At 42.5% G+C, this 72089-nt stretch overlaps 4 protein-coding genes across 4 annotated transcripts in view; 1 reads left to right on the top strand and 3 right to left on the bottom strand.

The window, feature by feature from the left end:
• Positions 1–86, top strand: part of LOC129812755 (MARCKS-related protein 1-A-like) — a 2965-nt gene extending 2879 nt beyond the window's left edge. The window contains exon 2 of the mRNA XM_055864592.1: positions 1–86. This exon is cut by the window's left edge and continues 1268 nt beyond it. The gene's annotated coding sequence lies outside the window, so the exon portion shown is untranslated.
• An 18619-nt stretch (positions 87–18705) lies between these two features.
• Positions 18706–24519, bottom strand: LOC129812754 (lysozyme g-like). The gene is made up of 8 exons (XM_055864591.1): positions 24169–24519; positions 23413–23496; positions 23109–23308; positions 20311–20467; positions 20078–20218; positions 19776–19826; positions 19421–19582; positions 18706–19196 (listed from the first exon to the last, which is right to left on the bottom strand). Exons 1-8 carry the CDS (start codon positions 24170–24172, stop codon positions 19087–19089), a joined length of 909 nt encoding a protein of 302 aa, XP_055720566.1. The 5' UTR covers positions 24173–24519; the 3' UTR covers positions 18706–19086.
• A 4934-nt stretch (positions 24520–29453) lies between these two features.
• Positions 29454–44350, bottom strand: LOC129812753 (cytosolic 5'-nucleotidase 1A-like). Its single transcript, XM_055864590.1, has 6 exons — positions 43796–44350; positions 40326–40493; positions 40033–40162; positions 35946–36068; positions 32760–32947; positions 29454–32525 (listed from the first exon to the last, which is right to left on the bottom strand). The coding sequence occupies exons 1-6, from the start codon at positions 43922–43924 to the stop codon at positions 32145–32147; spliced, it is 1119 nt and encodes a 372-aa protein (XP_055720565.1). The 5' UTR covers positions 43925–44350; the 3' UTR covers positions 29454–32144.
• A 21863-nt stretch (positions 44351–66213) lies between these two features.
• LOC129812752 (protein L-Myc-1b-like) lies at positions 66214–70168 on the bottom strand. Its single transcript, XM_055864589.1, has 3 exons — positions 69865–70168; positions 67939–68580; positions 66214–67486 (listed from the first exon to the last, which is right to left on the bottom strand). The coding sequence occupies exons 2-3, from the start codon at positions 68537–68539 to the stop codon at positions 66930–66932; spliced, it is 1158 nt and encodes a 385-aa protein (XP_055720564.1). The 5' UTR covers positions 68540–68580; positions 69865–70168; the 3' UTR covers positions 66214–66929.
• Between the last annotated feature and the right edge of the window lie 1921 nt (positions 70169–72089).

The following is a 72089-nucleotide window of genomic DNA, read 5'->3' as shown; positions in this document are numbered from 1 at the left end:
TTCTTTTATTTTGCTATTGTTTTAAAGATGTTAATGGTTTTATTGTAACTTTTAATAAGGGTAAATAAATGTTTGATCCCCTCTGATCGTGTTTTGCCTCTGTCATCCTAAACCATGTGGGAGATCTGTCTTTTTTTGCGTGGTAGTGGGTTACAGGTTCATCTTGGGATAGGATTATCAGAGGCAGTTTTTATACCCACACAGCTCTTGAAAATGGATGAATGCACCACATGAATTGCCTCCAAGACCTTTCGATCAGTACATCTTCACAGAACTCCAAGAGGATGGTTGAGGTAAAAACTTTATAAACTGACAAATCAATGACTGACAAGGTACCATACTTATGAACTGAGCCACAGTATGTCAAGTGTCATCACGCTTGGCCACAAGTGCGTTCTCTTCTCACATCTCAGACTATACTATAACTTTACAATTTGCAAATATTTATTACTTGCTAAAACAAGCTGTATGTCAAGGAAAGTTTGGTTAAGTTTGTAGAAGACCAACTAATTGGCACCAATCAATCATCAATTTGTGCACTTTCTACAAATCCATGTCAAAGAACGTAACTGAGATTGGAACCTAAACCTTCAAAGAGCAACGGTGGCAACTGGTGAGGAAGAAACCTATACTGAAAATGGGTGGTTTTTCTATACAAAGTGGCCTTGGTTGGAAATTAGGTTGTGGGAATTGTGTGGAAGACTGGGTGATCTGGAGTGAATATATTGTACATGTTCAGGGAGGTCCCTCCGTTGTCTCATTTAGTTCAATAGTGAATAGATAACCGGTTCTCGTGCAATCTCTCAGAGCATTGCTCACCTTAACCAGGGGGATTGGGTTAAAAGCAAAAGACACTTTGGTTGAATGCGTTCAGTTGTGCAACTGACTAGGTATCCCCCTTCCCGTCACCCTAGCCTTAAGGTCAAATTGCTGAATTGAAGTAAGCAGACACATGACAGTTGGCCCTATCCAGAAACAATCGTAGATCACCTAGGCACACCTCTGTAATCTGTACATTGTGAATGGATGTCTTCAACATGGTAGTCACCTTGTCATCTCATGGGGTTGGTAGAATTTTTATCATACTACTTAAAACTATCCAAGTATAATCCTCAAAAGTGAATGCATACACATAAACAAAGCAATTGCATACTTTTTCTGAAGAATTTGATACACAAACTCAATGATTTGGTGGTGTGGTGACAGTCACAGTGGGATAAAAGCAGTTCTGGGGAATCTACTCTGGAAATAGTCTTGTTTTTAAACCTTTATTTAATTAGACAAGTCAGTTAAGAACAAAATTCGTATTTACAATGACAGCCTACCGGGGAACAGTGGGTTAACTGCTTTGTTCAGTGGCAGAACAACAGATTTTTACCTTGTCAGCTCGGGGATTCAATCCAGCAACCTTTCAGTTACTGGCCCAACACTAACCACTAGGTAGCTTGGTAAAGGGCAGGTAGCCAATTACTTCACACTAGAAGTTAAGCTACACTAAAGCTACCCTTAAGAATTAAGTTTATTTTGAACAAGTACTTCCAAACTACTTTGTGAAAAATTATGTAAATCTGAAATGTAATAGACCACAAATTGCAAGAACAAGTCACTTTGGGGTCATATGTTAACAGTGTGTAATTTTGCCTATTAAACACAAATTATGTTTCAAGTGATAATTAGGCAGGAAGATGGTGAAAAATAAAGGACATTATTTCCTACTTCACCCATCTTTCTTTTTTGCAAGAAAAAGTAGTGAATACTAGATTCTTAGTTATACGGCTACTGAAAACTACCTAGATTGGAGTTTAGTTTCAACTATCCCCAAGCTCTTGCAAAATATACACTGAACAAAAATATAAACGCAACATGTAAAGGGTTGGTCCCATGTTTCATGAGCTGAAATAAGAAAATCACTGAAATTTACAGAAGGCAAAAAAAAGCTTATTTCTCTCAAATGTTGTGTCCAAAATGTTTAAATCCCTGTTAGTGAGCATTTCTCATTTGCCAAGCTAATCCATCCACCTGACAGGTGTGGCATATCAAGTAGCTGATTAAACAGCATGATCATTACACAGGTGCAACTTGTGCTGGGGGACAATTAAAGGCCACTTTAAAATGTGCTGTTTTGTCACAGAGCACAATGCCACAGATGTCTCAAGATTTTAGGGATTGTGCAATTGACATGCTGACTGTAGGAATGTGCACCAGAGCTGTTGTCAGAGAATTTAATGTTCATATCATATGCAGCCTCCAATGTCGATTTAAAGAACTTGGCAGAAAGTCCAACCAGCCTCACAACCGCAGACCAAGTGTAACCACGCCGGTCCAGGACGTCCATATTCTGCTTCTTCACCTGCAGGATCATCTGGAGGGGGGTACTGAGGAGTATGTCTGTCTGTAATAAAAACTATTATTTTTTAATTTAACCTTTATTTAACTAGGCAAGTCAGTGAAGAACAAATTCTTATTTACAATGACGGCCTACCCCGGCCAAACCTAGACGATGCTTGGTCAATTGGCACCGCCCTATGGGACTCCCAATCAAGGCCAGATGTGATGCAGCCTGGATTCAAACCAGGGACTGCAGTGACACCTCTTGCACAGAGATGCAGTGCCTTAGACCGCTGCGCCACTCGGAAGCGATTTTGTGGGGGGGAAATTATGTTTGGCTGGACCTGGCTACCAAGTGGGTGGGCCGTTGCCCTCCCAGGCTCAGCCTTGGGCTATAATATGGGGTTGGTCCCCCCTTTGCTGCTTAAACACCCTCCACTCTTCTGGGAAGACTTTCCACTAGATGTTGGAACATTGCGGCGGGGACTTGCTTCCATTCAGCCAGAGCAAGAGTCGGACACTGATGTTGGGCAATTAAGCCTGGCTCGCAGTTGGCGTTCCAATTCATCCCAACGGTGTTTGATGGGTTTGATGGAGTAAAGTGGCGTCGACAGAGATGGTCGCTGCGCATCGAGTTCTTAGGAAACTATGCAATATTTATTTTTTTATGTATTATTTCTTACATTGTTACCCCAGGAAATCTTAAGTCTTACATACAGCCGGGAAGAACTATTGGATGTAAGAGCAATGTCAACTTACCAACATTACGACCAGGAATACGACTTTCCCGAAGCGGATCCTCTGTTCAGACCACCACCCAGGACAATGGATCTAATCCCAGTAGCCAACCCAAAACAACGGTGCCGTAGAAGGGGCAGACGGAGCGGCCTCCTGGTCAGGCTCCGTAGATGTGCACACCGCTCCCGAGTATACTACTCGCCAATGTCCAGTCTCTTGACAAGGTAGACGAAATTCGAGCAAGGGTTGCCTTCCAGGGAGACATCAGAGATTGTAACATTCTCTGTTTCACGGAAACATGGCTCTCTCGGGATATGTTGTCGGAATCGGTTCAGCCTCTGGGCTTCTCCATGCATCACGCCAGCAGAGATAAACACCTCTCTGGGAAAGAGGAAGGGCGGGGATGTATGCTTTATGATTAAAGACTCACGGTGTAATCATAACAACATACAGGAACTCAAGTCCTTCTGCTCACCCGAACTAGAATTCATTACAATCAAATGCCGGCCATTTTACCTACCAAGAGTATTCTCGTCAGTTATAGTCACAGCGGTGTACATTCCCCCTCAAGTGAACACCAAGATGGCCCTCAAGAAACTTCACTGGACTCAATATAAACTGGAAACTATATCCAGGGGCTGCATTTATTGAAGCTGGGGATTTTAACAAAGCAAATTTGAGAACAAGGCTACCTAAATTCTATCAGCATATTGATTGCACGACACACAGGGCTAATACTCTCGACCACTGCTACTCTAACTTCCACAATGCATACAAAGCCCTTCCCCGCCCTCCCTTTGGCAAATCCGACCACGACGCCATCTTGCTTGTACCGTCTTATAAGCAGAAACTCAAACAGGATGTACCAGTGACGAGAACCATTCAAAGCTGGTCTGACCGATCAGAAGCCACGCTTAAAAATTGTTTTGATCACATGGACCTTCTCAGCCTCAGAGAACAACATTTACCTATACACTGACTCGGTGAGTGCATTTATAAAGAAGTGCATTGGAGAGGTTGTACCCACTGTGACTATTAAAACCTACCCTAACCAGAAACCGTGGATGGACTGCACTTCCCTCAACCGCAAGGCTCTCCAGAGGGTGGTGTGGTCTGCACAACACATCACCGGTGGCAAACTACCTGCCCTCCATGACACCTACAGCACCCGATGTCACAGGAAGGTCAAAAAGATCATCAAGGACAACAATTACCCGAGCCACTGCCTGTTCACACCGCTATCATCCAGAAGGCGAGGTCAGTAAAGGTGCATCAAAGCTGGGAAAAAGAGACTGAAAAACAGCTTCTATCTCAAGGCCATCAGACTGCTAAACAGCAATCACTAACTCAGAGTGGCTGCTGCCTACATTGAGACCCAATCACTGGGCACTTTAATAAATGGATCACTAGTCACTTTAAATAATGTTTACATATCTTACATTACTCATATCACATGTATATACTGTATTTGATATCATCTATTGCACCTTGCCTATGCCGCTCGGCCATCGCTCATCCATGTACTTATATGTACATATTCTCATTCACCCCTTTAGATTTGTGTGCATTAGGTAGTTGTTGGGGAATTGTTCGATTTATTGTTAGATATTACTGCACTGTCGGAACTAGAAGCACAAGTGTAACAGTATAACTTTAAACCGTCCCCTCGCCCCGACACGGGCGCGAACCAGGGACCCTCTGCACACGTCAACAACTGACACCCACGAAGCAGCGTTACCCATCGCTCCACAAAAGCCGCGGCCCTTGCAGAGCAAGGGGCAACACTACATCTAGGTTTCAGAGCAAGTGACGTAACTGATTGAAACGCTACTAGCGCGTACCCGCTAACTAGCTAGCCATTTCACATCCGTTACACTCACCCCCCTTTCAACCTCCTCCTTTTCCGCAGCAACCAGTGATCCGGGTCAACAGCATCAATGTAACAGTATAACTTTACGGAGTCCCCTCGCCCCGACACGGGGGCGAACCAGGGACCTTCTGCACACATCAACAATGGTCGCCCACGAAGCATCGTTACCCATCGCTCCACAAAGGCCACGGCCCTTGCAGAGCAAGGGGCAACACTACATCTAGGTTTCAGAGCAAGTGACGTAACTGATTGAAACGCTACTAGCGCGTACCCGCTAACTAGCTAGCCATTTCACATCCGTTACACTCACCCCCCTTTCAACCTCCTCCTTTTCCGCAGCAACCAGTGATCCGGGTCAACAGCATCAATGTAACAGTATAACTTTACGGAGTCCCCTCGCCCCGACACGGGGGCGAACCAGGGACCTTCTGCACACATCAACAATGGTCGCCCACGAAGCATCGTTACCCATCGCTCCACAAAGGCCACGGCCCTTGCAGAGCAAGGGGCAACACTACATCTAGGTTTCAGAGCAAGTGACGTAACTGATTGAAACGCTACTAGCGCGTACCCGCTAACTAGCTAGCCATTTCACATCCGTTACACAAGCATTTCGTTACATTTACATTTTACATTTAAGTCATTTAGCAGACGCTCTTATCCAGAGCGACTTACAAGTACATACATTCATACTTTTATTTTTGTACTGGCCCCCCGTGGGAATCGAACCCACAATCCTGGCGTTGCAAGCGCCATGCTCTACCAACTGAGCTACACGGGACTCGCGTTAACATCTGCTAACCATGTGTATATGACCAATAAAATTTGATTTGATGGGGTTGAGGTCTGGGCTCTGTGCAGGCCAGTTAATTTATTCCACACCGATCTCGACAAACCATTTCTGTATGGACCTCGCTTTGTGCACAGGGGCATTGTCATGCTGAAACAGGAAAGGGCCTTCCCCAAACTGTTGCCACAAAATTGGAAGAGCAGAATCGTCTAGAATGTCATTGCATGCTGTAGTGTTAAGATTTCCCTTCAATGGAGCTAAGGGGCCTAGCCCAAACCATACAAAAACAGTTCAGACCATTATTCCTCCTCCACCATAGTTTACAGCTGGCACTATGCATTCGGGCAGGCAGCGTTTTTATTTATTTAACCTTTATTTAACTAGGCAAGTCAGTTAAGAACAAATTCTTATTTACAAAGATGCCCTACCAAAAGGCAAAAGGCCTCCTGCGGAGACGGGGGCCTGGGATGTAATTTCTTTAAACATAAATACAATATAAATATAGGACAAAACACACATCACAACAAGAGACACTACAGAAAGAGAGACCTAAGACAACAACATAGCAAGGCAGCAACACATGACAACACAGCATGGTAGCAACACAACATAACAACAACATGGTAGCAACAACATGACAACAACAACATGGTAGCAACACAACATAACAACAACATAACAACAACATAACAACAACAACATGGTAGCAACAAAAATGGTAAAAGCGCAAAACATGGTACAAACATTATTGGGCACAGTTAACAGCACAAAGGTCAAGAAGGTAGAAACAACAATACATCACACAAAGCAGCCACAACTGTCAGTAGGCCTAAGAGGGTTTTATAAATAAGCATCAACCAGGTCTTGCGATGGGTATACAGAGATGACCAGTTTACAGAGGAGTATAGAGTGCAGTGATGTGTCCTATAAGGAGCATTGCTGGCAAATCTGATGGCCGAATGGTAAAGAACATCTAGCTGCTCGAGAGCACCCTTACCGGCTGATCTATAAATGATGTCTCCATAATCTAGCATGGGTAGGATGGTCATCTGAATCAGGGTTAGTTTGGCAACTGGGGTGAAAGAGGAGCGATTACGATAGAGGAAACCAAGTCTAGATTTAACTTTAGCCTGCAGCTTCTCCTGGCATCTGCCAAACCCAGATTTGTTTGTTGGACTGACAGATTGTGAAGCGTGATTCATCACTCCAGCCGACGCTTGACAACTGACTTGTTGGAAAAGTGGCATCCTATGACGGTGCCACATTGAAAGTCTCTGATCTCACACATCAATTACAGTGTTCTCAATTGATAGTTGTGCTTTGTATTGTAATGTCCTTACTGAAGAGATGATGGATGGTTGTTGTTTTACAGTAATAAAGGTTAAAGAGATCCCAGTAGAGTAACTGTTCACTCACAGTTATAGTTGCAGCATTGTCACTTGCGAGTCTTTGGCACCACCTAGTGACAAGTGATGGGACAAAACGATAAAATACTGACGTAACTTAAACTCATTTCAGACAGAAGATGTGGATGGTAAATTACCTGTAAAAATATAAGGCAATGTTTATATGACCTCCATTCAAACAGACCCTAATTTGCCACTTTCTTGCAGGTATACTCCTTTTATACATATCAGTGGGTAACTGGCAAATTCGGGTGTGGGGAGGTTGTTGTTAAACCATGGGGGCTGTTTGCGTTTCAAATGAGGGAGGTGTTAAACAATGTTTGTGTTAATGAATTTACCTGCAATAAAGCAGAGGACCATTCACACAGCCCCAATATCTGTATTTTGGTTACAGGGTCTGTGAAAATGACCAGGTCTTCAGGTATCTTTTCATTTACGGTTTACCCCCTACGCCTTTCCGCAGCCTGGTCTCATAGACTAGATGTAACATAGTAATTCTAAATCCGCACTACTGAAATTGGTATGATATGTAACATCTGGTATCGTTACATAAGACAAAAGGTTACTTAAAGCAAAAAACTACGGTTGGGTGGATGTATGGGTGTATAACGAGAACGTCTAGCAACCCAATGGTTAGGTTTTTGAAAAAGAAAGAAAATCTGACTATGAGTTATGAGATAGTAAGTCATAATTCTGAGCTTGTACATCGTTATTATGAGATAGTAAGTCATCATTATGAGATAGTAAGTCGTAATTATGAGATATTTTAGACATAACTATGATATAGTAGGCTAAGTCATTAATATGATATGTTTAGGCGATCTGTACCACATAAATCCCATGTGCACTTTGCATCAGGCACTCAACTTTCAAGGATAACCTTATGTAAAGCCTATCCTATAGTCAATTAGTGTCACGTTCATTGTATTGAGGAGACCAAGGCGCAGCGTGATATGAGTACATTCTTCTTTTAATTAAGAAAGAACACAAAACAAACTAAAAACAATGAACGTGAAGCTATATAAGACGAGTGCTGACAGGCAACTACACCTAGACAAGAACCCACGAAACCAAAAGGCAAAATGGCAACCTAAATAGGATCCCCAATCAGAGCCAACGATAAACAGCTGCCTCTGATTGGGAACCAATTCAGGCCACCATAGACCTACAATTACCTAGACTTACAAAATCCCCATAGATCTACAAAAACCCTAGATCTACAAAAACCTTAGACAAGACAAAACACGCATACCCACCCTCATCACACCCTGACCTGACCAAAAGAATACAGAAAACATAGATAACTAAGGTCAGGGCGTGACAATTAGCCTACACATTGTGTGTGTGAGTATGTGTGTGTTAGTGATGCACGGGTTGACTCATTCCCCAAAGTTCCCAGTTATAGCCAGTGTCGGGTTGAAACAATACATAAAGCAAATCCTTAAAAGTATTATTTTTGTGCAATGTCTATCTACATTGAGGTTTTTCTTTCATTATTTTTCAGCTATCTGGCATTAGTGCGTAAGTGAAGCTTTAGGGACTAACTTTACTGCACCCAGTGCTTGACTTGGGCCGGAGCTGTCTGGAGCGCCATACCGACACTTCTTCAAAATGTTGGGGAATTGTATACCACCTCCTCTATAAAAACAAAGTCAAAGACAGTACAGTATGAAGATAGGCAGAAATTGCTTCTCCAATAGAAATCCTCGATTACACTTGTAAGCAATGTCATGTCAACATTGGCTAGCTAAGCTCAAGCATCGAAACACATAATGATGCCGAACTTCGCTTGTGCAGGCCGTCAAGTCAATAAAGTTGTTTTTGACGAAAATGTAAACATGTCAGTTTGTCACTTTCACAAGGTTGGCGTAATAACATGTTCAACTACTGTAATGGTTAATGTTTGTGCTTTTCTTATCACTCATTTCTGTGTTCTATTCATCTGCTGTTCTATAAACCAATTTCTGTGTTCATGCAAGTGGCTGACTGAACAAATCCTCACTATCAGTAGCTGCAATTTGGCAGCACACCCAGACTTTGTTTTGATATCTCAGTTTCAAGGTCTCAGCTTAGAGAGAAGAAGCCTCGTGATGTATTGACCTGTCACATGTTATGAACCAGTATTGGTCGGTCACATGAATGAAACAAAACGGCAATGATCAATTAAATCATGCAAATATAACTTGTCTGTGTATAGCCGTATATAAGACAACTGCTGGGACTGCCCAGGTAGAGCTCCTGATTGACATGTGTACTATGGTGCATTGAGTTGGTTGGAACCTCTCTAGCGCGCTGACAAATAAACAATGATTCATTTAAGATTGACTTTGAGTGTCCCTGTGTAAGAATTTCTACGACACTACTTAAGACATTCACTCGAATCTAGGTTGTGCATTTAGATTTGGAGAAAATACCAACTAAGGAAGAATTGTTCACTTCTCTCATTGACTTCTCAAGACCAGGCCTGCTCTGCTTGGACTGCTTTGCAAGCATTCCTGGAAGTCTCGAGATGTTGCGCCTCTGAGTTTAGAAACTGTGACAAAGTAGCCTATTCCCTACCCAGATTCACACACTGGTGCAAAAAAGGTTGATCAAATAAGAATAAAGGCGGGATCTGCATAGAATAGCAATGGAGAGTGGGTACTCATTTCCTGATTCCGCTTTGTTCAAATGTTTTTGCTGCTAGTTTATGAATCTGTGCATGACAGTAGGCTGTTTGATATTGCACAAATTTAAAATGCGCCAGTTTGAATGCGAATGATGCACTGTTCCAAACTGTCAAATGAGGGTTTGTAAGGTCATGAAAAGTCATGGAAATTAGTTAAATAATTTGTCTTAATATAATTCATGAAGGCACACTTTTAAATAAGATCAATGACTTGAAAATCTAGGCTACTTATCAGAAATGATAGGAATGACCCATCAGTGCATGTCTGTGTGTGCTGGGTCTGTGCCATTGCCAGTAGGAAGTTGCCCAAGGAGAAAGAGCGTGACATTTCAGCAGCAGGTATAAAATAATGACAGACAATAGACAAACTAGATGTCCAATTCAAAACATTACTTGTAGCAGTTATCTCGCTAGCTAACTATAGCTAACTAAGCATTCATGTCAGTGTAAACTTTCCACCTGCGCTGTAGAGCCTAAATAAATCTGCACCGTTGAAAAACTGGGATTCCCCTCTATTAAACAGTAGCCATGTAATTGAGACAACACAAAAAATATTATAAGAATAGCCTAAATTGCAAATAACTTGCTGTGCATAGAGCTCACCTGAAACATTCATATTTGAGCCTTATATATAAACATGTCTAGTTAGATACCTTGCTTTGAAGTAGCCTACATTATCCATTTGATCCCTGATTCACTGAATTAGGGAATCATTTTATAAAGACAAAAGTCTTTGGTTGTAATGTTGCAATATTTTACATCAAGGGTGGCAGCCGTCCTTCATGGAAAAATGCCAAGCCTGCACACCCAGGAGCTCTCCATATGGATGGCTGACCACATGTTAACATGTGACTAACAGTACAGTTATACTTTGTGGGGGGTTAAGTGCCCTGATCAAGGGAACAACGGCAAGAGATGGTAGATCTACATGGGATCAGACACAGAAGCCTTCCAGTATCAATAATGCTTACGTTTTAATTTAGACTATCATAATAGTCATGAAAATTTGGTGAGAAGTCATGAAAATGTGTATAAACCTTTAACAGTGAATAATCAGAGGTCTCTATGGAATAATGAATTATGAATTACCTACACGCCAATTGCCGAATGCTTTTGGGAACAGGCAGAAAAGGGCAGAAAAAGTTTACCTTGATCCACTGAGGAAAAAAATAACTATGTCGGAGTTTAATTCAATGAGAGAAAAGCTGGGAAATGGAGAGTTGAAAATAAAGAGAAGGGAAGACCAGAAAGTAATGTTTGGTAAATATTTGGTGAACTTGTAAAAGAGGATGATAGCGGTGCCTATGTAATGTCTGAGGATTGTGAGGCGCTGCACAAATTTGACAGTCACAAGAAGGGGACTTCAAATAGGCCTATGGCACATCAAGGGAAGTGTAGCCTATGGTTATATGGGTTGAATGGAAACTGAAAGATGGAAACTAACTGCAAGTCTATAAACTCTCTCATGGTCTTAATATTAACTCCTGCAGAATTAAGCATTTCATGCAGTAAGATTACACACAAATGTACATTGTGACTAGGGAGGAAGAGTGGAGAAATATAATGACTTTCTTTCAGCAACTTGAGAGAATGTGAATGCGCAGTTAGATACCATCTGTAGAGGCGCTACCTTTATCAGCATCATAAAAGCTGATCGTATTTCACCTACATAAAATATTAATCAAACCCAAACTGAAATCTTATCAGAAACATGTGTGTCACGTGTGCTCCCTCTCCGGCCTCAAGGTCACCAGGCTGATCGTTATGGTGCACACCTGTCACCAGCGTTACGCGCATCTGCGCATAATGACACTCACCTGGACTCCAACACCTTCTTGATTACCTGCCCTTTATTATTAGATTTTCTTTTCTTTTTTTTAATAACGTGCCCAACGTAAACGGACATTTTCTCTGGCCCAGATCGTAGAATATGCATATAATTTACAGATTAGTATAGAAAACACTCCAAAGTTTCCAAAACTGTCAAAATATTGTCTGTGAGAATAAGAATACTTATTCTGCAAGCGAAATCCTGAGAAAAAGTAACCCGGAAGTGATATATATATATTTTTTAATCTTTGTTTCCTGGCCCGTCTACCCTCCATTTAAAGGGGTATCAACCAGATTCCTTCTCCAATGGCTTCCTCAGGCTGTAACCAGGCTTTAGACATAGTTTCAGGCTTTTATTTTGAAAAATGAACAAGTTTTTTCAAAACTAGTCAGGTGTCCTCGGAATATTTCCTGCGCGCGCGGGAGGAGCTCACTATTTTCCTTTTCTCTCTTAATGAATAGGTTATGCTCCGGTTGAAATATTATTGATTATGTTATAATCGAGGTTTGATTATAAAAAACATTTTAAATGTTTCTACGACCATTTCTGATACTTTTTGGGATGTGTCGAACGGAACACAGCTTTTGTTCTCAAAATAATGCGCAATCCAAATTGTGTTTTTTTGTGATAAAAGTAATATTTATCGAACAAAAAGAAGATTTGTTGTGTAACTGGGAGTCTCGTGAGTGGAAGCACCCAAAGATTATCAAAGGTAAGCGATTCATTTTATTGCTTTTCTTACTTTCGTGACCAAGCTAACCAAGCTAATATAAGGCTAAGCTGTTGTAGCATTGAAAGCTACACTCACAAAAGCTTGGATTTCTTTCGCTGTAAAATATATTTTCAAAATCTGACACAATAGGTGGATTAACAACAAGCTAAGCTGTGTTTTGGTATATTTCACTTGTGATTGCATGATTATAAATATTTTTTGTAATATTTTTTAATCTGATACGTTTGGAAATTTTCATCTTCCTTTCAGGACCGGAACGAGGCTGTAGTTTTCTCATCATAACGCGCAACCCAAATGTGTGTAAAAAGCTGTGAAAACAAAAAGGTAAAACAAGTTATAGGCCAAAATAAATAAATAATTAAATAACAATGACCCCGATTCACTGTCGACTGACCTAATTTCAGTTGTGTAATATCTCACTCTTTATGCATGTCAGTATTGGCATGTACTGTTATGTTGCATTTTTATCAATATCCTGATCCACATATTGTAACGGTAGTCCTCCTCCTCTTCATCCGAAGAGGATGAGCATGGATTGAACCAAGGCGCAGCGTTGTGAAATGACATGATTTATTTAAGACAACGACGAAACACGGGAAAAACACTTGGAATAATACAAAACAACAAAACGAAAACGTAGACAGACCTGAACTATACGAACTTACATATAACACGAAGAACGCACGAACAGGGAAAAATAGACTACACAAAAAGAACGATGTACAAACAAACCGAACAGTCCCGTATGGTGCGACAAACACTGACACAGGAGACAACCACCCACAACGAACACTGTGAAACAACCTACCTTAATATGACTCTCAATTAGAGGAAACGCAAAACACCTGCCTCTAATTGAGAGCCATACCAGGCAACCCTTAAACCAACATAGAAACAGAAAACATAGACTGCCCACCCAAACTCACGTCCTGACCAACTAACACATACTGGAGGTCATTTTGCAGGGCGCTGGCAGTGCACCTCCTTGCACAAAGGCGGAGGTAGCGGTCCTGCTGCTGGGTTGTTGCCCTCCTACGGCCTCCTCCACGTCTCCTGATGTACTGGCCTGTCTCCTGGTAGCGCCTGCATACTCTGGACACTACGCGGACAGACACAGCAAACCTTTTTGCCACAGTTCGCATTGATGTGCCATCCTGGATGAACTGCACTACCTGAGCCACTTGTGTGGGTTGTAGATTCCGTCTCATGCTACCACTAGAGTGAGAGCACCGCCAGCATTCAAAAGTGACCAAAACATCAGCCAGGAAGCATAGGAACTGAGAAGTGGTCTGTGGTCACCACCTGCAGAATCACTTCTGTTTTGGGGGGTGTCTTGCTAATTGCCTATAATTTCCACCTTTTGTCTATTCCATTTGCACAACAGCATGTGAAATGTATTGTCAATCAGTGTTGCTTCCTAAGTGGACAGTTTGATTTCACAGAAGTGTGATTGACTTGGAGTTACATTGTGTTGTTTAAGTGTTCCTTTTATTTTTTTGAGCAGTGTATTATTGAAATGCTGGTGTTCAATCTCACTGTCTCTATTGAAGGCCATTTGTGTCTTGTCAGATGTGTTTGAATGTTTCCTCTATTTCTACTGTTTTTCACAAAAAGTAAATGGGAAGACTAGGAACTGACCAGAGACATTTGCACAACATAAAATGTTTTAGAAACCACCACCCGCTGTCATTGCTTAATGCAACAATCCTGGAATTCATTGGGTTATTCCAGTTTTCCCCGCACACAAGTCTCTGGTTTAGAATGTGCATGGTGTTCTAATCGACTGCCTCTCTGTAGAATGCCCTTTATTTGAGTGCTGCTACTCTCCTTTGTCTGATAACGGCTACAGAAAAGGCACACCCTGATTCATGAAAGAACAATAAAGCCACTTTCACACTAGTAAAATATTAACACTCAATTATTATAGCAGCATGTCACATTATTTCACAAAGTGTTACTCTATTCAAAACTGTAGCTTATACTACCCTGGGGAGCCGTTGGGTTGGAGGGGCTGCTGTACTGAGTCTGACTAGATCTTAAACTCTGCGCTGCCACTTTAACTCCTGGAGCCCAAACTCATAAAGGCGAATGTTGTCCTGCTTAAACCAAGCTGTGTCACTCTTTAAACAAAGGCGTCTGTTTAACTGCAACACCCTCGTCTTTGACCAGTCCCCATGGACACATGTACTGTACCAGCCAGGTCTGCTTCTGTACTCTGAAACACTTTTGTAAACTTATTACACAAAACTGTGAAGTGAATATACAGTATCTTTCTCTTTCATTTCCAACTGTTCTACCTTTAAACGAAAAATTGAAAGAGATTGGAATTCCAATTTCCTTTTTTTACTGTGAAAAATAACTGTTGTACTGTCTGGTTTCTTGGTCTGTTCGTGAACATTACAATTCCAAATCTCTGATATTCATATTCAGAACAGTGCTTGCCTTGGGATTTAAGAAGTGCAGGAGCTGTCTTTTTCCATGTCGGTCCATGAGACTATGTTCACCGAAATTCACAAATGACATGCTATTAGAAACCTCTGATTATTCACTGTTAAGGGGTCATACACATGTTCCATGACTTTCAACCAAATATTCAGGACTATTATTATAGCCTACATGAAAAAGTCAGTATTATTGACACTGGAAGGCTGCTGTGCCTGATCCCATGTAGGTCTACCATCTGCCGTTGTGCCTTTAATCAAGGCACTTAACACCCCTCAAAGTAAAAAACTGCACTGTTAGTCACATGTTGTCAACATGTGGTCAGCCATCCAGCTGGAGAGTTCCTGGGTGTGCAGAATTGGCTTTTGATCCAGTCCTGAAACACCCAAGTCTGCTTATCAAGGTCCTGTTGAACAGCTGATGTTGAGGCTACAATGTGATTAGACCGGGCCTTGAACAAAAGCCTGCAGATACAGTAGCAATCCTGGAGGATTACACATTACAACCAAATAGTTTTGTCTTTATAAAATGATTCCCTCATTCAATGAATCAGGGATCAAATTGATAAATTAGACTACTTCAGAGCAAGGTATCTAACTAGACATGATGTGTGTATATATATACACTGCTCAAAAAAATAAAGGGAACACTTAAACAACACAATGTAACTCCAAGTCAATCATACTTCTGTGAAATCAAACTGTACACTTAGGAAGCAACACTGATTGACAATACATTTCACATGCTGTTGTGCAAATGGAATAGACAAAAGGTGGAAATTATAGGCTATTAGCAAGACGCCCCCAATAAAGGACTGATTCTACAGGTGGTGACCACAGACCACTTCTCAGTTCCTATGCTTCCTGGCTGATGTTTTGGTCACTTTTGAATGCTGGCGGTGCTCTCACTCTAGTGGTAGCACGAGACGGAGTCTACAACCCACACAAGGGGCTCAGGTAGTGCAGCTCATCCAGGATGGTACATCAATGCGAGCTGTGGCAAGAAGGTTTGCTGTGTCTGTCAGCGTAGTGTCCAGAGCATGGAGGCGCTACCAGGAGACAGGCCAGTACATCAGGAGACGTGGAGGAGGCCGTAGGAGGGCAACAACCCAGCAGCAGGACCGCTACTTCCGCCTTTGTGCAAGGTGGAGCACTGCCTGAGCCCTGCAAAATGACCTCCAGCAGGCCACACATGTGCATGTGTCAGCATATGGTCTCACAAGGGCTCTGAGGATCTCATCTCGGTACCTAATGGCAGTCAGGCTACCTCTGGCGAGCACATGGAGGGCTGTGCGGCCCCACAAAGAAATGCCACCCCACACCATGACTGACCCACCGCCAAACCGGTCATGCTGGAGGATGTTGCAGGCAGCAGAACGTTCTCCACGGCGTCTCCAGACTCTGTCACGTCTGTCACATGTGCTCAGTGTGAACCTGCTTTCATCTGTGAAGAGCACAGGGCGCCAGTGGCGAATTTGCCACTCTTGGTGTTCTCTGGCAAATGCCAAACGTCCTGCACGGTGTTGGGCTGTAAGCACAACCCCCACCTGTGGGAGTCGGGCCCTCATACCACCCTCATGGAGTCTGTTTCTGACCGTTTGAGCAGACACATGCACATTTGTGGCCTGCTGGAGGTCATTTTGCAGGGCTCTGGCAGTGCTCCTCCTTGCACAAAGGCGGAGGTAGCGGTCCTGCTGCTGGGTTGTTGCCCTCCTACGGCCTCCTCCACGTCTCCTGATGTACTGGCCTGTCTCCTGGTAGCGCCTCCATGCTCTGGACACTACGCTGACAGACACAGCAAACCTTCTTGCCACAGCTCGCATTGATGTGCCATCCTGGATGAGCTGCACTACCTGAGCCACTTGTGTGGGTTGTAGACTCCGTCTCATGCTACCACTAGAGTGAAAGCACCGCCAGCATTCAAAAGTGACCAAAACATCAGCCAGGAAGCATAGGAACTGAGAAGTGGTCTGTGGTCACCACCTGCAGAACCACTCCTTTATTGGGGGTGTCTTGCTAATTGCCTATAATTTCCACCTTTTGTCTATTCCATTTGCACAACAGCATGTGAAATTTATTGCCAATCAGTGTTGCTTCCTAAGTGGACAGTTTGATTTCACAGAAGTGTGATTGATTTGGAGTTACATTGTGTTGTTTAAGTGTTCCCTTTATTTTTTTGAGCAGTGTATATATAGCCCACTGGCACAAACGCAGTACACTCACTGCAGGGTAATTCAGATGATATGTAGATTTAAGTGATTCATAATATTTAAAAGTGTGCCTTCATAAATTACATTAACAAAAATGATTAAACTAATTGCAATGACTTTTCATGATCTTACAAACCCTAACTTGAGAACTTGGAACAGCGCATCATACGCATTTTTTTATTTATCCGTTATTTTACCAGGTAAGTTGACTGAGAACACGTTCTCATTTACAGCAACGACCTGGGGAATAGTTACAGGGTGAGAGGAGGGGGATGAAAGAGCCAATTGTAAACTGCATTCAGGCTGGTGCAATCTCGAACAGTCTAGTGTCATGCACAGATTCACAAGCCGCGTTCGAGAGGATCAAAACCGCAATGTATCATGGGTAAATTGTGACTGACTTACTGATCTACAAATAATACGTTGTTATTTATGATGAAAGGTGATTTGTAGATCAGTCAGTCGGCTGCAGTCGTTTTGATGCTCTCGAATAAGGCCATAGACTAGCGGCAAATAAACATTAGCAAAGAGGAATCAGGAAATGAATGCTCACTCTCCATTGCTATTCAATACAGATCCCGACTTCATTTCGATTTAATCAACCTTCTTTGCCTCAGTGTTTGAGTCTGGGCAAGTAATAGGCTTTAAAAAATAATAATTATAGAGGAGCCGGTACACAATTCACGCAAAAAAATGTGCTGGTAAAGCGCTCTGGACAGCTCTGGCCCAAGTCAAGCACTTATTCAGACATTCTTTATTGCTGATTAATTCAGTTGCAGCAGTGTAAAAACAGCACACATAGCTAAGCATACTAAAAACATACTATAACCATCATAATATTCTGCTGTTATAAGTCATCTGACAGTATTTTCTAAATGCAGTGTGTAGTTCATAACATCTCCCCATGTACAAAGGAGTGTGCCCCATGCTGTAGCTGCTAAAGAGAACATTACAGAGTTTCACGTTCCAAGTAGACTAAACATACTATTGGCTCGTGAAGAAAAATGTTATGTTTGTGCTGTCACTAATAACCAATTTGACTGGGTTCATGTCTAATAACCAATTAGACTGGGTTCATGGAAGTGACTGATTGATCGTGCATGGGAGGAATCCTCACTATCAGTATAAAGCAATTTGGCAGTACGCCCAGAACATTGTTTGGAGAATGAAAGGAATCTCAGTTTCAAGATTTCAGCTTGTAGAGAAGAAGCCTTGTTAGGTATTGGTCGGTCACATGCATGAACCAAACGTTAACAATGAAATAAGAATAATGAATAAGCTAAATCATTCAAATAAAACTTGTCTGTGTAGGCACTATAATAAGAGAATGTACTGTGGTGCATTACCTTTGTTGGAACCTCTCCAGCTTGCTGATAATAAAGAATGATTAATTTAATATTGACTTTGTGTGACCCTGTGATGAATTTCCATACCACTCCATAAAGCACAGCTCCACCATCCTTAGTGTGATACAGAAGTGTGTTACGCATAATTAGAAATTACAATACTTGAAGAATAATAGGATCTCTATGGTGTTAAGTCTGTAATGGTGAACTACAGAGATCCATTGTGATCATTACCTTGAGGGCATAGTAATACTAGCATACCACTGCCCATGCTATGCTAATGTACTTATAGACCAGGCACAGTCCACCAAGACAGTCAACTAAAACACATCCAATCCAAAAGGTCAGAAAATAAGAAATGTTTAATTATATTGCGCAATGACAAGTTGTTGAAAGATTCAACTACAGAAGAAACTTGGATGTGAATGTTTGAAGTTGTGTAATTATTACTGGGTGTATTCATAATTTTCAACATGTCTACAAAGGTCAATAACAGTAAAAAAATGTTTTACCATAACCATGGCTGTAGAACCATTGAGCTCATTTCAACTGCAAAATTAGGGAACAATCCTCACAAAGAACTTTAGACTTTCCTACAGAAAACCTGTTTTTCTTAACGGCAGTTAACGGCAGTTGACAAGTAGAATACTTTAAGCATGCAGTATCAACAGCGTGAGGGTGTATTTCACTACTGACAGGTGTTCTTCAAAGCCTCTATGGAACATTTAAGAAAACTTTGTTTTGAGCCATCCCACAGATCCTCCTACTGCTCCTGCGATGGCTGCTCCCGCACTTCCAACAATCGCTGTGGCCGTCCCCGAGAGCCCTACGGCACCTTGAGGGAATAGCACACAATGTCTGGCACGGTCTCACTCACATCTGAGATCTACAAACATCCAATGCATTAGAGTAAAAAAATCAAAACAATCTATGATCCATTCTGTTCAGTCGTATGAGCTTGTAACAGTTAGAAACCCCACCATCATCTTAGCTGTCAATGGTTTTATTCATAACTCATTGGAATATTGTATCTTTGTTCATCTTTGGTTCAATCTTTACCTGCTGACTGTAGAACAGCAACAAGACTCCCTGCTGCTACCCCACCTCCATTGGCTATGGCCGCGGCAGACATCATGCCTGATGCTGTTGATCCAGCTGCAATCCCGCCAGCACCAAACCCGATCACTGTGAGGACTACTGGTGCCAGGACAACAGCAGAAACTGTGAGGCCAGGCATACAAACATTTTAAAACACAGCCAACCTCAGTTTGACAATGTGACATTCCAATGATACTTTTACATTTATATAAGTTTGTAAATTCTTGTTATCTAACTAAAATCAACCACTAAAAAAATCTATACTATCAAGATAATATAGATACATTTTACTTTATGAAAAGTACAATGTTAATACCTCCTCCCACTATAGCTGTTGCGGCAGCTGCTACTATAATGCCACAGTTTCCTGAATAGGGAAGAAAACAGAGTATATACAATGAACAAGAATTTTTTATTTTCAGTACATTATAGCATCAGCATTTTTTTAAATAAACTGAATTTGAGACTGTTTGGTATGAACCATAAGAGTTTGCTGAAAGATTTAACTAAACAAGAAACTTGGATGAGACGGTTTGAAGTTGAACCACACAGTGTAATTATTATTTGGTGTATTTCTAATTTTCAACATGTGTATAATGGTTTATAACAGTTATGTACTTGTTTCAGCATAACCATGGTAGTAGAACCACTGAGCTCTGGCAACAACATCATTGGAGTAGTCCACTCCAGTGGTATGAGCGTCCACTTCCTCATATGACTCTACACAGTCTTCTCCCTTATTGTAGGCTGCTATTCCCCCTGGGTAAACAACATATTGCAATAGTTGCATATTCAATTGAAATAGGTATATTCATTATTTCTATAAAAAACTCAAAGAAAAAGAGTATTACCTTTCAGTTGCTGCTCCTTGGTCCATGAATTAAATTTCTTCTGGATTCTTTTGATGAACCCAATCAGAATTTCAGTGCCTTGTTGGAGATGCTCCTCACTGTTCCATTCCCCCTTTGGAGTGTGCCCGCCACCGCTCGGGGCTGGGGTGGTGTCAATCTGTAAAAATGTGTGATATTTTACAGAAATCACCAAGGCTGTGGCGGTCACGAAATGTATGAGTTTCCTGTAATATTCATATGTGTAAACATACTGAATTATAATTGGATGCATTTTACCGCCATATCATAATGTGCTATGATTGGTTAAGACCACCCAAATGGTTAGGTCATGGTCAGTTTGATCCTGGTTGGCGATACGTGAACATGCCAGTTATAGCTAGCTAATAAAGAGCTACGTTAAGAAATATCCTGTAGTACTGCATTTTATTATTTTGTACAAAGCATGCAAAACAAGACATTTCTTATAGGCAGAAACTCAAACAGGAAGTACCTGTGCTAAGGACTAGTCAATGCTGGTCTGACCAATCGGAATCCACGCTTCAAGATTGTTTTAATCATGCGGACTGGGATATGTTCCGGGTAGCCTCCGAGAACAACATAGACGAATACACTGATACGGTGACTGAGTTTATCAGGAAGTGTATAGGAGATATTGTTCCCACTGTGACTATTAAAATCTACCATAACCAGAAACCGTGGATAGATGGCAGCATTCTCACAAAACTGAAAGTGCAAACTATCGCATTTAACCATGGCAAGGTGACTGGGAATATGGCCGAATATAAACAGGTAAAACATCAGTACCGAGACAAAGTGGAGTCGCAATTCAACGGCTCATGCACAAGATGTATGTGGCAGGGTCTACAGACAATAAAGGACTACAAAGGGAAAACCAGCCACGTCGCAGACAACAACGTCTTGCTTCCGGACCAGCTAAACACCTTTTTCACCCACTTTGAGGATAACAGTGTCACCGACGCGGCCCGCTACCAAGGACTGTGGACTCTCCTTCTCCGTGGCCGACGTGAGTAAGTCATTTAAGCGCGTTAGCCCTCGCAAGTCTGCCGCCCCAGACGGCATCCCTAGCCACGTCCTTAGAGAACGCGCAGGCCAGCTAGCTGGAGTGTTTACGGACATATTCAATCTCTCTCTTTCCCAGTCTGTTGTCCCCACATGCTTCAAGATGTCTACCACTGTTCCTGTACCCAAGAACGCAAAGATAACTGAACTAAATGACTCCCGCCCGTAGCACTCACTTCTGTTATCATGAAGTGCTTTGAGAGACTAGCTAAAGATCATATCACCTCTACCTTACCTGACACTCTAGACCCACTTCCATTTGCTTACCGCCCCAATAGATCCACAGACGATGCCATCGCCATCGCATTGCACACTGCCCTATACCATCTGGACAAGAAGAATACCTATGTTAGAATCTGGTTCATTGACTATTGCTCATTATTCGACACCATAGTACCCTCCAAGCTCATCATTAAGCAAGGCCCTGGGTCTGAACCCCGCCCTGTGTAACTGGGTCCTGGACTTCCTGACGGCCGCACCCAGGTGGTGGAGGTAGGAAACAACACCTCCACTTCGCTGATCCTCAACACTGGGGCCCCACAAGGATGCGTGCTCAGCCCCCTGTACACCCTGTTCACCCATGACTGCGTGGCCAAGCATGCCTCCAACTCAATCATCAAGTTTGCAGATGACGCAACAGTAGTAGGCCTGATTACCAACAATGACAAGACAGCCTACAGGGAGGTGGGAAGGACCCTGGGGGTGTGGTGCCAGGAAAATAACTTCTCACCCAACGTCAACAAAACAAAGGAACTGATCGTGGACTTCAGGAAACAGCAGAAGGAGCACCCCCCTATCCACATTGACGGGACAGCAGTGGAGAAGGTGGAAAGCTTCAAGTTCCTCGGCGTACACATCACTGACAAACTGAAATGGTCCAGCCACACAGACAGTGTGGTGAAGAAGGCGCAACAGCGCCTCTTCAACCACAGGAGGCTGAAGAAATTAATCTTGGCACCTAAAACCTTCCAACTTTTACAGATGCACAATTGACAGCATCCTGTCGGGCTGCATCACCGCCTGGTACGGGAACTGCACCGTCCTCAACCGCAAGGCTCTCCAGAGAGTGGTGTGGTCTGCACAACGTATCATCGGGGGCAAACTACCTGCCCTCCAGGACACCTACAGCACCCGATGTCACAGGAAGGCCAAAAAGATCATCAAGGACAACAACCACCCGAGCCACTGCCTGTTCACACCGCTATCATCCAGAAGGCGAGGTCAGTACAGGTGCATCAAAGCTGGGGCCGAGACTGAAAAACTGCTTCCATTTCAAGGCCATCACTAGCACATTAGAGGTTGCTGCCCTATATACATTGCCTTGAAATCACTGGTCATTTTAATAATTGGAACACCAGTCACTTTAATAATGTTTACATATTTTGCATTACTCATATGTATATACTGTATTCTATCCTATTCTACTGTATCTTAGTCTATGCCGCTCAGACATTGCTCGTCCAAATATTTATATATTCGTAATTTCATTCCTTTACTTTAGATTGTGTGTATTGTTTGATATTACTGCACTGTTAGAGCTAGAAACACAAGCATTTCACTACACCAGCAATAACATCTGCTAAACACGTGTGTGACAAATACAATTTGATTTCAATTATCAAATATAATGTCAACGTTTGACCTCAGGAAGGGAATAAATAAGATACAATTTCAATTAAATATGAAGCCACTGCTTATTCCCTCAAACATGTGCCTACCTGCATAAGTCCGAAGGCCTTGCCATTGTCCCCCCTGCCGTGCTTGTCCAGTCCTGTCCCAGCCCGGGACTCTCTTGAGATGATGCCACAGATGACAGCTGGGTCCACTGCATTCCTCTTTGCCACCTTCATTATGAGACCCTTGTACTTGTCCATGGCAGCAAGGTCATACTCTGCCATTCTGTGAGATGCAGGCACCCCTTTAGGAAAACAGTAAAGAAAATGATAGCATTTATTTTATGAATTTGATTAATACTGGATATTGTATTGAATATTTGTGAGTGAATAGCCTGAAAGCGCATACCTTCGTCATTTTCCGCATCAGCTTTTGCTGTCCTCCGGGAAGCACCACTTGTTTCTACCTTCATAATGTTTCTATAATGAGAGGCTAAATGACAACCAAGAAGAATAAGTAGCCTATACTTGTGTCCACTTTTTTTCAGATCATGGAATTTCATATTTTGTAACCCCCAACAGTGTTTCCACAGCTAAAGTCAAAATTGGCTACATTGTAAAAATTCATGAACACAATGTGGTTAGGCATAAATTTAGCAGTGTGGTTAGAGTTAAGGTTAGGATTAAAATCTCATTTCAAATCAGATAAATTGTAGAAGTTTATGACTGTGGCAGCTAGTGATTACCAACACAGAACCTGAAACATATGCACACAAACACCTGGGTTCATCTGGGGTCAGACTCAGCCACAATGCAGTGCCACACAACATTAAAGCTGAAGTGTTGGCTACATTTTTGTACAAACCCTGTTGTAGGCTGTCAATGTGCCAAAACAGTAATGCATAGAGACTCCTAGCTCCGGATAGAACAGATTTCCCTGGTTAAATTAAAATATTCATTCTGTCCACGTCAACCAATAGGTCAACATTTTCGTAAAGTTAATTCAGTTGGCTAAGAATTAGCTCTCGAGAACCCAATGTCATCTAGGGAGAAGGACTACTAGCTAACAATATGCCAAATACTATAAATACTTTAAGAAATGTATAAAAGAATTTTTGCAAATACTTCCCAATATTATGCAGAGTAATTGATAAATCAAGCGCACCCATGTTGATGTCGCTTTGAAGTTCTTGAAACTGGAGGATCCTCAGTCAAACACACAAACCCAGCAATATGATTTCAGACGACTTGCTTCTTACTCCTTGTCGATTTCTGAAAGATCTGTTGAAGTTGAAAAATACAACACAACGGATCTCAAACGTTCTAACCGACTCTTAACTTTCGATTTTGCTCTTTCCAATCTCTACCCAAATTTGCGAAGCGTATCCCTGACGTAGATGGAGAAAGTAAACAGCAAAGTATATTTCCGTAACAACTAAGAGCATTGAAACGCGAGGCTCAACTTCCACAGTGCTTTGGTGCCCTGGCTACCACTCTGTGCAAATCGTCAAGGCAGTCCGTGCACATGCGCAAATACTGTATGTGACAGTAAGAGCGAAGTCATGCATCTCGCGAAACTCATTATGTGCATTGCTGCGCGTGACAAGGTCATTTCGCTGAGGCAAACTTTAAAATGGTAGTGCACACAATTTACAAAATGCAGGCCTGTTTGCAGACAGAGTGCAATCCACACGTTTGGTTTACCTAGCCACTGTCAAAGATGTAGTATTTTCTACAACAACAAAAAGTTGTAAATGCCATTCTCAAATCAATGATCTCAAAGTAACTTTAAAATAAGCATTGTTATAGGCAGTGCTTGACTTGGGCAGGAGCTCACCAGAGCTGAATACTGGCACCTCAAATGTTCTACTGTTTGAGCTCCTGTTCCTCTTATAGAATAATTGGCTAAAACAATATTGTGGAGTTCCTGCATCTACATTTACGCAGTACCTGCACCCAAAAGGAGTACCGGCATTTATTTCTGCAACGAGTGTAGAATACAGATTGTAGACATGCCTTCCAATACTGTTCTTGTTTCAATTGTAACAATATTTGTTTTGACAATGGAGTTTTGTAGGAACTAATAAGAAAATCAGGAGTCAGGTATGCATTTTAAAAGGCTATTAATTATTATAAATAAATATCGGTATTAAAAAAAGGATAGGGTACTTTACCAGTTCAAACTTCCATGGCAGTCTCAGATACTAAACAGAGAAGCAAGCATACCTGGGTCCTCATTATTGTTATAACTAAAGCAATATTTTTCTCAGACAAAGCAGTCACATTGCCAAAACTAACTCCAAACAATGAACTATACTCACAAGCTACCATTTCCTTGGATTCAAATAGCTAAAAGGAATGATAAAGATTCAGTTGTTTGTGTTGTTGTTGTTACTGACAAAAGATCTGACAGGATTGTCACTCAGAAGGGAACAGCTGATACAGTCTAAGTCGAAATTGCAAATAGATTCATCAAAAGACAATAACGCCTGGAAAAAGATTAACGCAGCCATACTCATCTCAGCAGAAAGTTAGTCTGTCTTTTAAAAATCCCAGTAGATCAATACATTTTCTTTGCAGTCACTGAATCATGATGATCAAAATTGGAAGTACCTGTACATGTCACGACTTCCACCGAAGTCGCTACCTCTCCTTGTTCGGGCGGCGTTCGGCGGTTGACTTCACCGGCCTTCTAGCCATCGCCGATCCACTTTTCATTTTCCATTTGTTTTGTCTTTGTTTTACACACCTGATTTCAATTCCCCAATTACATGTTCATTATTTAACCCTCTGTTTTCCCCATGGTTTTTGTGCGTGATTGTTTTATGTATGTTCGGTCCGTTATTGTGGCCTCGGTATTACGACATGTTATTGGAATATTTGAGTAGCTACTTGTGTTACTCATCTCTGCTGTCCTGCGCCTGACTCCTCTGCACCAGCTACACCCAGACCACTACAGTACAGCTATCTAGAAGAAGAATTATGGACAATAACTCTCCTTTTATGGATATTTCACCCAAAATTGTCACACACATCTAATCAAATAATATTCATTATAAAAGAAAATACAAAATAAGCGGATTCATTCATCGGTATCACAATCCAATTCCATGTGTTCAATACAAAGGCAGGTTTGCTCATTGTTTTGTAGACAATCCATTGGTGCAAAGAACACTACCCACAATAGACATAAGGAAAGGCTACTACAATGGAGGAGCACAACTGATATGAATGTATAGACTTCCATCCACACCAAAGCAAAACTATAAATGGAAGTTGCCAATGATGCGGACTTAGGAGTAACCCAAAGTTACTTGCAAACAATGCAGTTGGGTTACTTGTATCTCTGCATGTCCGCAATATTGCAAAAAATAAAATAAAAAAGTATACAGTCCATTGCGTACATGTTTCCATATATTGTACATGGTAGGACACTGATGGGGTGATTTAGAATTGTGTGCAGTATACTGATTGCTGGAAACAGTTGCACACATTTCTCTACAGATGAAAACAACGTATTATATTCTGTGAATGTGTAACAGTATTGCTTCTGTCCCACTCCTCGCATCGAACCAGGGACCCTCTGCACACATCGTCAACAGTCACTTTGGGAATCTTCTTTAAATCTGTGCTTCGACACAAACCTGTCTCGTTGCTCCACGGACAATTCCTTCGATCTCATGGCTTGGTTTTTGCTCTGACATGCATTGTCAACTATGGGACCTTATATAGACAGGTGTGTTTCTTTCCAAATCATATCCAATCAATTGAATTTACCACAGGTGGACTCCAATCAAGAAACATCTCAAGGATGATCAATGGAAACAAGATACACCTGAGCTCAATTTCAAGTCTCAGAGCAAAGGGTCTGAATACTTACATAACCTGTCTAGCCCCGGGGTGCCGCTAGCGGCACACCCCCCCCACCCCCACTGAAAAGGCAGAGCCGCGAAATTCAAAAAAAATATTTTTTTTAAATATTTAACTTTCACACATTAAAGTCCAATACAGCTAATGAAAGACACAGATCTTGTGAATCCAGCCAACATGTCCGATTTTTTAAATGTTTTACAGGGAAGACACAATATGTAAAGATGTAAATCTATTAGCTAAAAACACATTAGCATAATCCACCATCTTTACTTTGTCCACCAACAACAGTAGCTATCACCAATTCGGCTATACTAAGATATTTATAGCCCCTAACCAAGAAAGAAACTCATCAGATGACAGTCTGATAACATATTTATGGTATTGGATAGGTTTTGTTAGAAAAATGTGCATATTTCAGGTAGATGTCATAGGTTACAATTGCACCCACCGTCACAAATGGACTAGAATAATTACAATGAGCAACGTGTTTACCTAACTACTAATCATCAAACATTTCGTAAAAATACACAGCATACACTAATCGAAAGACACAGATCCTGTGAATACAGACAATATTTCAGATTTTCTAAGTGTCTTACAGCGAAAACACAATAAATCGTTATATTAGCATAGCACATGTGCAAACATTACCCCAGCATTGATTCTAGCCAAAGAGAGCGATAACGTAAACATCGCCAAAATGTATTAATTTTTTCACTAACCTTCTCAGAATTCTTCAGATGACACTCCTGTAACATCACATTACAACATACATATACAGTTTGTTCGAAAATGTGCATATTTAGCCACCAAAATCATGGTTAGACAATGACAAAAGTAGCCAAGCTGGTCGGTGGCCGCCGCGCGCAAGACGCAGCTGCAAAAGAGTTCCTAGCTACAGGGTTTTTTTATTTATAGTGCCTGTGATTGCGCAATCGACCCCATTCAAATCGTCATCACGTACAGGCATCCAGGGGAAGACGTAAGCAGTGTCCGTATACTCATAGGAATAACATTGGCCTTAAAACTGACTCCAGAACAGTGGCCAAAATTTCTGAAATCTGACTCCATGTCAGGGAAATTGCTGTAGAATGGGTTCTGTTCCACTTAGAGACAAAATTTAAACTCCTATAGAAACTATAGACTGTTTTCTATCCAATAATAATAATAATATGCATATTGTACGATCAACAATTTTGTAGGAAGCCGTTTAAAAAATTACACGATTACCATAAATAGTGACAACAGCACCCCCTAAGCCTCAACAGGATAAATAAAGTATTTCTGTTCAAAAAAAATTATACATTTGCAAACATTTCTACAAACCTGTTTTCGCTTTGTCATTATGGGGTATTGTGTGTAGATTGCTGACGATTTTTTAAATGTATTTAATCCATTTTAGAATAAGGCTGTAACGTAAGAAAATGTGGACAAGTCAAAGGGTTTGAATACTTTCGAGAGGCACGGTTTCCTAAGAAAATGTAATCACCACCCCATTCCACTACTTTGACCCTAACTGATCCTACACCAAGCCTACGGCCTGGGAGGATGGGACTCTTTTGTTCAACACACCTTGTAACTCTTCTGCAGGAAAACCTCATACACCCAAGTACTTCTCTGCAGCTTCCCCCACATCTTTTTTCTGTGATTTAAGTTCCATTTCTGCGGTACAGTTGATAACCATTGCAATGAATGCTAAGAAGCCAACATTACTGAAGCACAAATTCATATCACTGTATTGGCTAAGGCCAATTACTCACCCATGACCCATTATCCTCTACTCTCTTCACTGACTCAGCATACCACACCTTCTGTTCTACTGATCCTGGCAACCTCAACCTGTCTCTCTCGCACCGGGCACTTCTGATAACCCCATCAACATGGGCAACCCCACAATTGACGTTTTTTTCCGCCGATACTACACATTCCTTTGGTCCATGCCCTCCTGCACACTTCTCACATCTCGGAATCTCCCTCTTACACACTGCTGCTACATCACCATAATGAGGAGCAACCAGACGCTGCATTTGACGCATTTATGAAATTGCTTATTCCAGTTACTAATTAGCATGTACCCATTAAGAAAATTAGAAAAAACTATTAAATCCCTGTAGTTTGATGAGGAATTTAAAAATTGTATGGTTGAGAGGGATGAGGCAAAATTAATGGTAAAAAAGTCTGGCAGTCACAACCGACTGGCAAACATACTACAAATTGAGAAATCATGCGACTAAACCGAATAAAAAGAAGAACTACACTATGAAACAAAGATAAATTACATAAAAGAATGATAGTAAAAAGCTTTGGAGCACCTTAAATTACATTTTGGGCAAAAAGACTAACTCAGCTCATTCATTGAATCAGATGGCTCATTCATCACAAAACCCACTGTTATTGCCAACTACTTTAAGGACTGTACTAGACCCCTTACTTTGAGTAAAGCCAGTGTGTCTATGTATGCATATGACTCAACACTATACACGTCAGCTACTACAGCAAGTGAAATCACTGCAACACTTAACAAAGAGCTGCAGTTAGTTTCAGAATGGGTGGCAAGGAATAAGTTAGTCCTACATATTTCAAAAACTAAATGCATTGTATTTGGGACAAATCATTCACTCAACCCTAAACCTCAACTAAATATTGTAATACATTATGTGGAAATTGAGCAAGTTCTGTCTTGTTCAAAACATGATGATACAACAGTAGCTAAGATGGGGAGAAGTCTGTCCATAATAAAGCGCTACCAGGCCTTTTCAACAAGGCAGGTCCTACAGGCCCTAGTTTTGTCGCACCTGGACTACTGTTCAGTCGTGTGGTCAGGTGCCATAAAGAGGGACCTTTGAAAATTACAATTGGCTCAGAACAGGGCAGCCCGACTGACTCTTAAATGTGCAAGGAGAACTAACATTGATAATATACATGTAAATCTCTCATGGCTCAAAGTGGAGGAGAGATTGATCACTCCTTGTTTTTGTAAGAAGTGTTGACGTGCTGAATGGACCTAGGTGTCATTTTAAACTACTAGCACACAGCTCGGACACCCATGCATACCCCAGAAGACATACCACACAAGGTCTCTTCACAATCCACAAGTCAAGAACGGACTATGGGAGGAGCACAGTACTACATAGAACCATGGTTACATGTAACTCTATTCCACATCAGGTAACTGATGCAAGCAGTAGAAACAGATTTAAAAAAAACAGATAAAAATACACCTTGTGGAACAGCGGGGACTGTGAAGAGACACACAGGCACAGACACACATACACATGATAAGACACTTACTCTACACACGTACACATGGATTTGTGTTGTAGATATGTGATAGAGTAGTGGCCTGAGAGAACACACTTAATGTGCTGTGAAAAGAGTTATGAAATGTAATGTAAATTGGCAGCCGCTAATGGGGATCCTTAATAAATACAAATAAGCTTTGCATCTGAAACACCTTAGTGGGTTCGGCACAAAAGCTCTCACGGGATAACTAACACATCCCAACATGACTTTACCAGGTAAAGAATCTGCTTCAAAAGGACAGACAATGTCTTCTCAGTTTTATCACGCTCGCCACCGGGTCTGCGTCGCACCAAACGGCAGATGTCAGACACAAGGAAGCTTCAATCAGTGGCTCCACCTCAACGCCACCCCAGTAATCACTCCTTTCAAAGGCACCTTGCTCCGGAGAGCAAAGCAGGTCACAGGTCTTGTCCCTAGGCACGTGACGTGAAGTGACCGCTCCCTCTAGACGAGACAAACCTACCTTCACCGATTTAACAGTACCCAACTTATTTTCTACCCAGCCTGAGACTACATATGGATCAGCCAAAAGGCCGGGATCCACTTTCTCCAAATATTCCACTCCCACTGGGCCTGAATCATCCTTTGCATGACCATCAGGGTGAGGCTCAGAGGTCTTCAACACACATGCCACCACAGGTAATTCATACTCACTCTCGTCAGGTTCAATTTCTTAGCCATCAAAGAAATCAGACTACAGTTTGTCCTTTGTGCCATTCTTCCTCAACACACATCTTCCCACTGCACTCGGCTCTTCTCCTTCGCTGTCCATAACCATGTCTATCTGTGCTGAACAAGCACTGATGGCCTTTCTCCAATAATGACCTTCTGTTCCTCGCTCAATGTACTAGTCTGGCTATCTCTGGCCTCTCCATGCTCCCAAAACATCCCACAGTCATCAGCCAGTTCTCCTCTTCGTCATCCATTTTAGCAAACAATCATGTAACTGCAGCACTTCTCTTCTTATTCTTCTTCTGTGTAGTTTAAATGGCATTTGGCAACCAACTTTACAGGTTAAAATGTTCTCCTTAATTAGTTAAAATCAGACTGCCAGAGTGAAACAAAACATCCAAGATAACACCAAAATGATTAACAAGACAATTAGCAGTTGGGGTGCGTGTGCAATTGGTAATTAGTGCAGGCTATGGGATGTTTGAAAAGCAAATTGGCAATAGAAAGAAACATACAAGCCATATAATTAAGTTAGCATACATTATGCCAATATCTCCTCAAAGAAGCCAAGTCTTTACAGAATGGATCAGCATCCATGTTTATAATGAGAGAGGAGATTGTCCATTAGCACTTTAGATTGCCATCTCATTACAGCACATACAGTAACTTGCATGAGGACCATGCAAATGTACAATAAAAGGTGTCTAGATTAGAAACAAAAGACCAGATCAAAATATTACATCAATAACATACAATACATATTCAGTAAACATGTTTTCAACCTAAGATACATGTGATATGCTGAAATGATACAGGTATAGCCTACTGTACGTTTATAACATTTTTAAATGTTTTGGTTCTGGAGTTTCATATAATTTGAATGCGTCAATAAAATCTAATGTTGTTGCTAAAAGTCACAGATTTGTAAACTCTATGAATATTGTGTAGCATATGTTGAGGTTGGTTTTTAGATGAAAATGTTATTGGACCTATAATGCTATGATACAGATAGCATAGTGTACTAACATTACTGCAAGCATGACGATATTTGAAGCTCTTCTTTAAGGTATACTGGCGCCTCCTCTTGTGAGGAATCCTCGATCACATGGCAGGCGTGAAAACAGCATGCTCTCACTCTGTGCCCTTGCAATTGTCATGTACTATGGGCTTCACTACCCAGACAACTAAGAGGGGACTGAAAAGGACTTACAGAACCACTGTCTCCTTCAAATTCACAACGTTGTTTTATTGTCCCTTGCTGTCACAGGGATAGGGAAGAGGGTGAGGTACAGACTACTTGGCGGCAGCACTAGAGTCTTTAGCGTTCTCCTCAGCAGGCTTCTTCTGGGGACGTTTCTGAGCCACACCATAGGGCACATGAGCCGCCACAGTCCCCAGCTCCGCAGCCCCCTCCACATGGAACATCTGATCGTCAAAGAATATGTGAGGCCGGATCTTCTCCAGCATAGGCCCCTTAGGGGCCCCAGCAAGGAAGAGGGCCTCGTCGGTGTCCAGTCCCCAGGATCGAAGTGTCTTCAGGGCCCGGGTGCCTGAGCTGGCTGCGCTGCGTGCCGTCACCAGGTAGGTGCGGATGGGGCAGTCCATACGCTGGCCCTTGGCATAAAACTTCTTCTGCAGCTTCCCCAGAGACTCCAGGAACCCCTTCAGTGGCCCCTGAGAGGAAAGGATAGAGAGTGAGTTGCTGCACGGTGGGGCCTAACACTGAACATGTCACAAAATCTACAGTAAATCTACAGAGACATTAAACCACTTCAGCTCACACTACATTTCACCATCCGTATGAAGTACAGAGGGATATTGATTTGTCAATTGACTACCTATTTAGATTTAGCTGCATATTCAATTGTGTTTGAATGTGTTACAGAATTTAACGTGGACCGGACATACATGGTCAAGAAGCGTGTTCTCATGTGCCTTCTCATGCTCAAAGAACTTGTCCAGTCCATGGGCCTTAAAGATGCGCTCCGACTCATCAGAAAAGAGCACTGCGTCCCCATCGAAGGCCACTCGCAGCTGAGTCTCTGACACTTCTGTTCTCTTCTCTGGTGGGTTAAACATGGTGGCTGCCGCAATCCCTGAGAGAGAGAGAGAGATTACTCAACATGACTTGTTCAAGGTAAGCTTTTTTTACTGTATTAAACAACTACATAACAGTGTTGCGAGACAGATCAAATGTTCTATTGATAAGACTGATTTGTCCCATGTCCCAATCAACAGTGTCTTCAACTAACAAGACTAGGCTCTCACCGGGGGGGGGGGGGGGGGGGGGGGGGGGGGGCGACATGAGCGGGCTACAGGGGGCTTCGCTCCCACAGTTCATACTTCAGCCCCCTCAGTTTTACTTTTATGTCCCCTATTTAAAAATAGCAAAAATTGCTCTGCCGTTTCCTGGTTGTTAAAATTTGAATAGTTTGCCTAATTTCAGTTTATGTGACAAACAAGCAGGCATTGTGTAGAGAATCATTGTACCAACTAAGCCACTGTGAAATATATTTTCCATAACCAACAAATATTTTATTTTCAGCAGTTTAAGCTGGTGTACAAAATCAAAGTAATAGATGCAGAAGGAAACTTAAGAATGGTAAGCATAGAAATAGTGCACATACAACAGATCTACCGCTTCTTAGACTTTCTTTCAATGAGAATGACAGATCTATGTGAATTTGGTCAGGTCGCCCAAAAAGTGACATATTGCATGGTTACTGCAGATGCTGCATTTTGTTTCCTATGTTGAAAGTCTTGTGTTGGGCCCAATGCTGAGGAAGACAAGGCCTTCACCCAAGCTGGGTATTCTAACTGGAAGAATGCTATTGATAGTGCCAAAGGATTTGCTAGGCATGCCTCAAGCAAAGAGCATTTGTAATGCACTGCGGAAATAAAAATGAGTTCGAGGTGCTATGGGAACATCAGTGTCAACCCTTGTTAATGATGGGCAGCTGGCAAGAATCTCATGTATTTGTCGGCGATTGTGAACATTATTGAGTTCCTTTTGGGGCGTCCACAGCTACATGAGAAAACACATTTTCCACTTGACAAACGTGTTCAGTCAGCACAGAAGCAGCATGCTACACCCGAGGAAAACTCAACTAATCCAACTGGCATTTGAGGGGGATCTTACAAGAAGATTTCAGGGAGAATGGAATGATCGATTACTCAGGAAGTTCCTCAGAGCATCAAAGAAGCTGCAACCCGTTTGAAAAGGTAGCTAAGATTGAAACAACTTAGCTGGTTGGTTTTATCAAGATCTTGCTTTAGTGTGTAGGGCGCTGTCCATGGTGCTGATAGAGCGCAGCGAGATTTCATGCCATTGAACCTGTCACTTCTTGGTCAAAATAATTTTTGTTACTTTTATGTTTATTGTGGTATACCGTGATATCAGCAGAATTTTCTATAATTCCAATGCAAGAACCCAAATGACGCCTCTAGGTATAGCTACATATCGGTATTTTCATCATAGATGAAATAGAAATAGATAATCTACATTCTATTATGGTTGTCTTGGTAGCCTATTGGTTTTCATTGCTGTAAATGAAACTCTAGAGATGTGTTTATGGCAGGCTGACAATGTAGGATGTCCCTTTTTTAAAATTTTTGCCTGAAATGACAAACCCAAATCTAACTGCCTCTAGCTCAGGCCCTGAAGCAAGGATATGCATATTCTTGGTACCATTTGAAAGGAAACACTTTGAAGTTTGTGGAAATGTGAAAGGAATGTATACACACAATAGATCTGGTAAAAGATAATACAAAGAAGAAAAAAAACGTTATTTAGTATTTTTTTGTACCATCATCTTTGAAATGCAAGAGGAAGGCCATAATGTATTATTCCAGCCCCGGTGCAATATACATTTTGGCCACTAGATGGCAGCAGTGTGTGCAAAGTTTTAGACTGATCCAATGAACCAATGAACTAATTTCTGTTCAAAATGTTGTATCAAGACTGCCCAAATATGCCTAATTTGTTTATTAATAACTCTTTATGTTCAAAATTGTGCACTCTCCTCAAACAATAGCATGGTATTCTTTCACTGTAATAGCTACTATAAATTGGACAGTGCAGTTAGATTAACAAGAATTTAAGCTTTCTGCAAATATTAGATATGTGTCACGCCCTGGCCATAGAGAGGCTTTTATTCTCTATTTTGGTTAGGCCAGGGTGTGACTAGGGTGGGCATTCTAGTTTCTTTATTTCTATGTTTGTGTGGTTCCCAATCAGAGGCAGCTGTCTATCGTTGTCTCTGATTGGGGATCATATATAAGTTGTCCTTTTCCGTTGGGTTTGGTGGGAAGTTAGTTTCTGTTAAGTGTCTGCACCTGACAGAACTGTTTCAGTTTTTCACTTTGTTATTTTGTTTGAGTGTTTTTGAGAAATAAAATATCATGAACACTTACCACGCTGCGCTTTGGTCCATGCCTTCCGACGAGAGACGTTACAATGTGTCTATGTCCTGGGAAATGTTCTTGTTATTTACAACCTCATGCTAATCGCATTAGCCTACGTTAGCTCAACCGTCCCATGGAAGAGAAAACGATCCCGAAGAAGTTTTAATTGATTACGTGGGTGGAATTTGATTCACAGAAGTGTATTGTGCCATATCACAACGTCTTGCTGAACTCGTGAGGGAGTGGCATGATTATTATTTTTTTTTAAGCGGGCCTGTATAGGCCTATTTATGTTGCAAGACAGCTGTGCATGTCTGCATCTCTGTAGTAGGTTCTAGGCTATGTTTTGGTTATTTGGATCTCCCTTCGCCTTATGTTTACTGTTAATGTAACTAGCCTAAATATATATTGTGTCACACCTTTATCGATCTAATATTTTGTTTACTAGGCCTACTACTTAGTACCGCTGTTCTGTTCGCATTCTTTCGCATTCGCAATTGTGTCAATATTCTAAGCCAAACTGCTATTCAGCATTTTTGTTTGCATGCATGAATAACTAGGCTACTACTTTCAGCATTTAGTTTGCATTATTTTGGTAAGACAGCTGTGTGTAAATTTGCCCCCTCCCTGATTTCAGCAGCCCCCTTAGTTACTTTATCCTGGCGCCAGGTCTGGCTCTCGCCCACTTACCCTCCTCCAATGCCTCTCTGACCTTCATGGGGTCAGCAGACAGGTACAGGTTAGTGTGGTAAGCCTTCAGGTACCCAATGGGACTGTTCCCACCCGTCATACAGAAACGCTCAATGAACAGCCCTGCAGAGGAAAGAGAGAAGGACATAGAGTCAATGTACTGGTTCCTGCCTGTAATTAAGGGATTAGATAACAGTTACCAATGCCTTGGGAGATCCAAAGATGCAAAGAGAGAAAAATGCCCAGAGAGGAGTAAAGAGAGAAAATAGTGGATTGAGGGGTGAGCTGGATGGAAAGAGCCTGAGAAAGTGGCTCAGTCAGGACAGATGTTTCTATTTGGCCAGACAATTTTAGTGAGGGTAGGACTGAACCCCTCATTACCCCCACCCCCAGGGCCCAGAACCACATCTCCCAACTTCCCTCATCTCAAAGGACGTGTGGAGTGTGGAGCGTGAGAGTGATCGCCCCAACATCATCCTAGGCCAACCAGTGGCCAGAGCTGTGTCTAGTTATTTCCTAATTTCATAGTAATCTATAAGTCATTTTATTAAAGCACTATGACATGCTACACAACCACAGTTTACAAGGGAATGTAACATACTAAACAACATTTAGCCTTTGACCTCACTCTCTCTTTCATTCTCTTACATTCTCTCTCTTGCTCTATCTATCTCTCTCGATCTATCTATCTATCTATCTATCTCTCTCGATCTATCTATCTATCTATCTATCTCTCTTGCTCTCTCTCTCTTGCTCTCTCTCTCTTGCTCTCTCTCTCTTGCTCTCTCTTTCTTGCTCTCTCTCTTTCTCTCTCTCTTTCTCTCTCTCTCTCTCTCTCACACACACATTTGAGCTTAAAGACTTAATGACCCACACAGCTGAAGTTATTCTGTGATGTTTTGAGCAGGCGTGTGTCCTGAGGAGGGACACAGGGCCATAGGGTCACACAGGCTGTGTGGGAATGGGGAGGACCAGCTGTGTGGATCACCCAGAGCACCGTCATCATCAGTGCATCAGAACAGCTTCCTCTCCTGGAGCCCTTAACCCCCTAGAGTCTGTAACGGCCGTCGTAATCCTCCTCGTCTGAGGAGGATAAGCTAGATGGATCGGAGGACCAAAACGCAGCGAGGTATGTATCCATATTTATTAGAATACTTTTCTAGACGAACAAAACAATAAACAAAACGAAACCAACGACGCTAACAGTCCTGTGATGTGAACAAATGAAAAACAATGAACGCACGAACAGGAACAATCACCCACAAACAAACAGTGAGAACAGCCTACCTAAATATGGTTCCCAATCAGAGACAACGTAAAACACCTGCCTCTGATTGAGAACCATATCAGGCTAGTTAGACAACCCTAAACCAAACATAGAAACACATAACATAGAATGCCCACCCAGCTCAGGTCCTGACCAACTAAACAAGACTGAACAAAGGAAATAAGGTCAGGAACGTGACAGTACCCCCCCCCCCCCCCCCCCCAAGGTGCGGACTCCGGCCGCAAAACCTGAACCTATAGGGGAGGGTCTGGGTGGGCATCTGTCCACTGTGTCTCCTCTGGCTCTGGACGTGGCCCCCACCCCACCATAGTTAATCCCCGCTTCCGTGGCCTCCTCTTAATGGCGACCCTCCATATTAACCCCACTGGACTAAGGGGCAGCACCGGACTGAGGGGCAGCACCGGACTGAGGGGCAGCACCGGACTGAGGGGCAGCTCCGGACTGAGGGGCAGCACCGGATTGAGGGGCAGCTCCGGACTGAGGGGCAGCTCCGGACTGAGGGGAAATTCCGGCATCGCCGGCGTGACAGGCAGCTCTGGCAGGTCCTGGCTGACTGATGGCTCTCGCAGCTCCTGGCTGGCGGGCGGCTCTGGCGGCTCCTGGCTGGCGGGCGGCTCTGGCGGCTCCTGGCTGGCGGGCGGCTCTGGCTGCTCCTGGCTGGCGGGCGGCTCTGGCGGCTCCTGACAGACGGGCGGCTTTGAAGGCTCAGGACAGACGGGCGGCTTTGAAGGCTCAGGACAGACGGGCAGCTCAGACGGCGCTGGGCAGACGGGCAGCTCTGAAGGCTCAGGACAGACGGGCGGCTTTGAAGGCTCAGGACAGACGGGCAGCTCAGACGGCGCTGGGCAGACGGGCAGCTCAGACGGCGCTGGGCAGACGGGCACACCTGTAGGGAGGAGACGGAGAGACAGCCTGGTGCGTGGGGCTGCCACAGGACCCACCAGGCTGGGGAGACCTACAGGAGGCTTGGTGTTAGGAGGAGGCCCCTGAAGGACCAGGCTGTGGGGGAGCACTGGAGCTCTGGTGCGCAGCCTTGGAACCACTCCCCCAGGCTGGAATACTACTCTAGCCCGGACCCTCCAGAGTGCAGGCACAGGTTGAACCGGGCTGTGGGTGAGCACTGGAGATCTAGTGCCTACTACGCGCACCTCTCCCTTAGGCTCAACTCCCACATTTGCCCGGTACGAGCGGAGAGCAGGCATAGGACGCACTGCACCCTCCCAGCGCCCCAGAGACACAGCACGCAGAGGCGGCGCAGGATACCCTGGACCGAAACGGCGTACCGGAGACCAGACGCGCTGAGCAGGCACAATACGCCCTGGCTGGATGCCCACACTCACATGACACTTTCGGGGGGCTGCCCTATAGCGCACCGGGCTATGGGCACGCACTGGCCACACCGTGCGCTTAACCGCATAACACGGTGCCTGACCAGTAACGCGCTGCTTATAATAAGCACGAGGAGTGAGCTCAGGTCTGCTACCTGGCTTAGCCACACTCCCCTTTATCCCCCCCCCCCCAAAAAAAAATCTGGGGCTGCCTCTCGTACCTGTCGCGCTGCCGTGCTGCCTCCTCATATTGCCGCCGCTCATTTTTCGCTCCCTCCAGCTCAGCTTTGGGGCGACGATATTCCCCAGCCTGTGCCCAGGGTCCTTCTCTGTTTAAAATCTCCTCCCATGTCCAGGAGTCCTGAGATTTTGGCCGCTGCTGCTGCTGCTGTTGCTGCCCGTTACCACGCTGCTTGGTCCTTTTGTGGTGGGTGATTCTGTAAAGGCCGTCGTAATCCTCCTCGTCTGAGGAGGATAAGTTAGAAGGATCGGAGGACCAAAACGCAGCGAGGTATGTATCCATATTTATTAGAATACTTTTCTAGACGAACAAAACAATAAACAAAACGAAACCAACGATGCGAACAGTCCTGAACATGTGAACAAATTAAAAACAATGAACGCACGAACAGGAACAATTACCCACAAACAAACAGTGAGACCAGCCTACCTAAATATGGTTCCCAATCAGAGACAACGTAAAACACCTGCCTCTGATTGAGAACCATATCAGACTAGTTAGACAACCCTAACCAAACATAGAAACACATAACATAGAATGCCCACCCAGCTCACGTCCTGACCAACTAAACAAGACTGAACAAAGGAAATAAGGTCAGGAACGTGACAGAGTCGATGTCTGCGAGGAAATGTAATTGGCATAATATAAACCTCCCCATCAAAATCTGCCTGTTTAATAGTAATAATAATAATAATAATAATATGAACCCACCATCAAAAGGTGTGACTGAATTGAAGTATATATGGAAGGACTTTGGTGTAAAAAAAAATGGGTTAAATATGGGTAAAAAAATATATATAATAATTTCCTGAACTTTCTTATATCTCTCAGATATAGGACAGACACAAAACATAGTCAAAAAATAAAGCAAAAAGAGGTAGGCTATCTGTTTTGCCATGTATGAATATTGCCATGGGCTATGGGCTATGGGCTAATAACAGTAAGGCCAAATTCAATGTTCACCCCCCATTTAAAAATGTTTCTATTTTATACCTACAGGGGTCCTAAAATTCCAAATCCAATAGCTAAATGATCCTTGATATGACGATCTTAAAACAATTCCATATAGTAGCTTAGTAGAAACCCAGCCCCAGGCCCTTAGACCACACTCAGGACATCACACTGAATCTGAATGAAAGATGTCCTCATTCACAGCACAATAGCCAGGTGGTGCCCATGTGTGCATGTGTTTATGCATGTGTGTGTCTGTGTGTGTGATTAAGCACTCACGGTGGTGGTTGATGGTGTTGATGAGTCGGAGGCCGACGTGTGCGTGGTTGTTGGTCATGAGCACAACGTCAAAGAGCTCCTCACTCTCAGGGTATAGCTCCCTCAGTCGAGTATTCACTGCCTCCAGAGCCTGGGGTCACATCAAACAGAAGCTCCTAACATATAATCTTTCATACAATATACATCATTCACATTGATGAACATGACCACCAATCTCTGTGTGTGTGTGTGTGTGTGTGTGTGTGTGTGTGTGTGTGTGTGTGTGTGTGTCTGTCTGTCTTCATTTCCCTGACCTTAACGAAAGGAAAAGCAGGACCAGGGTCGAAGGGCTCTGTCTCGTGTTCTATCTGGTACTTGAGGTAGTCCTCCATGCCTTTCTGTTCGTAGATCTGCTGCTCCTTATCCATGTTGAAGAGGACCCGCGATGACACCGCAATGGTGATGGCATTCTGAGGCTTAGGCTGTTGGATGAGGGGACACAAAGCTTGAACATACTTGAACACACCCCGAGCACACAATACAACACACGGGTTAACACACACAAATACTCCAAAACACACACACACAAGTCACATTGTGGAGTAAGAAGCCTTTTGGATCAGTCTGCTGCAGTCTGAGACATCCTCGGTGGTGATGATGGAGGAACAGGGTCATGTGCAGTCTGAGACATCCTCGGTAGTGATGATGGAGGAACAGGGTAATGTGCAGTCTGAGACATCCTCGGTGGTGATGATGGAGGAACAGGGTAATGTGCAGTCTGAGACATCCTCGGTGGTGATGATGGAGGAACAGGGTAATGTGCAGTCTGAGACATCCTCGGTGGTGATGATGGAGGAACAGGGTAATGTGCAGTCTGAGACATCCTCGGTGGTGATGATGGAGGAACAGGGTAATGTGCAGTCTGAGACATCCTCGGTGGTGATGATGGAGGAACAGGGTAATGTGCAGTCTGAGACATCCTCGGTAGTGATGATGGAGGAACAGGGTAATGTGCAGTCTGAGACATCCTTGGTAGTGATGATGGAGGAACAGGGTAATGTGCAGTCTGAGACATCCTCGGTGGTGATGATGGAGGAACAGGGTAATGTGCAGTCTGAGACATCCTCGGTAGTGATGATGGAGGAACAGGGTAATGTGCAGTCTGAGACATCCTCGGTGGTGATGATGGAGGAACAGGGTAATGTGCAGTCTGAGACATCCTCGGTGGTGATGATGGAGGAACAGGGTAATGTGCAGTCTGAGACATCCTCGGTGGTGATGATGGAGGAACAGGGTAATGTGCAGTCTGAGACATCCTCGGTGGTGATGATGGAGGAACAGGGTAATGTGCAGTCTGAGACATCCTTGGTAGTGATGATGGAGGAACAGGGTAATGTGCAGTCTGAGACATCCTCGGTGGTGATGATGGAGGAACAGGGTAATGTGGCGCCAGAGGGAGCCAAAAGGTCTACTGGTGTTGAAGAGCTCTTCTTGTTATATAGCTGAGTGGTAGACATTCTCAAAGTGATATACTGTGCAGCAGCTGATTCAAAGGTATTTCATATGAGCAACATAAAAACTGTGAGAATATACTAAGGGACACACTTGGAATGAGGAGGCGGAAATGTACTTGGCAGTCTAATCACATTTTGTTCTCTTTGACAATATTGGCTTGCTCAGTTTCGACTGAATCATGTTTCACTGTAAAGAAGATGCCTCAGTGTTTGAACCAACCATGTTTACGAGGATATAACCTACTGTATTTCTATATCATGTAGGTTTATCTCAACCACTGGCAAAGGCTAGGGTGGTGGGCTTGAGAGAGCTATTATACTGTCAAAATAAATGTACAAAGCAGCTTTGAAGAGCACATTACAGACTAATTTCATGGGTAGGTCCCACCATAAAATGCTGGTCGGTCACCCCCCACTGGTTTCAGACCAGGCACAGTGAGAGAGCTGTGTGACAAGAGCTGAGGTGACAGTGTGACATGACTACATACATTCCCCAGCCAGACTGATAACACATGAAGCAGAGCTACATTTTAGATTGGCGGCCACTTGTTAACCCTCTGAGTGCCTGTCTAGCGGTTCAAACCATAGTAAAATACCACTTCTTGATTTTTTGGTTCTTGATTTTCTCTCTCCATTTAGATTATTTGAACACTAAAATAAGTTGTATCGATGTGTTAGTATTGCACCAGTTTAACATTTCTGTGCCTTGTTTTTTTAAACAGTTTAAAAAATAATTGTCTCTGGCTGTAACGTTCTGACCTTTATTTCCTTTGTTTTGTCTTTATTTAGTATGGTCAGGGCGTGAGTTGGGGTAGGCAGTCTATGTTTGTTTATCTATGTTTTTCTATTTCTGTGTTTGGCCTGATATGGTTCTCAATCAGAGGCAGGTGTTAGTCATTGTCTCTGATTGGGAACCATATTTAGGTATCCTGTTTTGTGTGGGGTTTTGTGGGTGGTTATTTTCAGTCTTTGTGTGTCTGCACCAGACAGAACTGTTTCGTTTCGTGTTATTCTCGTTTATCGTTATTTTGTTTGTTTGTTTATACGTATTCTATTAAAATGGATACTTTTCACGCTGCGCCTTGGTCCTCCTCTCTTCCTCCATACGACGAACGTTACACTGGCAAATCTGTAAGCGTACCTTTTATAGTCAATAAGGCATATTGCCATTATTTCAACTTCAAATAGCTTTGTGACAGGTCTCTGCTATAAAACTCAGTCTTGAAGACAGATAGAGAAAAGTGGTAACCAGGTATATAATCTGTCATATAATCAATCAACTTACTAGCCTATGACAACTTCGCTGAGATAAAATAGTAAAGCTTTCGTCCTATCAAGAAGGCTGAAAGCAGATTGTGGAGTTAAAGTTTTGAATGATTTTTGAGATAACAAATAAGTTAACTTACGAAGAAGATCCCTCCCTGCCCCTTGCATGTGGTGGGAGTGGTATTGTTTCGCTGCATTGTCCTTTCCGAAATTTGGCAGGTTAGATATTTATCGCCAGTGTTGCTGGTACCCTGTTAGAGTGCTGTCTGCGACGCTGAACAACTGACTCAATTATTATTCAGTGCCTTGTTGACCCGTTTGATGTTGTCATAATGTGTCTGTCTGTAAAGACGTCATCCTGTTCCATTGACAGCGGGCATACAGTAAGCAACACTGACCCCACCAACAGATCCCTCAGACCCTTCAAAGAGACAGAATTGTCTTATTTTTGTACACTTTTATGACAAAATGTAGAGTTCAATTCTACTACCAACAGACTCTTTCAAACCATTGGACATGGAGAAATATTTGATCATTTGGCCAGTTAGGCTGCTTGAAACAACTCCCCTCATCACCCCCAGGCAGGCTCATAGATAAGGTTAGGAGTGTCTGTCTTCTATCACTCAGCGCAGCAGGTGACTAGGCTACTTGTGCCATTACAGACAGACATGTTAACAGATGGACTCTCTTCTACAGTTGCCCAAATGCGTTACGAAAGCCTTATCTATTATCTAACAAACAAAAAAATGTAAATGAAGGATCTGATTCCTTGAATGTCAGTGTAATTGCCACATGAAAGGATATACAGTAGCCTACATTGAATGAACTAATTGACAGGTAACAGATACATAACATTGAACATGCACCCGTACCATATTAAATAGTTGTTCCCACTAAAGCAAGCCATGCAAACTCCTCACAATACAGACAGAGATAGAGAAAGTGTGTGTGAGAGAGAGATTCTCATTATTTTTCTCCTCATCTCATGACACGTTGATACTCACCGATTTGAGATGCTTGGTGGGGGTGGATGGGCTAGACATAGTGTTGGTTCTTTCCCAGGTTGCTATTGCTGTGCCGTTGGGTGCTGTGTCTTGGCCGGTCCTCATCCCGCCGTTGTTCACACTCATCATCCTGCCTCTCTTATTGCCTCACCCACACTTCTTCCCTCTATCTCTCTCAGGCAGTCTTCACTGAGTACCTTACTGCCTCTCTCGCTGTCTCTTTACCTCTCTCCTGCTGTCAAACAGTCCTTACGGAATCCTCAAGTAGCCTAGGCCTACACTCATTTACACCATCATCCCCGGTGCATTCAGAGATGAGAGCAGCAGAATGACCGGCAGTGCAACCACTCAGCCGAACGCTCAGAGCGGAGGAGGAAGAAAATACAGATATTGTAAGAGGGGTAGGGATGGAGAGAGGCAGTACGCTAGCTGTTGAAACTGTCCTTATTTTTTGGCATGCATTAATCGTATAGATGTTGTGCTCTCTCTCTCCCTCTCATTTTTTATTGACTTCAAGCCATCCTACATCCTCCTCCCTTTCTTAACCCTTTGCTGGGTATGAATTCTGCATCAATGCGTAACTTTGATTTGATGCACGTGACAACTGTGTGTGCATCTGTTCTTGCAATTTGTAGTTTATATAATAATTTTTCATGAAGTAGTCTGAATGTAGTGAACTACTTTTTCAAAGTTAAGTAAACTATATTTTTCTTAAGGGTATATGTTCAGAGTAGCTTCCCCAACATTGTCAATGTGCCCTTGAGCACGGCCATTAACTCTAACTGCTCCAGGGTCGCTGTTGATAACGGCAGACCCTGGCCGTGACCCCACATCTCTGAGGCTATGTAGCAACTAATAATGTAATAACTTACAATAATTTAATAGCTACTAATAGTAACAACTTTTATTTGTAATGTAATAAATTGCCAATAATGTGATGAATATCCTTAACGCATAAAATAATAACACTTTTGTGCATAATGTAATATTTATTACATAATGCGTTGATTATTAAATTATGAAGTGGGTAAAAAAAATAATGAAGTGGATTAGCTATAACTTTAACCAAGTGTAAAAACAACCCCAAAAAAGACTAACAACTAAATTCTCATTCTCAAATTCTCACACTCATTTTTTATTTTCTTGAATATAGAGTGTCATGCTTCAGTAATGACTAAACACCCAATCATATTCCTACATCCTAGCTCTAAACTTGACTTCAACAAATGCTTCACCTCCTAAGATGCTGTTTAACCTGTTTGGGCTGAAGGGGCAGTATTGAGTAGCCAGATAAAAGGTGCCCATTTCAAACGGCCTCGTACTCAATTCTTGCTCGTACAATATGCATATTATTATTACTATTGGATAGAAAACACTCTCTAGTTTCTAAAACCGTTTGAACTATATATGTGAGTCAAAAAGAACTCATTTGGCACAAACTTCCTGACCCGGAAGTGGAAAGTCTGAAATTGGGGCTCTGTTCTACTTCCTGCCTATAAATGGGCATGATACGTAAGAGTATACGTGCACTTCATAGACCTTCCCCTGGATGTCAAGAGGCGGTGAGAGAAGAAATTTAGTGTTTATCTTGGTCTGAAGTGGAATACAGGCTCTTTGTATGACGTGTCTGCCCATTTCCTGTTTTCTGGAGGCGCGAAAGGGGACTTGGATTTGCCTTCTGTTTAGCTGCCGTTATAGGCGACTAATATCTCCGGCTTTGATTTTATTTGATACATGTGACCATATCATCGTAAAGTACGTTTTTTCAATATAGTTTCATCAGATTATTGAACATTTTTCGGGAGTTTTGCCGTGTTCCGTTCTCTTCCGTTTGTTGACATGGAGAGATTCGAGCCACTTGGCTAGTGCGCTTGCTAAATCGAGAGGGAAAATGAACGTTCTAAATCCAAACAACGATTGTTCTTGACAAAGGATACCTTGTCCAACATTCTGATGGAAGATCACCAAAAGTAAGAAACATTTTATGATGCTATTTCATATCTGTCGTGCATGTGAACTAATCGTCGGCGCCCAACGTTTGGGTACTCAGCTATACCGAAGCTGGATGTCGTAATGAAGTTATTTTTTAGAATTCTAACACTGCGATTTCATTAAGAACTAATGGATCTATAATTTCCTATACAACATGTATTTTTTAGTTATGTTTATGAATAGCTATTTGGTCAGAATATGTGTGTCAGAAAACGTGTCAGAAAAATATCGTTGCCGTTTAGACGTTGTGGGAAAAGTAGCTAAGTTAGCACAATGTGTAACCACTGATTTCAGCTCTAAATATGCACATTTTCGAACAAAACATAAGTGTATGTATAACCTGATGTTATAGGACTGTCATCTGATGAAGAATATCAAGGTTAGTCAAAAAATATACATCTTTTACTGGTTTGTTACGATCGCTAACTTTTGCTACTGGGAAATGGCTTGTCTTTCTGGCTATTGTGGTAAGCTAATATAACGCTATATTGTGTTTTCGCTGTAAAACACTTAAATCGGAAATATCGGCTGGAATCACAAGATGCCTGTCTTTCATTTGCTGTACACTATGTATTTTTCAGAAATGTTTTATGATGAGTAATTAGGTGTTTGACGTTGGTGTCTGTAATTATTAAGGCTGCTTTCGGTGCAATTTCTGATTGTAGCTGCAATGTAAACTATGATTTATACCTGAAATATGCACATTTTTCGAACAAAACATAGATTTATTGTATAACATGTTATAAGACTGTCATCTGATGAAGTTGTTTGTTGGTTAGTTTGGTTGGTTCTTGGTTAGTTAGGTTGGCTTTGTGCATGCTACCTGTGCTGTGAAAAATGTCTGTCCTTTTTTTGTATTTGGTGGTGAGCTAACATAAATATACGTGCTGTTTTCGCTGTAAAACATTTAAAAAATCGGACATGTTGGCTGGATTCACAAGATGTGTACCTTTCATTTGCTGTATTGGACTTGTTAAGGTGTGAAAGTAAAATATTTAAAAAATATATATTTTGAATTTCGCGCCCTGCACTTGAAGTGTGTCACGATCGTCTTGATAAGAGAGGTTATGCCCAAGGTCCCTTACCATCCAATATCTCCTCCCATGTCCATGAATTCTGTGTAGGTGGGTCCTGTTGCCGCTTGACACGCCGCTTGGTCCGATTCAGGTGGGTAATTCTGTCACGAACGTCTTGATAAGAGAGAGAGGACCAAGGCGCAGCGCGTGAAAAATACATCTTCTTTTAATGAAGGAAAAAACAAACACTTACAAAATGAACAAAACAAACGATTGTGAAGCTAAACCGAACTAAGTGCACACATGCAACATAGAACATAGACAATTACCCACAAACACCTAAAGCCTATGGCTGCCTTAAATATGGCTCCCAATCAGAGACAACAATAAACAGCTGTCTCTGATTGAGAACCAAATCAGGCAACCATAGACTTTCCTAAACACCTACAATGAACACTACCCCATACCTACTACAAAACCCCCTAAACAATACACACACCCTCAACTAGACAAAACACACAAACGTTCCCCATGTCACACCCTGACCTAACTAAAATAATAAAGAAAACAAAGAATACTAAGGCCAGGGCGTGACAAAGTGTCTGTTGTCATAAGTGTACCGGCACCGCCCTGCAGCCATAAGATGTTAATGCTACTGTTAAGGCACAAAAGCCTTTGAAACAATTCAAGACATTTTCAATAATTGTTACACCTTCTGGATGCTGGCACGTACTCCAACTTACTCACAGGCATCATTAGGTAATTGGTTTTGCATTATCTAAAAATTCTTATTCATTTTTTTTCCCCATCAGGTTTTCATTTGTGGAACAAATATTTTAATTGATATTACTTGTTATCTTTTATTGATATTTGTCACATCCTGATCGGTTTCACCTGTCCTTGTGCTTGTCTCCACCCCCTCCAGGTGTCACCCATCTACCCCATTATCCCCTGGGTATTTATACCTGTGTTCTCTGTCTGACTGTGCCAGTTCGTCTTTTTTTGTCAAGTCAACCAGCGTGTTACTCCGTGCTCCTGTTTTTTCCTTTTCTCTGTTTTTTGCTAGTCCTCCCGGTTTTGACCCTTGACTCTGATCCCGTCTGCCTGACCATACTGCCTGCCCTGACCTCGAGCCTGCCTGACCATACTGCCTGCCCTGACCTCGAGCCTGCCTGACCATACTGCCTGCCCTGACCTCGAGCCTGCCTGACCATACTGCCTGCCCTGACCTCGAGCCTGCCTGACCATACTGCCTGCCCTGACCTCGAGCCTGCCTGACCATACTGCCTGCCCTGACCTCGAGCCTGCCTGCCACTCTGTACCTCCTACACTCTGACCTTGTTATGATCTTGTGCCTGTCCACGACCATTCTCTTGCCTGCCCCTTGGATACTAATAAATATCAGAGACTCTAACCATCTGCCTCCCGTGTCTGCATCTGGGTCTCACCCTGTGCCCCTATAGATATTATTTAATTGATCTTACTAAGGGAATGTAACTGGATAGTTCATTAAACCAGTGGGTTAATGTTGAAGGTCCCATACTCATGTTTTCCAGCAGAAATAAAGAGGGAATTTCGACACACTTAGATATTACAGATAATACAGAGTCCGAAAAGTTTGTTAAATCTACACAAGACAACTTCTTATTCAAATGCTAGTCTATTGTGGTAATGGAGGCAAATGCAAGGTGTTCATCAACTTAATATGCATGCCATTAAAGAAAGAGAGTGATTTTAGGTTGTTATTACATTATTGGTTTAAGTTATTACACTATTGATGAAATTTGTTTTATCCACTTTATAATGTAGCACATTTCCAATTAATACACACATTTCCAATTAATTTGCACGTGCACATGTGTGAAATAGGACACATTAGCTGCGTTTACACAGGCAGCCCAATTCTGATATTTCTTTCATTAATTGCTCTTTTGACCAATCAGATCAGCTCTGAAAAACATCTGATGTGAAAAGATCTGATGTGATTGATCGAAAGACCAATTAGTGGAAAAAATGAATCAGAATTTGGCTGCCTGTGTAAACGCAGCCATATAAGCACCCACCAAATTAATAGGCGTGCCTAAGAGTACCTATGTATGCAGTGGCGGACTTACCATTAGGTAAAAGAGGCAATTGCCTCAGGTCTCACATCATCAAGGGGCCTTGTGAGCTGGGCATAATTTAATAATTGTTTTGATCTGCTCGATTAACTATTCCACCCTGACAGCGTTCCTGTGCATTGTTTCACGTGATATGATCGCAAACGTGACATTCATTGGAATTAAGCTGCAGCATTGAGGCTTTTCAGAGCGTGGCAGAGAAAAGAAAAATAAAGAATATTTAATTTTAACAGAAAAATTACCTAAATGAATGCATTTCTTTAGTAAAAAAACAGTTGCTGCTTACAATACTGCCATCGTCGTCAACACAGAGGCAGAGGTATGTGTAGCCCATGTATCTAATGCTGTCAGGCCAAATAGAGTACGGCATACACTTTTACAGCATCAGATACTGTACATGGGCTACATACTATACACTGTAGTAAGACAGAGGGGCGCGGTTTCGCTCACTCGGATGCTGAGATGCAGTCGTTTCAGCCACTTGCGAATTTGAGGAAAGTTGACAGGTCCACAGTGCGCTGTTCAGACGCTGGAATGTTTTGGGATGAACCTGCTAAGGTAACCTACTTTTTGAAGTGATTTGTTTCACAATCAGATGACAACATCATGACTGGTTGTGTTCATGGCACATTATTAAAATGTAATACATTTCTGCAGTTAAATTACATGTCTTTACTATAAACCCATTTAAAAACAACTAAAAAGGTGCACAACAGCGTGCACACAGACAGAACAGAGCTATAGGGAAGACAGAGCTATAGGGATATTGGACCATATATTAAAACATTCAGAGATCACCAAAGCAGAGGCTTGTGCTAAACTTTAAATGTTAATGTGATGTGGTACTACAGTCAGGCAGGTTCGAGGCAGGTTCAAGGCAGGTTTGAAGCAGGTTCAATAAAGGGAGGTTCAATCTTTACCCATGGTTTCTCTCACACCCCTCCACTCTCCTTGACTGCTAAGTGGCGTTTCCTTTTCCCTGCATAGTGGACTGGGAAATGGTGTCACTGGATCATTGGTCCCCTCTGCCTTCTATGATGATTTCTTATTGCCTCTCTTCCCAACACCTGCAGCTCTGCCAACTGATAGAATTAAGGCACATCAGCAGTAACTAAGCAACGGTGGGACACCCACGCTGTTAACTGATTGGCTGCTGTGAGTTCAGGCTATATGCGTAGCTTATGAAATTATGTTAGAAGCAGGCAGACGCCCCAGGAAAATGCTTTGAAGAGAACAAATGGATAACCATATCCGCGTTGGTGATATGGTTTTAACACAACAGAGGCAGTTACTGTACAATCTGTTACTATGGTCTGGAAGAGATATTACACAGACATCCTGTAAAGGGCTTAGTAAAGAGAATTTTGATAAAAGGTTACCAGATGCACCCTCAACTCATTTAGCAGAAACACATGTATCAGATGTATCAGAGATGGTTACCTAACATCCTCTGATTGAACCGTGCATAACACATAAACACACATTTCCCCAATGGTTACAAATCAAATCTACAATGCATTCGTAAAGTATTCAGCCCACTGGACCTGTTCCACATTTTGTTATGTCCAGTCTTATTCGAAAATGGATTACATCTTTTTTTCCCCTCAACAATCTACACACAATACCCCATAATGACAAAGCAAAAACATTTTTTTTTTACATTTTTGCAAATGTATAAAAAAAAAAAAGAAATATCACATTTACAAAAGTATTCAGACCCTTTAACTCTGTACTTTGTTGAAGCACCTTTGGTAGCGATTACAGCCTCGAGCATTCTTGTGTATGACTTTACAAGCTTGGCCCACAGCTATTTTCAGGTCTCTTTCATCAGACCAAAGAATCTTGTTTCTCATGGTCTGAGAGTCTTTAGGTGCCTTTTGGCAAAGTCCAAGCGGGCTGTCATGTGCCTTTTACTGAAGAGTGGCATCCGTCTGGCCACTCTACCATAAAGGCCTGATTGGTGGAGTGCTGCAGAGATGGTTGTCCTTCTGAAAGGACTGCTCATCTCCACAAAGGAACTCTGGAGCTTTGTCAGAGTGACCATCGGTTTCTTGGTCACCTCCCTGACCAAGGCCCTTCTTCCCCGATTGCTCAGTTTGCTGCAGAAGTGTTTTGGTACCCTTCCCCAGATCTGTGCCTCGACATAATCCTTTCTCAGAGAGCTACGGAGAATTCCTTCAACCTCATGACTTGGTTTTTGCTCTGACATGCACTGTCAACTGTGGGACCTTATATAGGCAGGTGTGTGTGTGCCTTTCCAAATCCCGTCCAATTAATTGAATTCACTACAGGTGGACTCCAATCAAGTTGTAGAAATATCTCAAGGATGAGCAATGGAAACAGGATGCACCTGAACTTTGAGTCTCATAGCAAAGGGTCTGAATAATTATGTAAATAAGGTATTTCTGTTTTTTATTTTTAGTATATTAGCAAACATTTCTAAACACCTGTTTCCACTTTATCATTGTGGGGTTTTTGTCATTATTTATCATTATGAGAAAAAAAATATTTAATCAATTTTAGAATAAGGCTGTAACGTAACAAAATGTGTAAAAAGTAAAGGGGTCTGAATACTTTCCGAATGCACTGTATATAAAATGTTCCATCCATTTGAGCAGCAGCAGGAAAATGTGTGAGCTGTGTGAGCTGTGAGCTGTGACCCTCTCCTCCAGGCTGTCTGGGGAATAGACGCATAGGCACTTTATTGATTGTCTGGAGGTATTTACAGGCTGGATTGGCATTTACAATCCTGTTGGAAAAGGATTCATATTTGTGGCATAGAAAAGTATAGGACCACTATAGAATAATCAGATATTTTTTTACTAATTTCTGTTAAATAAATGAGAAACTTTACATACTTTCTTCATTAAAAAAGTATCTGCTTACCACATAACACATTTTCAATGCTCTTTTCATTCTAAATATTATAGCTTTAGTCTTATTACATAAGGACATTGGAAATAATACAGATTATATGTTTATGAATATGAACTTTTAACCAATATTAATACTTACTTAGCTTTCTTAGTATTGAATTACAGAGATGCAAAGCATAAAACATCCCTTTCCTGCAGTCTAATGACAAAATCGCCCTCTTGTAGGCTCATGGGTGGAATGTTGTTAATATTTTTCATAATTTCATAATTAATAAAAGTTCAGGTTTTTTTACTCCAAAAATTCTGTGTTTCTATGTCAAACGTTTTTTGTTATATTTCAGTCTTCTCTTATGTATATAAAGTGCAATATTGGGATACAAACTTAAAATTCAATACATTTAAACGCTATATCTGACATGGTACAGATGTCTTCTTCTTTTAAGCCCATAACCATGTGATTGAGGTGGATACCTTTGTTCAAAGTAGATTTTTTTTAAACTACCAAGAAACACTTTGTGTGACCCTGTTCATGTTTACAGTCTGTTTAACATAATTTATGGTGTTTGTGTGCACTTGCAGAAAGTTCAATTTCATAGGACTTTTTTTTGGGTCCTCGCGCTTGGTTATTATCCTCACTAGAGGGCAGCAATGGATAAGTGAAATTCCGAAGTTTCCAGAAGGGATGTGAAAGAACAATGGGATGTGAAAGAACAATGGGGGAATTTGGAAGAACTGAATCTAACATTTCTATCATCTGAGAATTTATGGTTTACATTGATAATTGATGATTATGATTACATCACATGCAATGCTTTCTGGTGTCCTCTGCAAATGACGGCGCTATAGATATTAAACTTTGATTTACAGCCTTTCGGTGTATCATGTAGCAGTAAGAACGGAAAAATACAACATCTTGGCTGTGTTGTCCTTAATGACCAAGTCCCTAAATTAGAATCATGACACATAAAGCCTCAGTCTTTGTGATCTCTATAAAAGCTCACAGTGATCTGGGGGTGTAGGGGTTAACAGGATGAGGAGGCAGCACCCACTGAGGTAATGCTCCATTCCAACGTCTCGGAATATCATAACTACCAGCAGACAACTGGGAAAAATCCATGTGAATGCCCCTCAAACTGGTAATTACTAGTGGGGAAACTCGTCTATCATCCCATTTGTCAACAAAAAAGACAGCAAGCATGGCGGTAACTTCATCAATTATTGTTGTTTATAGTAAGAACAAAATACAAATTGTAAATGCAAAATGTATTCTGTTCATCTTCCTTTTGATTAGAAGTGAAAACAGCTCTGGATATAGGCTACTTTTTATGGGCAAAAAAATTTAAAATGATCACAAGCCCTCTAATGACTTCCATGTTTGATGGTATTTCCCTGTTCGAAACATGAATGCACCCAACTCGTATTTAATACTTCACAACTGGTAATTACCAACTTCCCACTTGGTTATAAACGCAGCATGAGTTACACTGACGTTTGGCCTGAGTCTTCTTATTCCGACAGCAGGCAGCTCCTCCCCCTGGAGTGGCGGGAAATCGTGGTAAGAGGGAGAGGGGGGACTGCAGTAGCTGAACCTAATAAGGAGTTTATCTACTACTCTCTACCTGCTGCAATCGGGTTGCCCTGGCAACATGCCAAATGCAGCACTTAGGAGGAAGGGGAAGAAAAAGAGAGAAATAATACTACAGCCCCAGCCCCACACCCTCCCTGTTTTGGCGTGAGACAGATAGAGATAAAACTCTTTCACAGCAGTAGGCCAGTGGGCGGGGACTAAAGCATGCATGAGTCGAGGGTCAGAACAAAGAGGGTAGCATAGAGCGCGCGCACACACACACACACACATAAACCGATCCCCGAGGGTAGAAGCCAAATGATCTTAACCCTAATCAACCCTCAAAATAACTGCCCAAGTCTGTCTATTCATCCATTCTCTTTGTTCTAGCTAGTATCTAGGCAGGATAATTAGTCTACACCTCTTGCTCGTCCCCAATAAGGTAGCTTATTGGTTAGAGCGTTGGGCCAGTAACCGAAAGGTTGCTAGATCGAACATTTAACACACTGTTCCTAGGCTGTCATTGTAAATAAGAATTTGTTCTTAACTGACTTGCCCAGTTTAAAAAAATACACCCACATATATACATACGCACACCTTTTCCTTGTTTATATAGGCATGTTATAACACCTCACTCAGACTCAAAAAGTGTTGAAAATTCACTTTCTGAGAGAGGACATTCTAGTCTAGAGATACCACCAGAGTCAGCAGAGAGAGACTACAGTCCAGACGTTCCCTATCACTTCCTGCCTCCGAGGGGCCCTATACAAAAACAGGAAGTGTGAACTGCCTCTGTGTTTCCACTTCCAAGGGCTTAAACCACATTTCTACAGCACTACACACATGCAGCCGCTGTCAGAGGTGGCACCACAGGTCCCAGAGTGGTCTGGCAGCTAAAATAGTTCAGGTTTAATCTGGGCTATGATGGGACCAGAGTTTTTCTAATCAAGTCACATGTTGTTTTTTTTAAACTCCTGGCCTTTGGTATTTAGTATTTTATTAGGATCCAAGGCAGCGGCAACTCTTCCTGGGATCCAAACTGGAAACAAAACACAACAAATTAAATACATCATATACATAACACTACATAATACAATACATGATACACTACATAATACAATAGAAAATATTAAAAAATGTCTGTGCCGTAAGGTGTTCTTATATCTGTTTTTTATCTGCTTGAGTCCGAGTCCAAGTCCGAGTCACCAAAGGTCAAGTCACGAGTCCCTATGGCTGAAGTCCGAGTCCTGGTCCAAATGCTCAAGTCTGAGTCACTGGATACTCATTAACTCAAAGTTATTTACCCAGTCAGATATAGCATAATGGCAAGAGGAATTTAGTCAATAAATTGTTTGCTATCCTTTTTCTGTGCCACCAAATGTTTGCGAAAAGGCTACTAGTAATGTAACCATGGCCACATTCTTGAACGTTGCAGATAGAAACCCCATGAATAGAGCTCCATGAATAGAATGTTATTCCTTATTCAACATGTCAGAAAGGTATGCATATTTCTATTTTAACGTTCCAAAACCGTGTGTCCTGCTGAACATACCCCACGTTGTTAGCTATAGTTAGCTAATGAGGTAACATGACTGAACAAGGTGTTGCATAAACAAATGGTGAATGGTCTGGTCCACAAGTCTGCGATATGCTTTACGAATGTAAAATATGGCCTGCCAATGCATGTACGGGCCATGTCTTTGAACGGTAGCCTAAGGGCTAGAATCAAGCCGTTTTCTTTGAGGAAAAGAGTGAGATTTGGCTACTTGGCTACAGATCTGCTATGGGCCAGTAACCGAAAGGTAGCTGGTTCGAATCCTCGAGCCAGCAAGGTCGAAACATCTATAGCTCTACCCTTGAGCAAGGCAATTAACAACAACTGCTCCATGTGGGTGCCTATAATGTAAATTAAGGCAGCCCCCCACACATCATTGATTCTGATGTATTCAGTTGTGCAACTGACTAGTTATCATCCTTTCCTTATGAAAAGCAGTGGGAAACGTGGGAGGGTTGAGCAAGTCTACAAATTTGAAGATAGCCTACGCATGGGAGATAAAAACATAGCTAGACTGTTCTTTTACTATTACAAAAAACAACTCATAAATTCAAAGCTTCTTTTGTTTTTAATTTCGTAAAGCAACTTGTATTTCTTTACCAGGCAAAGGGTAGCTAACTAGAAGGCTGGCGGTGAACCAAAAGAGTCGCCTGTGCGATGTGTAGGTTATAATCAGAGGCGGAGCCAGAGGAGAGCCTGTCTGCCTGCCTGCCCACTCTCATCGCTTGCTCCCCCGCAGCTCACCAGCTGATGTAGGCTGTGTTTGCCAGGTGTGGCTGTCCTTTCCACTGCTGAACAGAACTGCGCTGGGCATCTGTGCTGCTAATATTAATTGTGCTTATCAGTGAAAAGCTCTCAATCTCTCCAAAAACTTTTGTCCAGTCCACTTATTAGTCAGATTTTAGTCACAAACATAATTTTGTCTCGTCTCATTTTAGTCAACTGAAAGAAAAAAATATTTTAGTTTAGTTACAGTTTTTTCTGGGTCTGTTTATTCAGTTATAGTCTCAGCAATAGAGAACGCGTCTTCAGCTTTTTGCGTTGTGCCCAGCCTGCACGACCTGCGTTTTCCATGAATCTGATTGGTCAAGACATGCACACAGCCTGTAGCAGCACTCCAACGTGAAGAAAAGAGAAATTGTGAGACAAATCATGAGACAAATCGGTGGAAAAAAACGGCCCTGGCTGCTGTTGGGAAAAAAGAGTTGTGACTGTTATGCACTGAGGCAGGATATACAGAGACTGGGAATGGTGGTCAGAGGAGAGCACAACAGTCTACAGGCTTTACTTTCAAATCTGGTATCTGACATGAGCTCACTCACTTGTTATCTCTCTCTCTGTTCTCCCACTTCTTTATCTAGTCTGTCAGTCTATCTCTTTCTTCCCCCCCTTCTCTCTCTTTCTCTATCAGTGTGGAATTAGCTATTGCGTGCATGCTGGTGGTGGGGGGAGAGAGAGACTGATTAGTTCTGATTAGGTCTGGCTGTTGCTTCATTAGGGACAAAGAACAGGGGGGCCAAAAAGAGCCTATGTGACAACTAAGGGGTACGCAGGGGGTTAAATGGGGTGGGGGATGGGTTCATTCCCCTCTGAGGAGCTCGAGGGTGTAGAGGGGGAAGGAAGATCTTCAATGGGACGAAATTCAAAAGATGCAGCAAGTTTCCTACTCCCGACTACAACTGAAGCAATTTTATTCTGTGAAGCGCTGCGGAGCTGAACAAAGAAACATCTGCTTACTGACAAAGCATTCAGACACATCAACGGCTCTCCACTGAGATGCTTCAGATTGGTTTAAAAACTAGCAACAGGTTAAAGTGGCACTCCAGTCTCATTTTCACCTCATTTATCACATGCTTTACTTAATTGTTTAATCAAAACTTAATCTCAATAGATGGTCCAGGTATGACATGAAAATGACATGGCACAAGTGGGGGGATGTGCCTTTTCCTCTTTTGTCCTCTATTGTTCTTGCAAGGAAGGGAGGTGCCTGATGACATCACATCAGTCCAACTCCATGAACGGCCTACTCCTTGAAGTTTGCAGTTGTGTCTAAAAAACTGCATTTTGCTCCAAACATATTTTTGTGTACATCACTGTATGTACAGTATACTTGGGGTATTATTTTTCAACAAGAAAAGTTTAAAAAAATTGCTGGAGTACGTCTTTAACGATTAAGGAAATATATAGAATAAAACATGAGTTAGGTCCGATTTATGGTAGACATTGTAGGAGAAAAAAATAACTCTATCATTGTTGTCATATAAACTCAGCAAAAAAATAAATGTTCCTTTCTCAGGACCCTCTATTTCAAAGATAATTTGTAAAAATTCAAATAACTTCACAGATCTTCATTGTAAAGGGTTTAAACACTGTTTCCCATGCTTGTTCAATGAACCATAAACAATTAATGAACATGCACCTGTGGAACGATCGTTAAGACACTAACAGCTTATAGACGGTAGGCAATTAAGGTACAGTTATGAAAACTTAGGACACTAAAGAGGCCTTTCTACTGACTCTGAAAAACACCAAAAGAAAGATGCCCAGGGTCCTTGCTCATCTGTGTGAACGTGCCTTAGGCATACTGCAAGGAGGCATGAGGAATGCAGATGTGGCTAGGGCAATAAATTGCAATATGTCCGTACTGTGAGACGCCTAAGACAGTGCTACAGGGAGACAGGACGGACAGCTGATCATCCTCGCAGTGGCAGACCACGTGTAACAACACCTGCACAGGATCGGTACATCCGAACATCACACCTCGGGACAGGTACAGGATGGCAACAACAACAACTGCCCGAGTTACACCAGGAACGCACAATCCCTCCATCAGTGCTCAGACTGAGAGATAGGCTGAGAGAGGCTGGACTGAGGGCTTATAGGCCTGTTTTAAGGCAGGTCCTCACCAGACATCACCAGCATCAACATCGCCTATGGGCACAAACCCACCGTCGCTGGACCAGACAGGACTGGCAAAAGGTGCTCTTCACTGACGAGTCGCAGTTTTGTCTCACCAGGGGTGATGGTCGGATTCCCGTTTATCGTCGAAGGAATGAGCATTACACTGAGGCCTGTACTCTGGAGCGGGATCGAGGTGGAGGGTCCGTCATGGTCTGGGGCGGTGTGTCACAGCATCATCAGACTGAGCTTGTTGTCATTGCAGGCAATCTCAACACTATGCGTTACAGGGAAGACATCCTCCTCCCTCATGTGGTACTCTTCTTGCAGGCTCATCCTGACATGACCCTCCAGCAGGATAATGCCACCAGCCGTACTGCTCGTTCTGTGCGTGATTTTCTGCAAGACAGGAATGTCAGTGTTCTGCCATGGCCAGCGAAGAGCCCGGATCTCAATCCCATTGAGCACGTCTGGGACCTGTTGGATCAGAGGGTGAGGGCTAGGGCCATTCCCCCCGGAAAGGTCCAGGAACTTGCAGGTGCCTTGGTGGAAGAGTGGGGTAACATCTCACAGCAAGAACTGGCAAATCTGGTGCAGTCCATGAGGAGGAGATGCACTGCAGTACTTAATGCAGCTGGTGGCCACACCAGATACTGACAGTTACTTTGATTTTGACCCCCTCTTTGTTCAGGGACACATTTAATTTCTGTTAGTTACATGTCTGTGGAACTTGTTCAGTTTATGTCTCAGTTGTTGAATCTTGTTATGTTCATACAAATTTTACACATGTTAAGTTTGCTGAAAATAAACGCAGTTGACAGTGAGAGGACGTTTCTTTTTTTGATGAGTTTATGTAATAAGAGCATCATGTACAAAGGTGCTTGTTTAAAAATCAAAACAGGTTTAAACTCTATTTTGCAAGTTTTGTTCCAATAAGTGGTATGGGAGTACAAGGTTTCTTTCGGTTTCAAAATAAAAACCACAGCCCTAGAGATCAATCTTAGTATTCATAGTTCCCTCACACATGCACAAGAACACACTACACACCCTCTCACACATTCTGTATGCAACGTTGCCAGGGTGAGGGTAATAGACCAGCTGTCCAAGCTGAGGCCCCGTTCCCCCTCTTGTAGCCCTGATCAACCATTCAGCTCCATGGCTAGCCTACATCACAAGTTCTAAACCCACTCTCACGTCACTGCTAGGACAACCTACAGTAGGCCTACTCCTCTGACACCTGAATGCTTCCAACAACACTACTGACTATCATATTGTGTTTACATTCATCTACATTTTTCCCAATACCACACCTTGCCCTTTGAATATGGAACTGGGATGAAATTTGATCCCTGTGGCCCTGTCGTGACTACAACTTTCTGGTAGCCCTCAGATTGGTTCAGAGTGGATCTGTGTTCTACCAGTCCCTGGCTAGGTAGTGGTACACTCGCTGTCCAGGTCTGGGGACCTTTTGACAGGATCTTTATTCTCAGCACTGTCTGGGCACAGATGGCTATGTTGTTAGGATTATCTCCAGATTAAACAAACAAGCTGAGAGGACAGGACTTCCACTTCATAGTATCAACTCCTTCCTAATATTGAGTTACACCCTCTTTTGTCCTTAGAACAGCCTTAATTTGTCAGGGCATGGAATCTACAAGGTGTAGAAAGTGTTCCACAGGTATGCTGGCCCGTGTTGACTCCAATGCTTCCCACAGTTATATCAAGTTGGCTGGATGTCCTTTGGGTGGTGGACCAAGCATCAGCTGTCAGAGCAGCTTACCGATCACTGTACCTGTACACAGCCCATCTGTAAATAGCACACCCAACTACCTCATTCCCAAATAGTAATTATTTCACCTATATGGCCTATTTATTGCCTTACCTCCCTAATCTTACTACATTTGCACACACTGTACATAGATCTTTCTATTGTGTTATTGACTGTACGTTTGTTTATCCCATGTGTAACTCTGTGTTGTTGTTTTTGTCGCACTGCTTTGCTTTATCTTGGCCAGGTCGCAGTATATACAGTATATACATCTGGGATGAGTAGTGCAAGATATGTAAACATCATTATTAAAGTGGCATTTTTGATACACACGGGAAACTGTTGAGCGTGAAAAAACATCAGTGTTGCAGTTCTTGACACACTTTAAACAAATCAAATATGACGACCAGGTCAATCCAGCTATGATCCCTTATTGATGTCACCTGTTAAATCCACAGCAGCATTGCAGTTCTTGACACACTCAAACTGGTGCACCTGGTACCTACTACATACCCCGTTCAAAGGCACTTCAATTTTTTGTCTATTCATCCTCTGAATGGCACACATACACAATCTCATGCCTCAAAGCTTAAAAATCATTATTTAACCTTTCTCCTCCCTTTCATCTAAACTGATTGAAGTGGATTAAACAGGTGACATCAATAAGGGATCATAGCTTTCACCTGGATTCACCTGGTCAGTCTATGTCTTGGAAAGAGCAGGTGTCCTTAATGTTTTGTACATTCAATGTATATCAGAGAGGACTTGAGTAACAGAAATGTGGACCTGAGGGAGGGGCTGGAGATTAGGAAGAACCTGTTTGTGAGAGAAAGATAAAGGCACTGGAGACAGGGAGATGGTGTGTTTGTGTGTGTGTGTACCACTGCAGCCCCATGGCCTCATTAGGATCAGATGGACAGTGACTGCCAGGGGCCAGACAGAGTTCCAGTGACACAACCAGGATGGAATGTTGTTCAGTGGGCAGAGAGAGAGAGAAATGGAGGACTGCAATCAGGAAGTTTGTGTGTGTGTGTGCGTGCATGCGCATGTAAGTGCAGCCATGTAAAACAGGCACAATCTCCTCTCCTCTCTCCCTTGACTGCTATCTCAGTCACTTTAAAATAGAATAAGGGAAGGTTGTGTGCTGAAAATGTTTGATGTTGAGTAATACAGAAATGAAAGTAGGTTCACCCAGCAATATTCTCTGCATCCTGCAGCTGAAATTCTGCTATTGTTTAAGCTATTTTACTGGAAAGGAACTGCAAAAACACAAAGTCCCAGAAGACCTCCAGTCTTACACTCAAAGTTATCACGCCCTGACCGTAGAGAGCTTTTTATCTCTATTTTGCTTTGGTCAGGGTGTGATTTGGGTGGGCATTCTATGTTCCTTTTTCTATGTTTTGTATTTCTTTGTTTTGGCTGGGTATGGTTCTCAATCAGGGACAGCTGACTATCGTTGTCTCTGATTGGGAACCATACTTAGGTGGCGTTTTTCCACATGGTTTTTGTGGGTAGTTGTTTTCTGTTTAGTGTTTTCTGCACCTGACACGACTGTTTCGGTTTCGTTATTGACTTTGTTATTTTTGTTTCAGTGTTCAGTTCAATAAAAGTCATGAACACATACGATGCTGCGCTTTGGTCCGATTCTTCCTCATCAGACGACGTCACCCGTTACAAAAGTAGACATAACGGGTGTTAGTGACATAAAACACTTCACTGTGACGCTAAATATAAGGACTGGACATGCGGATAAATGAATGTCAGATAATTGAAAAGCCGATTTTTGCTGTGGTCTTTGTGGACTGATAGGGTTAAAGCCTAATACGTTACTGAAATGTGTTGCAATTGTCACACCGGCTTTTCTGGCGCCAGAAGTGCTTTATATTATTTGCATTACACACAGAGGGTAGCGTGTAGAACTATATTGTATATCATATAGGATTGTCTACTTCCCCAGAAAGCTATCCTGCAGTGTAGCGTACACACACTAATCTGGCTGTTCTGAGGATGTCGGTGCTACTCTCTCTGAGCTGGGATACTTTTGACCCATTGACAAAATAGCAGACACTCAGAAAAGCTTCATACAGGTGACTCTGTTCTCCAACTGTCTCCTAACTGATCCCAGCCCACTGCCACAGCCCTGATCCTCCTATTGAGCACAATTAACCACAATTATCAAATTAACCACAATTATCCAATTAACCACACATAGCCAATTAACCACAGCCATTCAATCAGCCATTTAGCATCGCCAAGTCAGCCCTCCACTCATAGATTCCCTATTGAATTGTATGTGTGCCGCTTTGCTGAACTCTATTCTTGATCTATAAAGGCAACGTCAGCACAAGGTCCATGCGTTTGTGTACACTGGAATGAATGAGTAGATGGTGCTGACTAACAGTGTAGTGGCAGGAGAGGTGAAGGAGAACCAATCTGTAAAAGTGACATATGAGGGTCGCGTATTTGAGACATAGAGAATAAAAGTCCAGGAGTGGAGTAATATGGTGTAATGAGGATACTTGCTTTTCACAAGATGTTGGTGGCACCTTAAATGGGGGGGGGCTTGTGGTAATGACTGGAGCCGAATGAGTGAAATGGTATCAAATACATCCCATTCATTCCATTCCGGCCATTATTATGAGCCGTCCTCACTTCCGCAGCTTCCTGGGGTGGAAATAGACAATAGAGAGTGTACTGAGGGGAGGACCTATAAATCAGGAGATAGTTCCCTGTCAGCTAGCCGACCAAATCGTAAATTCTCCTTCTGCCCCACCCTGATCAGACATACACACTGGGGTCTGACCACCACTAGAGCTCACATACACACTGGGGTCTGACCACCACTAGAGCTCACATACACACTGGGGTCTGAACACTACTAGAGCTCACATACACACTGGGGTCTGAACACCACTAGAGCTCACATACACACTGGGGTCTGACCACCACTAGAGCTCACATACACACTGGGGTCTGACCACCACTAGAGCTCACATACACACTGGGGTCTGACCACCACTAGAGTTCACATACAGACTGGGGTCTGAACACCACTAGAGCTCACATACACACTGGGGTCTGACCACCACTAGAGCTCACATACACACTGGGGCCTGACCACCACTAGAGCTCACATACACACTGGGGTCTGACCACCACTAGAGCTCACATACACACTGGGGTCTGATCACCACTAGAGCTCACATACACACTGGGGTCTGACCACCACTAGAGCTCACATACACACTGGGGTCTGAACACCACTAGAGCTCACATACACACTGGGGTCTGACCACCACTAGAGCTCACATACACACTGGGGTCTGACCACCACTAGAGCTCACATACACACTGGGGTCTGACCACCACTAGAGCTCACATACACACTGGGGTCTAACCACCACTAGAGCTCACATACACACTGGTCTGAACACCACTAGAGCTCACATACACACTGATTCAGGATACACGGGCCTCCATGACACACACATGATATGCCCAAACAGACATACAGTATCAATGCCTTCACACCAGACACACGCGAGTGAACTGACACACATGCAGTTGGTAATGATAAAAAGAGATGGGTTGTAATGGGGATGACCGTAAAACACAGATGTGTGAGAATGAAACACATGAGTGTTAAAAACCCACACCTCCAGAACATCTGTGTGGAAGATCCACACATCCAGACTTTTCTTAACAGACAGTGTTTCACATGCATTTTCCCTCATCGTTACTACTGTCACTGGGAAGTGCAGTACCATTTGGAAACCGATTCCAGTGACTGTTAATAAAGACAAACTCACTGTGGGCTGTGTAGTTTGCATATTAGTTGCTTGATACATAACCGAAATTGCATAACCACTAAAGCAACGCACAACTGTGTTGTCAGAAACAACAGTGTGGTTTCTGTAGTAAAATATATTGCTTTCCCATAAAGTTTTGTAAGGATGATATAAGGATGAATGAGAGTATCCAACGTGTATAGACGGCACTGTTTTCACACGCTTGCAGTGCATTTCTCTGGATATACAGCCGACTGAACAGAAAACACACAGAGCAGGTTGCTCCTATCTGATCCAAGACCATGCTATCTGATCTCAGGATGCCTTGACTTGAGAACTATACACCCACATTACCACACACAACCTGCTGCTGATCACTATCACCGCAGTATCTCATAGTTTACTGTTAAATGATGACCCTTTCTTATGGTAAAGCACTATAACCTGTACAATCCAAACATGTAAGCCAGTTATTCACACACCACAGGAAGAGACACAATCTATTACTGGCATGGTCACAGATCTGTGTGTGCTTTATTCTGTGGCATGACAATTATAGTCAGGGGAGTTGGCTAAAGACTCATAACCATATGAAATAGAGAATTGCAGCAGCTCTATGCAATGCATTTCTAACTGAAGTGCTCTCAAACATTCTAACTTGTTGAGCAAGCCTTTAGAGAAAACATCCACAGCTGAATGGGGACAGAGACAGGATGCCCCTAGGGCTCGGATAGGGCTCAGTGAATGCAGGTTAACTACCAACCGTCAACAGTGGGACAAAGGGATGTGAGGTGCGACGGTTAAGGCTGACTGGTCTATCAACTGATAATCAAATCATCTTAATCAGACATTCACTGAGCTCCTGTTCAGACAGGTTACTGACCTCACCAATGGCAGGTTGGGGTACTTCTTTCTCAACACTATAGGGTCAATTATTGCTTCAGAATTCTTTATGTGGGCCATAGTTATAGGCTAAATCAAGAATCAAAGCAACCTGCACCAGTGCAGAAGACTGTTCCACCTCTTATGCTAACCAGATCTAGGTGATAATTGGCCTTGGATGCATAGCTAAGTGCTTCTCAAGCACACAAGAACAGTACCAGCGGTGTAGGATGGCACGCGACTGCTAGCTACACTTTATGGGTGGAAGAACAAAAGACCAGGTGCCAACTGGGTCTTCACAAAACATACAAAAGCTGATTGGCCTTAAAGGTCCAATGCAGCCATTTTCATCTCAATATCAAATATATTCTGGGTAACCATTAAGTACCTTACTGTGATTGTTATCAATTGAAATTGCCAAAAATAAAAACAAAAATAGCTTCATAGCAATTTCTCAAGCAAGAATTATGCTAGGACGGTCTGGGAGTGGAAAACTAGATGTTGTTGGCAGGGAGGTTAGGAACAATCTTTCGTATTGGTCAATTAACACATTTTCCACCTGGTGATGTCATCAGGCAGGTCAAAGCTCCATCCCACCAAAACAGGCTGAAATGTCAGGCAGTCTTTTCAAACAGCTCTTACACTAAAAGGGCATTCTCATCATTTTAACAGTATTATTCCAAACTCATAGTGTAGAAATATACACTGAGTGTACAAAACATTAGGAACACCTTCCTAACATTGAGTTGCACCCCCTTTTGTCCTCAGAAACGTCAATTCTACAGGGCATGGATCCCACAAAGTGGCGAAAGCCCATGTTGATGCCAATGCTTCGCACAGTTGTGTCAAGTTGGCTGGATGTTCTTAGGGTAGCGGCCCATTAATACACACGGGAAACTATTGCGCGTGAAAACTCCAGCAGCATTGCAGTTCTTGACATTCAAACCAGGTGCACCTGGTTGGCACTTACTACCATACCCTGTTCAAAGGCACTTTGTCTTACCCTCTGAGTGGCACACACACAATCCATGTCTCAAGACTTAAAAATCCTTCTTTAACGTATCTCCTCCCCTTCATCTACACTGATTGACATGAATTTAACAAGTGACATCAATAAGGGACCATAGATGTCACCTGGATTGTCTATGTCATGGAAAGAGGTATTCCTAATGATTTGTAAACTGTGTATAGACACATTGGAAAATCTAGTTTTTGACTGCACTGGGCCTTTAAACCTACAGATCAACTGCAAACTCTCCCTCAGACTACCTGCCTAAGAGAAGTGTAGAAATTAAGACAAAAAGGAAACTAAGAAATCAGGGAGAGCTCCTTTCTTGCACCAGCTTCTCTACTTGACCGTTCACAGCACCTCTCCCCTTTGCAGTCAATGTTCAAACCACTCTCCACCATGCATGCAGGGGAAGCGAGAGCAAGGGCTCTCAGTCACTACATGACTGCTTATAATAGGACGACTGAACCCAGCCCAGAGAAGCAGCTCACACACAGACCCTCTCTCCATACCCCAGGGAATGTTCTAAAGATACCGTGTGTGTGTGTAACCTAGTTGAAAGCACATCAGTTGCCCTGCATGCAGCAGCAACTGCAGAGGGGAGGATCCTCCGAGGTATCACACATTTCAAGGACACATCAATGACACACTCCCTCTAAATCTAGACCAAGCTTCTGCATGCTTCAATCTGGCAAGATCATGACAGTTAAGCATGAGACAAAGTAAAACAAATACTACCTTCAGAGTCCATACAACAAGCCTTTTGTAAAATCTTTATGCATTCATGATTTAGTCTGTGTGTCATGCTGGTTCTCTTTTAATCAGTCTTGTTTAAAAAGTCATTTTAGCTAGGAAATAACATGCTAGTGAATTTAAGCAGTGTAACAATGCTGTTGCAATATAATCTGAAAGAACCATCAAAGAAACAAAAATCACAATTCTTGGAATCTGGTATCAACATTTTATGCATCTGGTCATGTGTACACAAATTAAATTCAACCCAAGAGGAATAAGAAGTAAAAATAACATTGCAAAGTGACATGTGTAATTATAAAGTATAGCAGTTCTACCCTTTGTCATTTTAACAAAATAGAAGCTCTAAAGCCAGTTTTAGAGAATAGCAATATTCATGTCTCCTTAACAGAGCAGTATGCTATTACTTACAGAACAATTTGTACATCAAAATAAATCAGTCATGAAAACAAAAAGATTAGTCCCTCCCAGTGTACACATTACAGTGTTTCATCAATAAACTTCAATCCAAGTGTGCATGGACTATTCATCACAGAAATAAACAGACAAGGCTATCAAGGAACATAACTGACAAACAAGAGACATGACATTTGGAAGTAAGTTTCATTCTGGTTTAATCACAGCACCCCCACCAACATCAACCAGGAACCAACATGTTTCTGTCTCATCTAGTCCACTACCACCATGTCATCACTCAATGTGCAAACAGAGAAAACATCAATAAAAACAACGCCAGCCTCTCCCACCATGGGTTCACACACTCTGAGATCCACATAGTTTTAAAAGAAGTCCATGGCATAAAGTTCAGTTTATTCTTTTTTTTTTACTTTGCTAATAGAGAATAGTCATTGGCTTCTGAGAATGAGGCAGTTTGTTTGTTAAGAGTCTGTTGCATAGTTAGTTTCTATCCTCAGGAGCGTTTAAGGTCGGCTAGCCTCCGGAGGAGTTTCTGCTGGCGGGCTTTGAGGCGTTTCCTCTCCTGAGCCTGGTGCTTCTCTCTGCTGTGCAGCTGGAGCAGGTACTTTGTGGCCTGGGTCAGGATGGCCACCTTAGGGGCCTTGGCCGACTCCACCAGGCCCGGGATCACATCCCGCAGTGCCAAGAAGCGAGAGCGAAGGTCGTTCCGCCTCTTCCGCTCCAGGAAGTTGTGGTTCTTCCGGCGGTCAGTGTCCTCAGCGTCAGAGCTCTGGGGGCTGTCTGCAGAGGAAGCTGTGGGGGAGTCTGGCTGCTGGTGGTGGCTGGAGTCTGGACAGGACCATTTACTCTGTGGTTCTTCGTCATCCTCAGGGTCGCTATCAGGGGAAGGGGCTGCGTAGTTGTGCTGCTGCTGGTGCACAGACATGTGGAAACGCTTTGGGCAGGGGTCAGCTCGGACAGTGATGGTCACAGGCTTACGGCTGCCCACCAGTCGGGCTCGGCTCTGCTTGCTCTCCACAGTCACCACGTCAATCACCGCATCGTCGTCGTCTGTTACATCAAAAGAAACAACCACACATCATTGCACATGCAGAGGAATTAGCAATAGGCAATAGCAATAGGAAATAGTTTCATATACGGTCTGACGCCATGTACCCTATCTCCGACCCCCACCACACTTCAATTGTCATGCTTTGCACACAGATTTTGGGGTATTTCTGTCCTGGAATTGCATGTGGTGGGTTTTAAAATTAGGCACCTGGGACCAAAGCATTTGCAGCACCTGTTTACAAATATTGACTGTGAAAAAAAATCCTTTGAGAGTGAGAAACAGAGGTAATGGTTTGTGCTCGAGATACGGGCTTAAGTAAAGCTGAATACTTTGACTCAGCAAAATTCTACATCCAGCCTAGTGTGAGTTTCACTGGCTGCCTCCACTTGACACATTGAGTGGGCAACATCTAGCAGAGGTGAATTGGTTTACTGCATGGTCAGTTTCTTACCAGAGGAATCGGAGCGAGACTCAGAGCCCGATGATGCCGGTTTCCTACAGCTGATGGTTGGGAATGTGAGCACAGCCGCTGGGTCAACGCATTCTGTTGCCACAGTGCTGGGCAGTGGAGAGTCAGGTGGGGTCAGCGGGGTGCACTGTGCTTTGCTGGCACTCATAGTCACATTGTTCTGGGGTGCTGGTGGGGAGAGACGAGCCTGGGCTGCAGCTGACAGGCGCTCACTGACTTTCTCCAAGTGCTGACTGGCCGAGAAACTACTCCACATGCAGTCCTGGATAATAATGGAACTCATGTTCCCAAAAAGCTCTTCGGTGTCAGGTCCCTCGTACTCCTCGTCCTGGCCCAAGACCTTGGACAGCCAGCCGAACTTGTCTCCAGGGGTAAAGTACAAGGTACCACCGCTGATTGTCCTGTTAGGAGACATGGGAGGGGTGGGCAATAGTGCAAACTTTTTCCATATGTCCTCACTTGGTGCGGTTGACTTGTAGAAATCCTCCTCTTTGTCAAGGTCATCTAAGAAATAGTGCTGATAGCAGTCGTACTCCATCTCCCAGCTGTCACAATGCGATGCTCTTGAGTTTATTCCAAGCATTGATAGTCACCGACTGATCTTTGAGAAAATCTTTACACAACCTGAAGAAACAATTCAGAAGTAGTGCATTAGTCCAATTCCTTAGAAAAGTAGTTTAACCCACATCTTGAATCTAGATAATCTTTGGATTCACAAGAGATAATCTTTACACAAGGATCATCAATTTCCCTTCCAAGACTGCCTTTATACATGGCTCTGCAATCATCAATAGGTGCTTAAACATTCCAACAGTGCATTCTAATCCATAGGCAAAACTACTACGGGGAAAGGGGGCATGCAATATTCAGAACCGGTCGATTTGTTCCCGTCCAATAAATTATTTTAAAATGGTTTTTAATCATTAAAATGACCTGGTATGACGGATAGGTGAAAAATCTGCCGATGTGCTCTTAAGCAAGGAACTTATCCAGAGCGACTTACAGTAGCATTTAGGGTTAAGAGCATCTGCTAAATGACTCTAATGTAAAAGTAACTGTCTAGTGTTTCCAGATTCCTATGAAATATGACATAACTATGTTAAAAGCAGCTGTTTTTTTTGTTGTTGTAATGGTGTGGGCGTTTACAGGTCATAACATATTCATACTAGTCCTCCTCAATGAGGAAATAGCCAGCATGTTTGAAATGGTCTGTTTGAGATACAAGTTTGTGTGGGGGTTTTTCTTCCAATTTATGCTTTGGCCACGAGTATAGAATGGACAACATTATTTGGATATGTGTTAACAGAATACGAACTGAGATTCACTGAACAGTTACTTTAAAACGGAAACATGGGGGTTGTTGTTGAGGGGCCTTCCACTTAAGATGCGACTTAAGAGGCGCAATAAATAATGTCAAACGCTGGGACCCCCATCTACTGTTCACGATCTCCATCACAATTTCCCCCATGTTCTAATCTTAGCCTGGTGCCGTCTACAAATGGGACTAAATTAATAATTGATTTCATCTTGTGGGTGCTTTGCAATGATAGACTGTCCAGGCATGGCAAGGTTATTAGCTACGTAGTTTTATGCACCGGTTTAACCTTCGACAATGCAAGCAATTGAGAAAAAATATATATAATTTTGTTAACTTCCTTACAAGTAATTGCATAATTGGCCATTGCGCATAGACGTCAAATGTTCTGTAGATGCGCTGCCGGGTGACACATTAATTGTTGAAAGCGCCGTCTCCGGCAGCCGTGCATTAAGAGAAGACAAAACAAAGTAGCCAAAGCTACTTCACTAAAGTCGGCTATATTCGCCTTGTGTGGATGTTTCTTAGAGAAATAAAGTTCCATATTCTCTACATTAGGCTAGGTAACTAGATTAGTTATCTAAAACACTCACCGGTTTATTTAGGATCCCAATCCGCAATTTCCGGCATGGGGGTCTACTTCGTATCAGTTGGTATGCTAGCTAGTAGTTGGAACTCCTCATCAGAGAAAATAAGTAAAACCGTAAAAGAGGTTACTCCCAACGAAATGTATGAAAACAAAGTTGAAGTTCGGTATTTCTTTCAGCAGGGTAGTGTAGAAAAAGTAGTGCAATTGATTTCGCCTACAGTCTGGTAAATATAAGCCACACAGACCGTTTTTTGCGCCAGTGTGAAGATGATAAAGTAGGGAGTAAATATCTGCAGCGCCTTATCCGAGTAAACCCCGAGGTTCATTAGCATACACGGGCACGCCCAGTTAAAGCTACACGCAAAGCCACTACAATTGATAGGTCTTTTAGAGATGCAAATCCATATGAATTGCATTTTCTGTGGTTTTGAGTATATGTAACCTCTATTGACGTATCCATAGAACAATTACAGAGTGAATGAGAAGATGCCTGCTTGTCGATCATGTAAATTATATTTAGGCTATACTGTACTGCAATGGTCATTAACTTGCTTTTGAAAAACAAACATTTTCCTTGCATCCATAATTTAACCCTTTGAGTCATTGATGTGTTCTAAATCATATTGCAGAACAGCTTGGTTCAGTCCCAGATGGAGAGTTCTGAGTGAAGGGTGGTGTGTGTCTTTGCAGGGCAGATGTCCCTGTATGCCTCTTGCTTTAGTGACGCATATAATCTCTATGATCAATAACCAATATTGGTTATCCAGCAGTGAGGATGGGCATGTGCTAACCCTGATGCAAAACGTTGGTTACTTGGTCCTGCCCTCCACATCCCATCTGCCAGTGTGACACCAACCATCTACACCCTGCAGAGGCACAGAGAAGTTTTTGGTATAGTATAGAAGTGAAAAACCCACACTCACTGGAGGTCTTTACCTTAATTATTGATTTAATCTGATGAACAAAATGGTTGAATTTAAAAAATAAAAAAAATCTTAAAAAGCATAACCTATCAATATACAGTATGCCAGATAAAGGGGGCGTTCCGCTGTTTGCCCAAAAATGGGTAGAAAAGTGATAAGCAAGCTTTTAATGTTGTGTTGATCACTCATTTTGCATTCTAAAAGACAAGTACCAGAGAACATTGGGCAGATCCATCACTTCACTGAATAGTTATGCACTATATGCAAGGACAATCCCTCTATTTGCAACACATTCACACCGTGGAGAATGTAAATGAGGGGGAATTGCAAATTAGTTCAGCTGACATGTCATCTCTTTGTGACTTGAGACTGTTAAAAAGTGGGTCCTTGAGACTAGAGAATGCACAGGAGTTTAGGAATACAAAAGAACCAAACAGAACACAACTAAAAACAGAAAGATACAACGAATGTTTAAAGTGGGAAGCTGAATTGTCTTTGTGTGTAATTAAAGTCAGTTTTCCTCTTTTCACCTTGAATTACTTTTTTTCTGTGTCGAAAGACTCAGTTCGTTTTATTGACACTTGCTGGCTCCACCAAGTCCTCACGCATTGGGCAAGTGAGACATATTGTTATGCTTTTATTGTTGATCTCTGGTAATGTGCGACCAACCCCTGGGCCGGTAGATACCAAGCAATCTCTACCGACTCCCTATGATTTTAAAAACAGAGCAGGTTTTGGCCTCTTGCATGTTAATGTCAGAAGTCTATTTCCAAAAATAGACATGATTAGAATATGGGCCAAAACGACAAATGGAGACGCAATAGTTTTATCGGAAACTTGGCTAAAGAAATCTGTGTCAAATAACTTCAAATTCTATTGATGGGTACACGGTTTTTAGAACGGATCGGATGAGTAAAGGATGAGGGGTTGCAATTTATGTGAAATCCGAGTTTAACACCTCTGAAACTCTCTCGATTACCAAAGCCAAACATTTTGAATTGCTTGCGGTTAAAGTGAACGTATATAAGGACTCCCACATCACTGTAGTCGGCTGCTACAGACCACCCTCGGCTTCGGGAGATGCGCTTAACTCTCTTTAGGATGTCCTGCACAAGCTACATAACTCCGAATTCATTATTTTAGGAGATTTGAACTGGGACATGCTTACATCTGCATCGGACTCTTTTAAAGAACTGTGTGACTCTGAATCTCGCTCGATTAATTAATGCGCCTACAAGACCGAATCGCAGAGCACCTAACAAATCAACGCTATTGGACATTATTCTTACGAATACCCCTCACATAT

This window comes from Salvelinus fontinalis, chromosome 16 (assembly GCF_029448725.1).
Source record: "Salvelinus fontinalis isolate EN_2023a chromosome 16, ASM2944872v1, whole genome shotgun sequence".
Classification (NCBI taxonomy): Eukaryota; Metazoa; Chordata; class Actinopteri; order Salmoniformes; family Salmonidae; genus Salvelinus; species Salvelinus fontinalis.
Note: the sequence above shows the minus strand (reverse complement) of the source record. Positions and strands in the feature narration are given on the sequence as shown.

Coding starts and splice junctions, on each gene's coding strand:
- LOC129812754 (XM_055864591.1), bottom strand. Junction 20,219..20,310: donor CAAGGAGCAGCAACTGAAAG/GTAATACTCTTT, acceptor TTGTTTACCCAG/GGGGAATAGCAGCCTACAAT. Junction 19,583..19,775: donor AACAGCTATAGTGGGAGGAG/GTATTAACATTG, acceptor CTGGCCTCACAG/TTTCTGCTGTTGTCCTGGCA.
- LOC129812753 (XM_055864590.1), bottom strand. CDS start 43,924: ATGATGAGTGTGAACAACGGCGGGATGAGGACCGGCCAAGACACAGCA. Junction 40,163..40,325: donor CTGCTTTTCCTTTCGTTAAG/GTCAGGGAAATG, acceptor ATGTGACCCCAG/GCTCTGGAGGCAGTGAATAC. Junction 36,069..40,032: donor CAACACCATCAACCACCACC/GTGAGTGCTTAA, acceptor TTTCCTCTGCAG/GGCTGTTCATTGAGCGTTTC.
- LOC129812752 (XM_055864589.1), bottom strand. CDS start 68,539: ATGCTTGGAATAAACTCAAGAGCATCGCATTGTGACAGCTGGGAGATG. Junction 67,487..67,938: donor GTCTCGCTCCGATTCCTCTG/GTAAGAAACTGA, acceptor TTGATGTAACAG/ACGACGACGATGCGGTGATT.